General features: G+C 42.1%; 4 protein-coding genes across 4 annotated transcripts in view; 3 read left to right on the forward strand and 1 right to left on the reverse strand.

Annotated features, from left to right (window-relative positions):
- Positions 1–8,638: 8,638 nt before the first annotated feature.
- On the reverse strand, positions 8,639–27,566 carry LOC308424355 (TBC1 domain family member 25-like; the record flags this gene model as incomplete). Its single annotated transcript, XM_080921274.1, is given in 4 exon segments — positions 8,639–10,501; positions 10,504–10,557; positions 22,204–22,360; positions 27,520–27,566. Coding segments are annotated over 4 exon segments (2,121 nt in total).
- A 1,506-nt stretch (positions 27,567–29,072) lies between these two features.
- Positions 29,073–31,577, forward strand: LOC308424356 (PRAME family member 12-like; the record flags this gene model as incomplete). The annotated part of the gene is made up of 3 exons (XM_080921275.1): positions 29,073–29,356; positions 29,674–30,261; positions 31,004–31,577. The coding sequence occupies 3 exons, from the start codon at positions 29,073–29,075 to the stop codon at positions 31,575–31,577; spliced, it is 1,446 nt and encodes a 481-aa protein (XP_080777401.1).
- Positions 31,578–51,469: 19,892 nt separating this feature from the next.
- Positions 51,470–54,232, forward strand: LOC308425000 (preferentially expressed antigen in melanoma-like protein 7; the record flags this gene model as incomplete). The annotated part of the gene is made up of 3 exons (XM_080922194.1): positions 51,470–51,756; positions 52,331–52,903; positions 53,665–54,232. The coding sequence occupies 3 exons, from the start codon at positions 51,470–51,472 to the stop codon at positions 54,230–54,232; spliced, it is 1,428 nt and encodes a 475-aa protein (XP_080778320.1).
- A 16,901-nt stretch (positions 54,233–71,133) lies between these two features.
- LOC308424146 (preferentially expressed antigen in melanoma-like protein 7) overlaps positions 71,134–72,089 on the forward strand; it is a gene marked incomplete at both ends in the record, with an annotated part of 2,219 nt that continues 1,263 nt past the window's right edge. Inside the window, 2 exons of the mRNA XM_080921038.1 lie at positions 71,134–71,420; positions 71,891–72,089. The exon at positions 71,891–72,089 is cut by the window's right edge and continues 392 nt beyond it. Coding sequence (XP_080777164.1) covers positions 71,134–71,420; positions 71,891–72,089 — 486 coding nt within the window. The remainder of the gene's footprint in view (positions 71,421–71,890) is intronic.

Here is a 72,089-nt window from a genome sequence, read left to right on the forward strand (position 1 = left end):
GCCATTTATTTGCCTAAGTGTCTTTTGCCTCGCTCCCTGTTTCATTTGGCTGCGGTTCCCGTGCCTTCCCTAGTACCTTCAGCTGGTTCCCCAGTACCAAGCTCTCTGCATGTTTGTGCAGAGGCGTGAGAGTGCTACATCGGTGTCCCTTGGAAAGACTTCGAGGGGAAGAGACCGCTGTAAAGGAAAACACAAAACGAACCATTTAAATGAGGGAGCTCAGCTCAATTCTTGCCAGAAGGATAACTTTATGCCAAGGACAGGGACATATTGCAGAGTTTTGTCACAGGGTGGGTGTGATGTCAGCTTCTTGCACAGCTTCTCCAAAGGGTTCCAAAGAGGTTCTGATTCGGCTGTTTGTTTTGTTTCGCTCTTTCATTATAAACCACTGTATTGGGAAAGGCTCGCACTCCCATTTAGTGTTCACACTCTTCCTCATGGTACCAGTGAAATGTATTGTGTCCCCACATCTTACAGATTTTAAAATAAAACCACACATTATAATTTACTGGAGTGTCTGCTTGTGATTTGTACTGTGGATTTGCTTTCTATAGGAACCTTTATCTTTAAGAAAACTGTACTGAAAATTTACACAGATGCTACTGTTTATTTGCTTCAGTATAATCAGGGTGGTATAAGTTTGTCCATAGATGAGGCAAGATCGACTCTGACATGATAATTGTTGAAGCTGTGTGATAGATGTCTGAGAATTCATTACTCTCTATACTTTTGTATATGGTTGAAACTTTCCATAATAAAAATTGCAAAAACTGTATTCCTTAAAAAAAACCATATTATCCTGATTGAGGTAATACAAACCAAAAATGACATGCATGATATGTACTAATTGGTAAGTGGTTAGTAGCCAAATAATAAAAATTGCTTAGGTTTCAGAGCAGGCAGTCTTACTTAGAAAAAAAAAAAAAAAACCATTTTAAACAAAAACCACCAAGTACAAATCATATAACCAAAATTTCAAGAGGTCAAGGCTGGAGCAGGTTACATGAGGTGTGGTATCCTGGTGGAGCTGAGGGACTTAGTTCTTCTGGACACTGGTAACAGATCGCCATGTCCAGGCAGGGGAAAGCTGTACCTCCAGGCTCTCAGAGGCTGAGGTTCTCTTCCTCTCCTTTATTGGAGAGGCACTGAAGTCTGATATTGTTACCTTCTGTAACCAGTTAGCATCATAATTTCCCATAGGTTCCAATAAAACTGTTTTGAATGAGAACATGTATATTTTACTGAATTCTCTAAATTCATAATTTTTTATTGTTCCTTCCTGGCCCATCATATTGGGTCATCTCATCTCTGCCCCATCCTTCTCCTAGACCTGGCAGAATACAAAAATACCTAATTGTTATTTTATTGCAGAGATTTACACTTGTATGCTTCAAAGGGCACAATCTGAATTGCATATATGTTCTTTTCGAGTCAAGATCCAGTGTTTAAGAATGCTTGCTACTCATTGAGGTGCAGTGTTTGATTTCCAGTAAGGAATGGATTCAGAACTTGTGGTACACATACACAATGGAGTACTACTCAGCTATTAAAAATGAGTTCATGACATTAGACAACTGGGTGGAAATTGAAGCTATCATCCTGATCGATGTAACCCAGCCACAAAAGAACAGTCATGGTATGTACTCACTTATCAGTTGATACTAATACCCCCCCAAAAGCCTCAAAATACCCAAGAAACCACAGAATTTATGAAGCACAAAAAGAGAAAAAAAAAAAAGGCCATATTATGAAACTCTCAGTCCTTCAAAAAGGAAGAACAAAACTGGGGCCGGAAAAATACAAGGCCACATAGAGGAGCAGAGATTGTAGAAAAGATCTAGAGAGACTTCCTCCCTTGGAGAATCACCCCATATGCAGACACAAAACTCAAGCAATATTGCTGATGCCAAGAAATGTTGACTGGCAGGAACCAGATATGGATGTCTCCTCAGAGGCTCTCCAAGTGCCATATAGACACAGATGAGAATGCTTGCAGATAAACATCAGACTCCACACAGGGACCCCAGTGAAAGTGGTAGAGAAAGTGCTGAAAGAGCAGAAAGATTTGCACCCTCATGGAAGAGCAACATCATCAATCAGCCAAGGCACTGAGGTGGAGAGGGTGATTGGGAGAGGGAGAACCTTCCTAGAAGAAGCAAGTGGAGGGGGAGGAGGGAGCGAAGTGTCGGGGAAGGCTATAACATTTGAAATGTAAATACAGGGGATATCCAATAAATATGAAAAACATAAAAAAGGAAAAGTAATAAAAAAAAGAAAGTCTGAATGTGAGATAGACATGCCAGTGAATCTTCTCCTTACATCACTTTCCCTTCACTCCTTTCTCCTCTTTCTGCTTCTTGGTGTGTAGCTGTGAACTTTGCACATGGAGACAGAATGCTCTAGACGTTAAGAGCAACCTGGGCTATGTGGTCAGACCCAGTGTCAGAAATCAAAGAAAAATGAATCCAAACCAAGTGAATTTTTGGAAATGCTCTACAGGAGAAAAGAGTAAGAACTCCTGGCTCTGTCCCTTCAATCTCGTGTTCTATGAAGAGCTGCAGCAGATGGAGGAAATGTAGGAATCAGTGTGAGGGGACTGGGTCTGACTGAGTGCAAGTGACTTCCCAACATCCATGTTGGCCCACTAAGCTACTGCTGTAGTTTCTTGCCATAGGCTGAATCGTTCCCATGCTGATACCCACAGGCTTTAGACTACAATGAGTTGAGTTGTTCAGGCAGAAAATAGAAGGTCATGTCCTGTGGTTGATGCCAATATATAGTCAAATTGAGGTTGAGACCAGTGTCCTGTGCTTGTACACAAGAGTATTCTTGAACTGAGAGATCTACCTACCTCTGCTTTGAAACTACTATGAATAAAGGCATCAGTCACAAAAATTTGGCTTCAAGAAACTTTTGTGAACCCGGATTTCGCCTAAGAATCTTCCTGTGTATGGATCTGATCCAATTTACCTACACCATTCAAATCTGAAAATAAACGAGTGGGTAGAAACTCAGCTTTTTCATCAGAGGTTGGTATGGGCTGGGAGGGTGTGGCTACAAAGGGAGGGGTCATCTGGAAGGTATACAAAGGGTCATGCAGACAGCAGAACTATCTGTTTCTCGTAGCTTGGAATCACAGCCTTTTCAGGCCTCGTTATGGTGATCTGTTAGCAGTGTCCAAGATCAAGAAAGTCCCTCGGCTCCATAAAAATACCTCATCTCATGCAACCTAGTCTAGCCCTGTCCTTCCTTAAATTGTTCTTATAATGTATTACTTGGTGGGTTCTTCTTTTATGTGATGAGTTCTCTCTCCATAAGATTGTCTGGGCTGTATCCTAGATATTCTGTATTTTTGCCTTATATCCACTCTTCAGTTAGTACAGGCCATGCATGTTGTTTTGGATCTGGGTTACCTCACTCAGGATAGTATTTTCTAGTTCTATCCATTTGCCTCCAAAATTCATGATGTCCTCATTTTCTAATAGCTGAATATCTTCCGTTGTGTAAAGGAACTTCATCTTCTGTATGTATTCTGCTGTATCTGGGTTGTTTCCATCTCTGGCTATTACAAATTCGCCTGTTATGAACATAGTGGAGTGTGTGCTTGTGTCATGGTGGGGAATCTTCTGGGTAAAGGCCCAGGTGTTAGAACAGCTGGCTCATCAGTTCGGAGGGTTTTCAATTTGCTGAGGATCCACCAGATTGCATAACAGAGCTGTTGCACCAGTTTGTAATCCCACCAGCGAAGAAAGACTGCCCCTCTTTTTCCACATCCTCACCAACATGTGCAGTCACTTGAGTTTCTGATCTTAGCCATTCTGTTTGTTGTAAGGTAGAATCTCGAGTTCATCGTGGTTAGCATTTCCCTGATGACTAATGACTTTAAATGTTTTAAGTGCTTTTCAGCCGTTCGAGATTCTTCTAAGGTTGAGTTAGGGGAAGGATTGAAGAAGATGAAGGGGAGGGCAATGCCATAGTTACAAAACCAGTCTCGGTGAGCCTGGAAACCCAGGAGCTCCCAGAGACTGAGCCCCCGTACCAGGCAATATAAACAGACTGCTCCAAAGCCCCCAACACACATGTAGCCGAGGAATGCCTAGTCTGACTTTAGTGGGAGAAGATGCTCCTAATCCTGGAGGGTCTTGAAGCCCTAGAGTAGGTGAGATGGAGGGGTGTTGGAGTGGAAGGAAAGCACCCTTTGGAGGCAAAGCAGAGGGGGGATTGGATGAGGAACTGTGAGAGGGTCAAAGGCTGGAATGTAATTAAAAAACCAAAGAAATTGTCTGGACTGAAACTCAGAGATTGTCCTACCTCTGCCACCTGTGGGCTGTTTAACCAGAATGTCCAAGTGTGTTCTCAATTACCTCTAATTATTAGTTGGGCACTGTGATTCCTGTGGGATTTTTTTTTCTTTAATTAGATTTGTTTTTGTCTTTTGAGACAGTCTCACTGAGAATGTCAAGGTGACCTTGACTTCAAGGCAGTCTGAGCTGGAATTTCAGATGTGAGCTTCTCAAGTGCTTTCACTACTGAATTTAAGCCTGGCATAATTTGATGTGCTTTTAATCTCAGCAACAGAGAGGCAGAGGGAGGCTGTGACTGTCAAAACAGCCAGGTATTATATGTGTCTTTAAAACAAAGCAAAGCTAGGGACTGGAGAGATGGCACTATGGTTAAGAACACTGAGTGCTCTTCCAAGGGAACGGTGTTCTATTCCCAGTAACTACATCGTAGCTCAGAACCATCTGTAACAGTACCTTATTCCCTCCTCAGCTGTGTCTGAAGAGAGTGACATATACTTGTCCACATTAAATAAATATAGACTCAAAACTAAGTAAATAAGGCAAAACAAGCAAACAAACACAAAAGACCAACAAAAAATGGTATTTGTATCTTCTCACTAATTCCTAGTCTCTTATCTTCACGGAACTCAGAATATCCTCAGACTTGCAAAAAATAACCTTTATGTTTGTGTTTGGATGTGTGTGTGTGTGTGTGTGTATTTGAGTGTATATGCATATTTACATATATAAAATATGTTGTTTAATAGACTTTGTATCTCATTCATAGTTTACTTTCTCCTCTCCTCCCATACCCACCCTTGAGTGCAACAGAAACACGCACGCTGGATGGGCTTTATATCTGATGCCAGCCTGCTTTTTATAGCAGGCTTCAATTCAGCCATTGTAGATCCTGTCTATAGAACCTTCAAAAAAAAAGTTTAAAAGAGTCATGTTCATCTACTGATTGATATGTGGTCTAATCCTTTCAAAGAACAGATTAGGTGAGCTGGAGAAATGCTTCAGTGCTTTAGAGTACTGACTGGTCTTCCAGAGGTCCTGAATTCAAGTCCCAGCAACCACATGGTGGCTCAAGCCATCTGTAATGGGATCCTCTTCTGGTGTGTCTGATGACATCATCAGTATACCAATAAAAAAAAATAAAGTAAAAATTCAATTAAAAAAGAAAAGAAACTCAGGATGGGTTCAGAATTTCAGGAAAATGCTTTCCTTTTTAAGAATATATTCAGATGAAAAATCTGAATATCGCTTGAAATTAAATTTTCTGCTTTTTTTTCCTAATTTTTGGGGGGGGGCTGCATCTTCCATTAATTTCTGCAGACAGCAGGCCAGTTGATCAGGTGCAGTAGAAATAACCCATTATAACAGTGAGCTAGTGATCTCCTGCCTCTTCTCTCTGGACGCTTTATAAAGAGTCACAGACCATGCAAATGGCTACTGATGGTTTACTGAACTAAGTGTCTGTTTCCCACTCTATGTAGCTGTCTAGCTTGCAGAGCTCAAGCTTCATTTACTCAGCTTGAGGCTTGGGTTTGATTCTTAGCACAGGAAAAAGTAAAGATTTAAAGAAACTGCTGAAGTATGAGAGGTGGAAGAGGATCAGACTGTAAGATGTGTCTGTTCTTCCCTTCTGAGAACTATACTCCTTTCTCACACCGTGGGTGTACACTCAGAGAGATCAACTGGAGGGATGAACACCAGATGGTGTATGGGATATGGCCTGGAGCCCATGGAAGGGAAGGTTTACCAGATATCATAGAACCCTCCATGGGAGAACAGTCCTGACAGTGGGTTGAAGAAAGAATTGAATATCACAACTCAACTCCAACTCTTGGGTGACAGACTTGATGAGTCTGCCACATACTTGTTGCAGTGGGCTCAACATTAAAGATTCCATTCATCCATGTTGTAGGAAGTTGAAGATTCTGGAATTTGACAAGGCCAAAGTCATACCTGCTTGGATGCTGAGCTGGGAGAATCATATGGGAGGGGGAGGGACTGAGATGCAGGGGGCGAGAGAGAGAAAGAGAGAGAGAGATAGATAAGAGAGAGAGAGAGAGAGAGAGAGAGAGAGAGAGAGAGAGAGAGAGAGAGAGCTCTGAAGAATAAACTGCCACATTCAGGTGGCCTACAAAGTGGATTTGGCTGTATCTGTCAGATATTCCATCAATCTATAAGTAGAAGGAAAACTAGGAGAACTCCAAGGCCAGCCTAGACGTCATGAAAAAGAAAGACGATGGAAAAGAAGGATGCTCATCCCTTATTCTTTTGTGGTTTGTCCTCTTTGTTCTGCTTCAGCCATCTTGTTGTTGGACTGTGTCTTGAAGACTCTGCAGTTTTAGATCAGCAGGTCCTTTGAGGCACTGCTGACCCTCGTGCATCCACCTGGATGTATTCTTTGTACAACCATATGCATCTCAAAACTAAAATTAATGTGTGCTATTGTTTATTCATTTTTATATCACCCCAAAGAAATTCTTAAGAGTTTGCACCAGGAGAACAATCGGGCATCACATGAAATATTTCTTAATGTATTTCCATGACTAGGTAAAATAAAATAATATCTTTAATTTTCCAAGACAGGGGTTTTTGTGTAGCTCTTACTGTGTGTAACTAGCTGGGTACACCCGGCTGGAATCTCTGCCTCCCTGGTGCTGTGACTAAAGGTATGTTCCACCTAAATCCTGCTTAATCATAATTAAATTAATCATTAATATACTGATTTTATTCCAGGTATGGTCTGACTTCTTATACTGATAGCCTAATAACTCCCTAGGTAACCTAGGATGGCCACTATCAGAGGAACCCAGCTGCTCTTGCCTCCTGGTGCTGGAACGATAAATGTAGGTCAACATGCCTGGTCTCGTCTGTTTTGTTTTCTTTAAAATACAAAACAGCCCAGAGACCATATAATCAACTTTGTCCACAGGGCTGGCCATGGGCTTGCAACACTCCTGCTTTTGCCTCCCGTGTACAATGCCCAGGCTGGCTCAACAACAGACGTTTATTTAATCTGCCCATCTGAGGAAGCACAGAGACGTTTCTGTGAGACACCTCAGGCAACATGCCATGCTGTGAGATTTCAGAGGGTGGATTGTGTCATGTCTCATGTGCTCACTGACTGAAGATACAGATCAACTTGGTAGAACTCTCAGACCCACAGGTGGTCAGGCTAAACTATGACTCTGCTACGGACTCCAGAATTCCAGACCTCTGATTGGCAGCTCCTCTGGGGCTCTGTTGCTGTTACTGTCACAGGTCCTGGTGTATCGAACTCTGGTTAGGAACCAGTACAAAGCCTGTCTGCTGTGTATTTGTGCTGCTCAGCAATCTGAGCAATCCCAGATATATAACTGTGTCCTTGATGTCATTCATGTTTCCTAACTCCCTCTGCTTCACTAGAAGGCCCTTTCTGATCAGCACAGTCAGTCTCCATGATGCAGTATGGGCCAGGAGAGCAGAAGAGAAGCCAGGGGTTATGGCTCAAGTCCACATAATAGTTAAGTTACATAGAAAGCTGATGGGGTGGGGTCATAATGAGTTTACCTAATACAGATCTTATGGTGTGTTCCATCCAGCACAGCCATATTTACACAGGACAAACCCCATTTCAAACACACCAAAAACCTTTCAAAACAATGAATTAATATGACAAGAATGCAGAACTCGGTTTGAGGAAAAATATCTTGGAGGGCCTGAGACTTAACCAGAATCTCTGATTTTAAACATCCACCCCCTTAGAAATCTCATTCAATCAATTTAAAGACGTAACTGTCAAAATAATATTAAGTGGGGAGAGACTTCATCATCCCACCAGGTGAGAGCTTGTTGCTAAAAGGGGGGGGGGGTTATAAGGGAATGTGTGAGAAAAGGTTGAATATAAGGTTCAATATGGCTGCACAAGACACTCTTGAGTCTTTGAACCTGCAGAGACTGCATGTCATTTCGAGGGTTAAAAATTTTAAAGCAGTGTACAGATCAAGCCATTCAATCCCCTATCGGGTTGGTCCATCTTTCCAAGCCTACCCAGTCTCCCATCTTTCGTATTCTGATTATTTTGTTGTTGTGTTTGTTTGTTTCCTTGTTCGTTGTGAATATTTTTTTTTTGTGTGTGTGTGTATGGAAAGTATAGTTTAGAAACAACAAAACCAGAAAGAGGCCGTGGCCTCTGTGGGGCAGTTCCAACGCTGAGCCACACATACTCAAACCTGGGAAGAGAGGGCCTCAGGTTCCAACATGTCTGGGGATGGCAGGCAGGGAATAAGGTCTCACATGTAGTCGGCCCTCATGGCAAAGACTGGAGTACCATTAGGGTTGGAAGGCTGGAGGAAGTATAATCAAGATGGAGCTGTGGCTTCAGCCCCCTCCTCAGAGTCCCACACTTCAGACTGTAGGTAATCAGCAAAGAGAGCCTTGGCCCTGCGCAAGACTCGCCCTAGATTGTGTTTGCGCACCAGGCGGTCGAAATGCATGGCTAGCTCGTTGTAATCCAGCCCATTGCGCATGATGTGATCTCTGTGCTCCAGCAGTATAGCCAGGCAGAGGAAGAGCATGAATGGGTTTCCTCGGCCAAACTCCTGGGGTGGGGGAAGGCCCATTGGAGGTGGAGGTGGTACAGGCTTCCCAGGGTCTCTGGGAGAACCTAGCTCTTGCATCAAGGGGGATCCTACAGCTATGTCACCAGAAGGAAAAGCCTCCTGGGTAGATGGAGGAGATGATGAAGATGGGGAATCAGGCCGAGAAGAGGAGGAGAGGAGTGGATCTGAGGAATTCAGCAAGGGTTCAGAGAGGGATTTAGAGCTAATAAGGGTAGCTGGGTGAGATAGTTGGACCATTAGGTCCTTCCTGCGGCCCATGGTATCCCTGAGTTGTTGGAGACCATCCAGGATGGCTTGTCTTAGGAGACGTCCCCCACCACTAGGTCCCTGGTTAGATGTGGCTAAGTGGGCAACATCATCTTCAAATGCACTGCTTCCTCCACCAGCAGGCCTCAGCATGTGCCTCTGACGCACTGGCCGTCCCCTGTGGCTACCAAAGCCAGTGTCTGCTACTTGGCTGGGAGGTCCAACAAGCTCCACTTCGTGTTCAGGAGGGTCAGGGGGCAGTGAACTCCAGGTGACTTCTAGCATTCGGAAAGCATCATCAAAAGCGAACTCACGCTTAAGCTCCAGCAGCAGCCAGCGGTAACAGAAAAAGAGGTCGTCGGCACCTGCTTCTTGCAGGTACTGGTAGAAGTCTGGGTCAGCGTGTCTCAATAACAGCTTGAGGTGGGCAAACTTGGTGGCCATAGCACGGCCATCAGGGTGGAAGGTGGCAGCTAGGCGTTTCATGATGCCACAAAAGCATACAAAGGCATGTCCTTCATGGTCCATGACAGCAAGGATTGGTGAAGCCAGGTCACTCATACCCTGGCAGTATGATACCTGTGGATGGGTAACGGCATAGATGGTGAGCAGGTCATGCAGGGCCCGTAGGTGTGGGCCATCCTCAGGCCCTGCGTAGTAGGGATGGGCTCGGTCTGTGCGAAGCACGTCCTTAAGGACTGTGCTGCGGATGAATTCCAGGTCCTCGGGGTTCACTCGCTGGGTCCACTCGCTTTTGAGCTGCTCGTACTCGCGGCTCTTACGTTTCATGTAGTCTATCCGCTCACGGCCTGTCAGCCCATCTGGGTACACATTCAGAAGGTACCGCCATACCACTTTTCGAAGTGAAGGCTCCACACCACCGTGGTAGATCCTCAAGCGCAACTCCTCAGGCCGGGAGAGCTGACCTTCATGATTCAGGTATGTGTGGAATTCAGCATCACTCAGAGGTGGCTTGAAAGGCTTGATATCTTCCCCATAAGACCAACTCAGCACCTGTTGAACCTTAGACAGTGTACGACCCACCTGAGAGAGGATGGATTGTGTGAAAGGCAAGGCAGCTGTCGTCAGTGAGGATCGCTTCTCGGCCAGTAGGACATCAGATCCAATGACATCTTTGGGGCTAATTATGTCCCAGTCTTCCAGCAACGGGCTGTCCTCTGAGGGCCGAATGTCTACACGCAACTGCAGGTAAGGTTTGGAGGCAGTGGCAAAAGCTGTGCTGAGGTCCCAATCAGAAAGGAGGGAGAGGAAAGCTTCCTGTCCTAGCCGGTCTCGAGCCAGGTAGCTGATGCCAAAGTTCTTCTTCCCATTCAAGTCAAAGGCTCGGATGAGGATATATGCTGCAACACATCCAGCGAGGTGATCTGAGGATCGACAGCAAAAGAACGGAACTCGGGGCCCACAGATACCACATTAGTGTTGAAAAACACTGTTCTGGGCTACCTGAGCTTTGGTTTGTTTCTTATCTATGAAGTGTGGAACGTGATCCAGGCCAGGAACGTTTCAATTCATGTGGGAAAGGACTTCCTCCGGTGCAAGCCTACTGAGGGGACATAAGAAATAGCTGGAGGAGTCTTACTGCTTCTTCCTACAAGCATGGGGAAAGGGTCCAATATCTATGTAAGATGTAGGATGCTGGATGGGCTGGGTTTCTCTGTCAACTTGACACAAAATGAAGTCATCACAGAGGGAGGAGGCTCAGTTGGTACGTTTCTCCATGAGATTCAACTGTAAAGTATTTCTCAATTATTCATGAATTTGGAAGTGCCTAGATCATTGTAGGTCATAATATCCCTAGGCTAGTAGCCCTGGCTTCTATAGGAAAGCAGGTTGAACAATCCATTAAAAGCTAGCTGGGTAGCAGCCATCCTCCATGGTCTCTGCATCAGGTCCTGCTTCCAGATTCCTGTCCTGTTTGAGTTCCTGTTCTGATTTCCTTTGGTGATGAACAGCAGCCTGGAAGTGTAAGCTGAATAAACCCTTTCATCCCTAACTTTCTTATGGGTCCCCACATTTCCTCACAGTAATAGAACCCCTAACTAGGAAAAATTATTACTAGCATAATGGGATATTGCTGAGGTAGACCTGACCAGGTTTCTGGAGGATTTCGGAAAAAATTTGGAAGATTGAGCTAGAAAAGCTTTTGAGTGTTAAGAGCTCAGTAGGAAGTTCCTGAAACATAAGGTAGGAAAGGATAAATGCAGCATAGTTGTTGGAGGTCTAGCTTATGAAAAATTAGAAAGAAATGTAAAGAATGAAATATAAAAAATGAAATATGGTTCTCTGCTGGTTTGAATTGAGATTCTCTGGTTCTGTTTTCTGAGGCTTAAGATTCACCTGTGATCAATACTATACCAGAACTACTAAAGTGAAACTTTGCTTTGCTGGGTTAATTGATGCTGGTCAGCTATAGCCGAGAAATTAGTAGTGATTGAGACCAGCATCATTAGGTAAAATCGTCTGGGAAGTGTTTGCTGAGAACAGAAAACTCTATTAAGGTCATATATTGGAAGACACAGGCATGCATAATTTTGTGTTCAGTCCAAACTGGACGACATAATGAGTTCCAGGACCACCAGAGATGCCCAGTGGGACTGTATCTCACTACAAATCAAACACATCAGACATGTTTGGAACTGAAAGATGGCCCATAGGATAAGAGTACTTGCTGTACTTTCACAGGACCTAAGATAGAATTCTGGCACTCATATAGTGCAGCTCATAATCACCTTTAACTTCAGCCCAGGGAATCTGATGCCCTGCTAGCCATGAGGGCACCTCTATATACCTGCACACAAACATTCGAACATACACATATATTTTTTAAAAAAGAAAAAAAATCATTGAATGAATATTTTGAGTCTAGAAAAAAAGGGCTATAGAAATAACCCAACATATCCTCATCGAGGGAAGGGAGGTCCTACCCCTCCTCCATAACTGAGCTAGAGGTGGAGACATTCAGGCATTTAGGGGCATCGAAACTGCTCCAAGTCACTGTCTCTGAAGTTTGTGTGTCCAAGAACAAGGTCAATGGAAATCAGTCAGATCTTCAGCCTAGTGATAAGCATTTGTTTCTTTTTCCTGGCATGGTCTGGAGCATAATTCTGTGGTTGTGATACTTCAGCTCTGTGCTCCCTATAGCCCCAGTACTGTATTTTTCCTCCCAGCAGGAGACTGAACTAGGGTTTGTCTTTGAGGAGATGGCTTGTTCTGGGATCCTTAGAGTACAATTCATAAAATGATTGGACTCTTGGGACCTATGAAACTTTTTCCCAGATGTACAAACCTAGAATAGCAAGCCTGTAAAGTAACACATTCTGAAGAGAGTCAAGCAAGAAGTGAGTGCTGGTCTCCCCCTTCACATCTATGCTATGTGATATGGCAGGTTCCGTTAGTAATTAACACTGGAATCAACATGTAAATTCTGAAACAGAAAGTCACAAACATGTTTGTCTACGATTCTTCCTGTTTGGCTTTAACACAATGTCTGTTTTCTGTAGGAAGCCGTTGGCGCCAATAGATGGCGCCAGCTTCCCGCCCATTATTCATCCTACAAAAACCTTTCCCCTCATGTTGCTTGGCAACCACATAAGTCACAGCCCAATCTTGGGGCATGTGAATGAGCTACTGGAGGATGCACCAATCAGGTAGAAACACAAGTCTCTTAGGCATATATAAGCAGTGCATTTCTCTCCCACGTGAGAGATAGTGGAGAGATTGCGGGAGACACCACGTGGAGAGATGGCAGAGAGATCCCACGTGGAGAGAGACCCGATAAGAGAGATTGCGGAGAGATCCCACGTAGAAAGAGACTGGGCAGAGAGATCGCACGTGGGAGACTGCACGTGAGAGGTCGCCTATACAGTAGACCCCGGTAGGGAGTCCCCTGCTCAGAGTGCTGTACAATAAAGGTTGTCCGCAGAAGAATCTTGTTGTTTGTTGCACGCCTGTTCCTATCGGCGGGAAGCGTGGGCGCGTGACAGTTTTCCAGGTATAGACAGAGTGCTCTTAACAGTCAAGTAAAATAGGAATAGCATTGACCTCCTGGAATTCAGAAAAATGCAGGGAACTTCTTCCAGAAAGTCATTACACCACCATTGCATCCCTAAGAGACAGATGACAGCTACAATAAAAACGAGCTTATCTTGGTGTGGTAGGGAAGGGGCTTTAGGATCAACATGGAAATGACCTTCCCACAGAAATTGAGTCTAGATAAGGGCACAGTGTCACATGCCTTTAACCACAGCCCTTAAGAGGCAGAGGAAGGTGAACCCTGGCAAGAACAATAAAGTCACAAACTAAAAGATATTTGAGATAAAGACAGATCTACTTGTATTTAAATTTTCAGCCTCAAAAGAAGAGGACATCATGCCAAGTGAAGTGTATGGATACAGAAAATTTACTCAAGAGGACATAATGGGGAGATGTAACACACAGAAAATGAAGCTGGGCATAGATGTTATTCCAGCACAGACAATGACATTTCTCCATCAGTTGGGATCATAACTCACAGTCCTATTTCTGGCTTTTTGAACTTTTTATGTAGATCAGGCTGGCCATAACTCACTAAGAACAGAGAGCCTCTGTCTCTCAGTTGCTGAGATTAAAGGTGTGTTTGAACCTGCCTGGTTCAGTTCAAATGATTGATATCCATGACTTAGATCCTTCTAAGATACCTTCCTTTGACTGAGAGTCAAGAGCAAGATTTTTATCCTTGACATCAATTTGATATTGTTTTAAAGGACATAAGCCTTTGGCGTGTTTGGGTAAATCAGTAGTGTCGAGAGAGACACCCACCCAAAAGGGGCTAGTCAAAGTGCCTGCTTGTGTGCCTAGAAGGAACTGCTTTTGGGATAGACCCTTTCTCCATTTGTTTGGGCCTATGTGAAACCAAGCTGCATCAAGGGTACATGTGTGTGGGAGCCCTAGGTCATGTCTTTGCATATTCTTTTGATGATGGTTCAGTCTCTGAGAGACCCATGTGTTTACATTATTTGACTGTGTTGTTTTTCCTTTTAGCTCCTATTGTTTTTGAAGCTTGTAGTAATCCACACACCTGCTGAGGGTTGAAGGAGATTGCATGTAGAAAGGGGATACAGGGCCCCCGGGGCAGATTGGAATGCCTGGGAGGACTCCATGAGCAGGGAAAATGGTAGCGAATAAAAGGTGGTCTCTATAGTTCAGGCCCACCAAATCTGATGAAGGAGGAAGGAAAGGTGCTGGAAAGAATGAAAAAAACCTTCAGTAGCAAGCTGCTCAGGCCTCAGTGCATCCACTCTCTTGAAGGAAAGGTTAGGACTCATCATGGCTCCTCATTCTAAAGCTTATAGAAGTAGAATTTGTACCTATTTCGGGATACATTGCTCCATTGATGGTAGGAAATGCATAGTGGTTTCCCACAAATGGGTCAGAATAATATGAGAGTCTCCTCTTTGAGAGTAGAGTAGAACTCACAAGGAACATTGGATCAGACTGGGCAGAATAACAGGAAAGATCTTTTGAAATAGGTGCTTTCCTTATAGTAGGAAAATCCTGAAGGAACTGTGGTCATGAAAAAGACAGATATCATGTTACCAGAAATCTAAATATTTTTAGTGTCACTGGACAAGTAGTTGGGAGCCTCCCTAGTGTATGTAATTAGTGGGTGTAGGGATCTAAAGAAACAGACTAAAATAAATTTGGAAGAATAATTTTCATTCTTTGGGCATCTCTGTAGCATCTGCAAACACTAAAGCCATGATGAACTTGAAAAACCCACCAAATCTCCAGCAGCTGGCCAGAAGAATCCTGCTGAACGATGAAGCCTTGACCATCTCTGCTCTGCAGGACCTGCCCATGCAACTCTTCCCACCACTGTTCAAGGATGCATTCACTAGCAAACAACTTAACATCCTTAGACACATGGTGGCAGCCTGGCCCTTCCCATGCCTTCGTCTGAGAGCTCTGGTAGAAACTTCTAGCCAGAAGATCCTGAAATCTGTGCTTGATGACCTTGAGTTGCTGATGACAAAAATGAATCGACCTAGGAAAGTTAGACCAAGGTACCTGGAGAAATATATGTGTATGGGCTGGTGAATACAGTCCCCGTAGAGGTTCCAATATTAATTAGAGGCTTCTGATTTTAGGGCTCAGTATCTTGTAGAATGGAAACGACGAATCAGTCCAGTATTGAGTCTAGCACAGCTGAGAGCAGAAAGAGTCCATATACGTTGAGTCAGTTCATCCCTTTTTGCCAGACAGTAAAATTGGAAGCTGTGTTCAAGGAATAGACTGAAAGGAAGATGAATTGAGGAATCAAGCAGATTACATATTGTGTCTCCTCATCTAAATGTCCTTCTGTTTTACCCACAGGAGGTGGAAGCTACAATGGCTTGATTTAAGAGATGTCTACCATGACTTCTGGAATGGCTGGGCTGGAATGCAGCATGATGCCTGCTTTCCTGATGTCATTTCCATGAGCCAGCCAGTGGGGAGTCACCACATTCTTGAGTAGAAATGTGTGCTGACTATATTGTTAAACCTTTCCATCGTGTCCGACAGTCCCTGCAAATACCTAAACTATTTTTTACCACTGGGCGATGCAGAGAAATAATGTGATCCATTCGATCTGTCAGAAGTTGAGTTTTCAGGCCGTTCCTGCATATAACCCACTGTATTTGTTGGAGGTTTTTGATCCAGGCTCAATCCAGGAATCAGAAATCAAAACATGCTGGGACATGCATGCCCTTGCATTGCTAGTCCCTGGTCCGGGCCAGAAGAAAAACCTCCAGAAACTCCTTTTCAAGGAAATCTGTGTACCTTTGTATTGGCATTGGACCCAAGAGATTAAGGCCTGCTCTCTTAAAGCGGTTGTTCCCCAGTTCTCCAAACAGCATAAGCACCAGCATCTTTATTTGAATAATTGCTGCTTCCTGAAGGAAAGCCTGGACCAAGTGCTTCGGTAAGAAAGGGTGGAGATCTCTATCCAGTAGTTAGAAAAGCATTTTGTTGTTTTGCTTTGCATTAAACATCAGTGTATATAGTGCATTCCCAGCCAGTTTTAATGTTACATAGATATGAGCATAGAATGATTGATATAGTAATTTATGCTGCTATTGCACCATGACTTGTCACCTTAGTAAATTTACACTGACATATGTGTTTACATGATTTACAGTAGGTGTCTTGAGAAATCCAGATAAAGGGAAAATATATCTACAGAATGTGTGAGACCTTACATGACACGTACTCTCATGTCAACCATTTCCTCAGAACTATGTGAACAGCTTCCATCTGCCTGTGACTTCCCATGGTTCAAAGGAAATGTGAGCACAGGGAGGGGTTGAGTAGATGAGACATGAGTGAATGGTTTTGATCAAACAGATGTCTCGAGAAGAATAGAAGATATGTGTGGAAGCTGGAACATGTTGAATTAAATGTTGGCAGACCTGGGAATGTTTCTAAGTGATTCCCAGTGGTCACCATGATCATGTAGGCTTCAGCCCTGGGATGCAGGGATGGTTTAATATACAGAAATCCATCTATATAATCCACCATATAAACAAACTCAAAGAAAAAAACCACAAGGTCATCTCACTAGATGCTAAGAAAGCATTTGACAAAATTCAACACCCCTTCATGTTAAAGTCTTGGAAAGAACAGGAATCCAAGGCCCATACCTAAACATAATAAAAGCAATATACAGCAAACCAACAGCCAACATCAAACTTAATGGCGAGAAACTTGAAGCAATCCCAGTAAAATTAGGGACTTGACAAGGGTGCCCACTCTCCCCCTACCTATTTAACATAGTACTGGAAGTCCTCGCCAGAGCAATTAGATGGCATAAAAAAATCAAAGGAATATAAATTGGAAAGGAAGAAGTAAAAACATCACTATTTGCAGATGACAAGATATTATATTTAAGCGACCCCACAAATTCCACCAGAGAACTCCTACAGCTGATAAACAAGTTCAGCAGAGTGGCTGGATATAAAATTAACTCAAACAAATCAGTAGCCTTCCTATATTTAAACGACAAACATGTGGAGAAAGAAATTAGGGAAAAGATACCCTTCACAATAGTCACAAAAACTATGAAATACCTTGCTGTGACTCTAACTAAGCAAGTAAAGGACCTGTATGACAAGAACTTCAAACTTCTAAAAAAGGAAATTGAGACAGATCCTAGAAAATGGAAAGATCTCCCATGCTCATGGATTGGAAGGATCAACATTTTATAAATGGCCATCTTACCAAAAGCAATCTACAGATTCAATGCAATCCCCATCAAAATTCCAACCCAGTTTTTCACTGAGTTGGAAAGAGCAATGTGCAATTTCATTTGGAATAACAAAAGACCTAGAATATTGAAATCCATCCTCATCAACAACAACAAAAAAAAAAAAAAAAATCTGCGGGAATCACTATCCCTGACCTCAAGCTATATTACAAGGCAATTGTGCTGAAAACTGCATGGTACTGGTACAGAAATAGGCACGTGCATCAATAGAATAGAATAGAAGATCCAGAAATGAGCCCTCACATATATGGTCACCTTATTTTTGACAAAGAAGCTGTAAACACTCAATGGAAAAAGGACAGCCTATTCAACAAATGGTGTTGGTCCAACTGGCACTCAGCATGCAGAAGAATGAAAATAGACCCTTTCTTATCTCCTTGTACAAAGCTCAAGTGCAAGTGGATCAAAGATCTCCACATTAAACAAGGTACACTGAAACTATTATATGAGAAAGTAGGTAAAACCTTAGAACTCATAGGCACAGGAGAAAATTTTTTAAACAGAACACCAATAGCTGGAGCTCTAAGGTCAAAGATTGACAAATGGGACTTAATGAGATTGCAAAGTTTCTGTAAGGCTAAAGACACTATCATGAAAACAAAACGGCAGCCAACACAGTGGGAAAAGATATTTACCAACACCACATCAGATAGAGGTCTAATATCCAAGGTATACAAAGAACTCAAAAAGCGAGATACCAGAGAATCAAACAACCCTGTTAAAAATGGGGTACAGACTTAAAAATTTCTCAGTTGAGGAATATCAAATGGCTGAGAAACATCTAAGAAAGTGCTCAACATCCTTAGCCATCAGGGAAATGCAAATCAAAACAATCCTGAGATTCCACCTTAACCAGTCAGATTGGCCAAGATCCAAAACTCCGATGACAATAGATGCTGGCAAAGATGTGGAGAAAGAGAAACACTTCTCCATTGCTGGTGGGGTTGTAAACTGATACAACCACTCTGGAAATCAGTCTGGCGGTTCCTCAGAAAAATGGACAAAGTACTACCTGAAAACCCAAATATTCCACTTCTAGCCATTTACCCCAGAGATACTCCAACATACAACAAAGATACATGCACCACAATGTTCATTGCAGCTCTATTTATAATAACCAGAAGCTGGAAAGAACCCAGATGTCCTTTAGTAGATGAATGGATACAAAAATTGTGGTACATTTACACAATGGAGTACTACTCAGCTATCAGAAACAATGACTTTACGAAATTCTTAAGAAAATTGATGCATCTAGAGAATATCATCCTGAGTGAGATAACCCAGTCACAAAAGAACAGAAATAATATGCACTCACTGATAATGGGATACTAACCCCAGAAAGCCCTGAACACTCCAGAAACAACTCACAGACTGTGTGAAGATCAAGAATAAAAGAAAAAAAGAATATATTTTAATTAAAATAGAACTGTATATCATCCCCCTTTTTTTCCTACAGCCCCTCCCAGTTTCTCTCCTATCTCCTCAAATTAATAACCTCTTTTCCTATATTATTGTTACATATATACATATGTGTATGTATAGGTACCAACAAATACTTAATTACAACCTTATAAGAAATGTGTTTGTATACTTTATGCAAAAATGCTTAAAAATCTGTACATTTATCTTTGTTTTTTAAAATAAAGTTAAAAATGTAAAAAAAAAGAAGAAAGAAAGAAAGAAAGAAAGAAAGAAAGAAAGAAAGAAAGAAAGAAAGAAAGAAAGAGTAATCTAAAGAAAGAATTGGTAAAAGTCCCCAACGAGGATGCCAAACTTTTCGTTGGGGTTCTGAATGAGCAGGTATGCTTAAAACTTCAAAACATTGTAAGACATCATTTGGTTTAGAATTAATAACTTTGGGGTTTCCAAACGGGGGGCCTGTGCATGCAGAACAGGCGATCAGGACATCGGCCACCAGGAACAGCTGAGATCCAGGGACACAGGCTTGGTGAGACTGCACTGAGAGTAGCTGGGGATCAGAGAGGTCTGTGCCCAGTGCTCAGAAAGTGTGCCCCCTCCTGTCCCATAGGTTCAGGGGAGTAGGAACGCTGCCATAGGGTCTCAGTTTCTACCCGGTGGGCCTGTGCTTGCAGAACAGGCACTCAGGCCATCTGCCACCAAGAACAACAGAGATCCAGGGACACAGACCAGGTACATGGGAGAGACAGGAACCAATTACTGACAACAAAAACACGTATAATCACAGACAACAAGATGGCAAGAGGAAAGCAAAAAAACTTACCCCAGGGAAACCAAGACAACCTGGCAACACCAGAAACCAACTCTCCCATCACAGCAAACAGCAGAATGCCACACACTCCAGAAAAATAGACTCAGACCTGGAATCATAACTCAAGAGGATGATAGAGATCCTTAAACAAGAACAGGAGGAAAAACGTAAAGAAATAGAAGCTTTTAAAAGGAAAGAAGTAAAATACTCAAAGAAATCAATCAAAATCAGGCAGAGGAATGCCTGGTCTGGCTTCAGGTGGAGAAGATGCATCAAATCCTGGCCTGACTTGAAGCCTTGAGAAGGGGGTTGCTTGAGGGGGGGGAGGGGAGCATTCTCTTGGAGGCAAGGGGCAGGAATAATTAGATAAATAAATGTGTGAGGAGTTGGGGGGTTAAGAGCTGGAATGGTAAGATAAATAAAATAAAATAAAAAGTTTTCTTGGCCTGAAACACAGACTCTCCTACCTTGGCCATCTGAGGGCTGCTTAGCCAGAATATCCAAGTGTGTTCTCAATTACATCTAATTATTAATTGGGTCATTGTGGTTTCTGTATAATTTTTGTTTGTTTGTTTCATTAAGTTTTGTTTTTGTCTTTTTCCTCTGAAACAGTCTCACTAAGAAGGTCAAGATGACCTGGAATTGAAGGCACTCAGGGCTGGAATTTGAGATGTGAGCTACTCAAGTGCCTTGAATACTGACATTTATGTCACTTTAAGACTGGATACTTTTGTGTGTGTTTAATCCCAGCAACAGGGAGGCAGAATAAAGTTGATCTCGAATTTTGAAGCCTAAGTGAGTATCAAGGCAGCCAGGGACTATGTGGGTCTTTTAAAAAGGCAAAACAAGAAGCTGAAAAGATGGCTCAATGATTAAGAACCCTGAGTACACTTCCAGATGTACTATGTTCAATTCCCACCATCTTAAATGGGATGGGATGCCTTCTTCAGGTATGTATGAAGACATTCTGAAGAAAATGGATTCAACAAATATCTACAGAACCTTTCACGGGAAAACAAAAATAATATAACTTCTTCTCAACACGTCTTGGAGCATTCTACAAAACAATCCTCAACAGATACAAGATGACTGGCATACCCCCTCGTAGCAAATCAGATCATCATGGATTCAGGCTAGACTTGAACAACATCAGATGTATCAGAAAGCAGACATACTTATAGAAACTGAACAACTCCCTACTCAATTGTCACTTGGTAAAGGAAGCTATAAACAATTAAAGACTTTCTAGAAATCAATAAAAAAATAAAGCACAGCTTACCCAAACTTATGGGATACAATGGAATAGTACAAAGAGGAAAATTCATAGCACTAAGTGCCTTCATAAGGAAATTGGATGTATCTCAGATTAGCAATGTGGCACCAAACCTGAAAGCTCTAGAACATAAAGAAACAAAAACAGCCAAGAAGAGATGATTTATGAAAATAAACTCAGAGCTAAAATAAATCAATTAGAAACAAAGGGAACGATGCAAAGAATTGACAAAAACTAGCGTTGTTTCATTGAGAAAAAAGAAAGATAGACAAACAATTGGCCAAAATAACTAAAAGGCATTGAGATAGTATCAAACTTAAGAAAATCAGAAATAAAAAGGCAGACACAGCAACAAAAACAAACCTGATGAAACTCAAGATATTATTAGGTCTTATATCAAAAACCTGTTCTTCACAAAATGGGAAATCTAAATAAATGAATGATTTTCTAGACAGATACTACTTATGTGAATTAAATTAAAATCAAGAAAACTAAATGATCTAAACAGTGACATAACCCCTAAGAAAATAGAAACCAAAATTTAAAAAACAACCAATTAAAGAGAGCCCAGGGCCAGATTGTTTTAGTGTAGAATTCTACAAGAATTTCAAAGACGGACTAATACCAATACTCTCAAACTATTCTCCTTAAAGAAAAAAAGAAGGCACAATACCTATTTAGTTCTGTGAGGGCACAGTCACCCTGATATCTAAAACACAAAGACTCAACAAAGAAAGAACTTCTGACCAATTTTACTTATCCACATCTATGCAAAAGTAAGCCATAAGATTCTTTAAAACAAAATTCAAGAGCACATCAAAAACATCATTCATTATAGCCAGAAGTGAAGGCTGGAGCCCCATTGTCTAGGACTGACCTTGCTCCCTGGTCTGGAGAAGTCTTTTTGTACCCCCAAGAGACCCTGCATCTCTGTGGAAAACTTCAGAGACATCAAACTAACCAGTTTGGAAAACTGTCTGACTGCTCCACTCACTGCAGAACATGTTTTCAGAAGTGTTTTGGTCAAAAGCTTTCAGAGCTCAAATGCAAAGCTTGAGGCCACAAATTTCCAGATATGTCTAGAGACTATGACACAGGATGAGTGAAAATGAATGGTAGAATATAATTGAGTGGATTTTCAATCAGAAGTCGCCTTAAAAGAGACATAGGTGTAAATGGGTGTGTGATGTTTGTCTGTATAATAAACGGATTTCACAACTGCTCCATCTGAGATCCTAGCAGATATGAAAAACCTGCATGTTGTCACTACTTTCCTCTTGCTCCTGAAGTTTTCTCTCATCCTGTGCAGTGTGACTGAACTCAGTTGCTTTTGGAGGATACAGAATAATGAAGACAATGATGGAGATTTTCACAGTGACTGTTGTTTTGTACTTTTCACAGACGAGGGACCTATAGAAAAGTTTTATAATCATGTTACCAATTTTAGATAAGTCATTATTTTTTCCTGATTCAATGTCATGAATTATAAATGTACATCTGTATACATAAACTGTGGAATTCTGTCTTGTTGTGCCCATTGTAACATTAGGAACCACAGAAAATTAATTAGCACATGGATCACTATTTTAATGTTTTCAAATGTGTCATTGTCTAGTTTGGTTTCAGTACATTGGGCTCCAATTCACACAGCTAATAGTAACAGATATGCTGGGAGACTGTGGGACAGATGAGCACATTTCATATGGAGAAAATGTCTCAGTGCTCAGACATTACTTAAAGGATGTCAAAGAATTAGGAAGACTGAGGTGTTAAGAGAAATCTGTTACCTTATTTAATAGATTGATATATTAACATTTACACTAAAAGGTAACATCAAAATTGACGTGGAAATGAACCAAAAGAATAATAATCTGCATATGTGGTATTTGGTATTATTTCATATATTTTCATATTGATATATACGTTTAAATGAAATGAATTGTAAAATAATTTCCATGATTGATAAACCTTAAATTTTAAACTATTAAAAACATTTTCTAAGCATTAAGGAAATATCACTAGTGAAATTTTTCTCATTATATATGAAATTAAAATTTTTTAATTTAATTATTTTATATATTTTCATTCAAAATACTGCTCCCTTCTGGTCCCCCATGTCAGAGTTCTTCACCTATACCCTGGTTTTGGCCTCCTAGAGGCTGCTACCCCGACCCCTACCACCTCATCTCCACCTCATTCCCACATATTCAGACTCCCTGTCACCTTCTATACCATAGAACCTCCCCCTACCTTTCTTTCTTGGTCTACAAAATACAAGACAGTCCTCTGACATATTTTCCAGGAGCCAATGACCAGCCCATGTATGTTTTATTACTAAGGGTATATGTCAATAATAATGATTAACATGTTTTAATGTTTGACTTCAGGGAGTTTTTTCTATTTTGATATTTGAAAATTTTTCTTACCCAATACATAAATTATCTCATAGAACCATGATTAATCTGTTTTAAGTAAACTATTGGACAATCTATCCAGACATATAACACATTTTAAATACTCCCACTTTATGTCAGATAGTATTGTATAATGTAAAAATATAATATTTTAACATATTTCTTAACGATTCTCTCTTTAACATTTTATATTCTTTTACTATCTTTAAGTTTTAAAGATTATTTTGTATATTTTGAAACATAACTTTTAATAGTATTCAACTATTAAAAGTAGGATCTTGGTATCCCAACAGCCTTGTTGTAATAACACCTAGCAACCCTAGCTGGTCTAGGGTTGGAAGTCCTCGGTGGGTGAAGACCAGGTCCCCAAAGACTCCTGAGGAAGCCCTCCTCTCTCCCCAAGACCACCTTCCTGACTTTGCAGTGTGTCCACGGCTTCCTTCCAGGAAACGCATGAAGAGCTACTTTGAGCCCAGTTCCCCCAGTTTTCATCGGTTCCTGGAAGTCTTGCCCAACCAAGCGAGGGGAACACAGGGCGTCTTCAACCTGCGCCTTTCATCCTACATGGATCTCTAAGCACCAAGTGGTTCATCACCCCAATAACACAGACCCTTTTATGAGGCTACTTTCATGTCATCGCTAAGCCTGGAAATGATGACGTGGTGCCCCAGCCCCAGCCCTGGAGTTTATAAGGCAGCTCATGAGGAGTGGTCCCTTTTCCTTGGTGTCCCCAGTACTATTTCTCATACACTCTACCCAGCAATCTTGTCTGGCCAAATGCAGTCTGGATCTGGAAGACAGCTTAATCATCTTTGCGATACCACTACCACACACAACAGTGTTTAGTTGTATTAATTTAGGGCCCTCTGGGGTTAAATGTGTCTAGGAGACGACCTTGAAATTGTAATTTAAAGCCAAAGGGAATGAAAATAAGAGAATTGAATTTAAACAGGGTCTAAGCTCCTTCCCTTAAGAAACTGTGTGTCAAAGTCCCTAACCTTATTTGTAGGTCCTTACCATTGCTGATGAAGCAGAAACCACAGGGGCCACTGGATGAGAGCTGGGCCTCAGTGGATTGAAACTGTGACCCCTTAATACAGTTCCTCATGTAGTGATCTCTTGCCAGAAAAATTATTTTGCTACTTCTTAATTGTAATTTTACTACTGGTATGAATTGTTATGTGAGTACTTTTGGAGACAGAGGTTTGCCCAAAGGATCATGACCACGGCCTCAACAGATGTATTGAACTTGCTTTCCTCACTTCTCAAAAATAGAAAAATAGAGCAAATTGTTACTCCTTCCTGAATTCCTTATGGTAGCTTCCTTCTGTTCACCTGTTCAACTGGTCACCATGAGAAACATGGGAATAAATCATACTGTCGTCAGAATTGCCCTTAGAGAATGGGAGTCAATCATACTGTCCTCAGAGTTCCCCTTAGAATTCAACCTTGTCACCAGGGCTTTCTGTCCTCAAGCCACAATGTCTCTAAGTCTCCTTTTCATCCTAAAGTCTTGACATGGAAAACAAATAAACAAACTCAGGTGCTATGAATGGTCTCCGAACCAACCCTGTTCTATCTTTGTCAAGTCTTGGCTCTTCCATGAGAATGACCTTCCTTGCAAAAGTGGATGGAGTAAGTCATTACCCTGCACCAAGCCTACCAATGGCTGCTATTCTGGTGCCTTTGGTCTCTGGCCTCTCACACAAGGTGGTTATTTGGCTGGTCTCAACAATCAATACTGAACCCCTAGGGATTTATGGCTCCTGAAATGGGATAAATCTTTTTGTATTTCCTCTGACTGATGGCTATCTCTGGTTGTCAACTTGACTACACCTGGAATGAACAACAATCCAGAAATGGAGGGCCCACCTGTGATCTAGATTTGAGGATGGAAGACACAGTTTTCTGACCTGGATCTTGACATAGAGAGCTAGAGGCGTAGAGGCCATGCAAAGCTTAGGCCTAAGCAAGGTAGTGCACGCCTTTAATCCCTGGAGAATGAGGCTAACCGACCTCCGCATTTCAGTTCAGTTTGAGACAAAGCAAGTTCCAAATCTAGACCTAGGGGCACACACCTTTAATCTGGGCCACACCTTCTGCTAAAGGCCTACTTAAGGACAGTGGAAAGAAGGAATATGCACTCTTCTTTGCCTGCTTTCACTGACTTGCCAGCACATTTATTGGAACCTATCACTCGAGGATTCCAGCTTATAGAGAAGACCAGCTGAAACGACTAGCCTTGTGGGACTGAGAAGCTACTAGGTACTTGGACTTCCCATTCACGGCTGCTCACTGTTGGGTTCATTGGAATACAGATTGTAAGTCATAAGAGTAAATCCCTTTAATTTATAGAGATACTCCATAAATTCTGACGCTAAACAACTCAGACTAATACAAGCAATGTCATGGTTCTTGTATTTACTCTGCTTCAGAAATCTCTGTCCTTGGGGGCTTGAGAGATGGCTCAGTGGTCAAGAGCACTGACTGTCCTTCTAGAGGTCCCGAGTTCAATTCCCAGCAACCACGTGGTGGCTCACAACTATCTGCAATGGGATCTCTTTTCTGGCATGCCATGTTTTGTTATGCTGTTTAGCGTCTTAGTTATTAGCTTCTTGAGTTTTTTTAAATATTTAAGGTATTAGCTCTCTACCAGATGTGGGGTTAGTGAAGATATTTTTTCCTAATCTGTCGGTTGCTGATTTGTCAGCTTTACCCATTGCTTTGCTGTATAGAAATCTTTCGAGTTTCATATGATCCCATTCATCAGTTCTTGATATTAGATCCTGAGCCATTGGAGTTCTGATTAGGAAATTAATTTCCCCCTGTGAAAATGAGTTTCAGGCTCTTTCCCACTTTCTATTCTGTTAGATTCAGTATACCTGGTTTTATTTTGATTTGCTTGATCAACTTCGACTTGAGCTTTGTGTAAGGTGACAAATATGGATATATTTTTACTTTTCTGCATCCAGACTTCCAGTTAGACTAGCACTGTTTATTGAAGATGCTTTCTTTTTTCCATTGTATATTTTTGGCTTTTTTTTTTTTTTTTTTTTTTGTCAAAAATCGGGTATCTATAAGATTGTGCTTTTATTTCTGGGCCTTCATTTCTATTCCATTGATCATGGTCTCTGTTTCTGTGCAAATATTATGTAGTTTTTATCACTATTGCTCAGGTGACAGCATATGTTGGTGAGAAAGTGAAGAAAGAGGAACACTCCTTTATTGCTGGTGGAATTGATAAGTGTTAAAAACACTCAGGTCAGGAAATATATAGCTGAGTTCTTAGAGGTGGTATACATTACCGGGTTAGAAACCCCCATAGTGCCAAATGGCCCTGGGAGAGTCAACAAAACAACAGAAAAAAAGGTTAAGCCAAATATTAATACTAACCAAAACAAAAGCTGCCTAACCATACCAATGGAGCATTTGTTCCAGTATGTTCATAGCATCCTTTTTTGTGAAAACCAGAAGCTGAAAACAACACAAGACTGGTCTGTAGAAACTTTAAAGAGTAAATATAAACACTTATTGGTCCTCCCTTTCCTACCAGGAGATCTAATCATACTGGACACACTCTATCTCATATGACCAGACTCATTCATGTTCCTGAGACCTAACTTTCACTACAGCTTATCTAATAGTTCCAGAGCGATCTGAGAAATAGGCTTCAGAGGAATATGGAAAGTAATATGTGTGTGTTTCTTTGCTTGCTTAATTTCTTAATGTGAATATTTTGACCCAGCCAACTTCATTTAGCCCAGGATAGTCAAAAGTCCATATGTAGACAAGGGTTAGCAAATACTGAATGTTCGGCCTCAACCACCTGAAGTCTGAGGCTGTCTTGCCCTGCTTGTGTATAGTGGGCTAAGGAGGCAATATTCAAGGACTCGGGCACAATAGACAAACAACAAGTACCCTGACCTACACTAATCTCCCTTAAAAATTATTGCAAAGTGAATACAGACTTCTAAAATGACAAGGAAGGAAGATCTATATGGAAGAAACTTGGTTATGCATTTGAGGAAGCTTCAAATTGACAGTCTGGAGCATTCAATCTCATGCTTTATTGGTTGATTGATTGATTTTTTACTCACTAACTCCTGCTCATTACCCCTCTAACTCACCCCCTCCCACAAACCTTCTCCTACTCACCTTGTCTTCTGCTCTGGGTGGGTTTGCCATTTGTGGTATCTCCCCATTCTGGTACATCAAGTTTGTGTGTTTAGGTGCTTCCTCCTCAACTTAAGTTCTACAGGGCAGACCAGCTAGAAGAATATGTTCCTCATATAGGCAACTGCTTTTCTGATAGACCCTTTCTCAATTTGCTTGGACCTATGTGAAGCCAAACTGCATCAATTTCCCATATGTGTTGGAAACCCTAGGTCCTGTCTCTGTATGTTCTTTTGATGGTGGTTCAGTCTCTGTGAGACCCAAGTGTCTATATTATTAACTGTATTGTACTTTCTATGTAGTTTCTATCTTTTTTGAAGCCCAAAATCCTGCTCTAGCTCTGGTCTAGCTCTGCTCTAGCTCTGCTTTCTGTAGCACTATAAGCTCAGGTTGATCCATTGCCACCCTTGTAATCCCAGCATTACAGGATTCAGAGCCATGCAGATCTCCGAGTTGGAGGTCAATCTACAGAACAAGTTCCAGGAAAGCCAGGCGTAGATAGAGGAGTCAGAAAATAGATAGATGTCAATAGAAGGGTGGGGGATGGTGTGCATGTTCCAACCACAGAAAACACAAGAACATGGCAGCTTCAGACATGTGGCTCTGGCTTTAAAGTGAAAAATAGGAGGGATTAATGGGACAATTGATGCCTGTTAGCTGGAGCTAAAAAATTAGTGGTGATTAAGAGGAGACAAAGCATCACTGAGGTGAAAACTTCTGAGAAATGTTTTCTACAAGCACAAAGAAACTGTGTAGTCAAGGATGTATCTTGCTCTGTAGCTGTAGTTGCTAATGTGTAAGAATGACCCAGGTGGTATTGGTTTTGAAGGCATTTTGAAGGGGTCATGAAGAGTAGCTGAAGCTTAGCAATGAGAAGCCATAGAAGGCCATTGGTGAAGTTGCAGCCCCAGAAGCAGTTGATAGCCCAGGACTGAAGGAGTTATGCAAAGGAGTTGAGGCTTGGCACCATGAATCCAGCCTATGAAAGTCTATTGGTGAAGCCTAGTTACAGCAGAAGAACCCAGCATATTGGAGATGCCAGTACCATGGGATAAATACCGAGAAGAGGATCATTCAAACTCTAAAAGAACAGGTTAGAGCTCATCATGGCTCCTGCTTCTAAAGCTTTTAGAAGTAAAATTTGTATCCATTTCCTGCAATATATTGCTCCACTGATGGTAGAAAATGCATAATGGGTATCCACAAATGAATCAGATTCATGTGTGATCTCCTCTTCCAGAGTTGAGTAGGACTCACAGAGAACCTTAGATCAGATTAGGCAGAATAACAGGAAGATCTGTTGAAATGGGTGCTTTTATATTACCAGGAGGACTTTGAGGAACTGTGGCAGTAAGAAATACTGGTTTCATGTAACCCAAAATCCAAAGTTTCCAATGTCATCAGTCCAGTGATTGGGACACTTCCTGGTTTATGTAATTAGTGGGCATTAGGGGTATGAAGAGACTGGTTAAAAAATATGGGTGAAATATTTTCATCCTTTGCATATTTCCATAGTATTGGCATACGTGAAAGCCATGAGGAAGGACCCACCCACGCTCCAGCAGCTGGCAAGAAGAAGCCTGCTGAAAGATGAAGCCTTGACCATCTCTGCTCTGCAGGACCTGCCCATGCAACTCTTCCCACCACTGTTCAAGGATGCATTCACTAGCAAACAACTTAACATCCTTAGGCACATGGTGGCAGCCTGGCCCTTCCCCTGTCTTTCTGTAGGAGCCCTGATGAAGGCTCCTCAAATGAAGACTCTAAAAGCTGTGCTAGATGGCCTTGATTTGCTGATGACACAAAAGGAACGACCTAGGTAGGTGAGGCGAAGGTAGTATGAAGGAATGTGTGCAGATGGTGGGGTAGTGAATACAGTACCCACAGTGGTTCCAGAGGCTTCTGATTTTAGGGAACACTATCTTCTAGAATGGAAACAAAGAATCAGGACAGTGGTATTTAACACAGCTGAGAGCAGAAATAGTCAATATGCAACAAGTCAGTCCCTGCCTCTTTGCCAGAGACTAGAATTGGAATCTGTGTTCAAGGAATAGATTGAAGGCAAGATGAATTGTGGGATCATGCAGATTACACATTGTACCTTCTCATTTAAATGCCCTTCTCTTTTACGCACAGGAGGTGGAAGCTACAAGTGCTTGATTTAAGAGATGCCTACCATGACATCTGGAATGGCTGTGCTGGAATTCAGCATGTTCTCTGCTCTCCGTATGTAATTGGCAAGACCCAACCAGTGAGGAGTCACCCCATCCTTGGGGAGAAACATACCCTGACTATATTGTTAAACCTCTCGATCATGTCCCACCGTCCCTCCAAATACCTAAACTATTTTTATCACTGGGCCAAACCAAGAAAAGACGTGGTACAGGTGATATGTCAGAAATTGGAGTTTTGTGTGGTTCCTGCCTATAACCCGATGCATTTGTTGGAAGTTTTTGATCCAAGCACAATCAAGGAATTGGAAATAAACACATGCTGGGACATGCATGCTCTTTTATTGCTAGTCCCTCACCTGGGCCAGATGAAAAACCTCCAGAAACTACTTTTCAAGGAAATCTGCATACCTTCCGGGTGTCCTTGCAACAAAAAGCTTAAGTCCTGGTGTGTTTCAGAGATTGTTCCCCAGTTCTCCAAACTGCATAAGCTCCAGCATCTCTATTTGAATAATGTCTGCTTCCTGTATGGATGCCTGAAACAAGTGCTTAGGTAAGAAATGACAGAGAGCTTTATCCATCAGTGAGCAATGTATTTCATCTTTTTTTTTTTTTTTTTTTTGCTTTACATTAAACATCAGTGTATATATGCCTTCACAGCCAGTGTTAAAGTTACATACATGTGAGCTTAGATTAATTGATATAATACTTTATGCTGCTGTTGCATCCTGACTTGTCACCTCTAAAATCAGACTGTCATATATGTTTCCATGATTTACAAAAGGTGTCTTGAGAATCCCAGATGAAGGGAAAATAGATCCATAGAATATGTGAGACTTGACACCATATGTCTCATGGCAACTCTGTCCTCAGAAATGTATGAACAGGTTACATCTGCCTGTGACTGCCCATGGTTCAAAAGGAATTTGAACACAGAAAAGGGTTGAGTAGATGGGAAATGAGTGAATGATTGTGGTTAAACCAAAGACTCATGAACAGAAAAGAGAATGTGTGGAAGCTGAGACATTTTGAAATAAATGTTGGCAAACTTGAGAATGGATCTAAGTGGTTCCCAGTTGGTCCTTCTGGGTTCTCCTCTTTACATCATCTGTCCCAAAATATTTTTGTGTTTTCTATTTCAGACAGAGCTGTAGAGCTGAGGCAGTAGCAGTCGCAGTGTGTGCTTATGTCCTACCTAGAATAACAGACAGGTTATTACCTGAAAATGACCTTGGGCCAAGTCACAGCCTTTTCTCTGCAAATAAATAAGGTTCTTCTACTTTCTCTCATTCTAGGTGCTTGGAGAATCCATTAGAGACCCTTGCTATAACTCACTGCATGCTCTCACAATCAGATATGAAGTATCTGTCCCAGTGTCCAAGTATCCATCAGCTCAAACACCTGGACCTGAGTGGTGTCCCTTTTCTAAATTTACGTCATCCATTTCTACAAAGCCTGCTAGAAAGACTGACAGCTACTCTGCAGACATTGAAATTGAAGGGCTGTATGATCATGGACTTCCAAATCAATGCCCTCCTGCCTGAGCTGAGCCAGTGTTCCCAGCTCACTGAAGTCAATTTAGTGAAGAACTTCTTGTCCATGGACAGTCTGAAGAACCTGTTGCAGCATACAGCCAACCTCACACAGCTGACCCTGGAGAACTACCCTGCCCCTGATGAGGTCTATGATGACCTTGGTGATGTTATTCCAGAGAGATTTATACAACTTTGTTCTGAGCTTATGGACACACTGAAGGAAATAAGGCAGCCAAAACAGGTCTACTTTGTAAGTAAGAGATGTTCAGATTGTCATGACTATTTTATATATAATTTGGAGGTCACGCTATGTTCTTGTTGGCAAGAAATATGAAGGGGGCATTGCTGGGCTCTCATAAATGAAAAGCAGCCCTCAAGTGACTCATTACAGGCATAGACCATGTGTATTCAAGCATTTTTAGATGTACTTGGTGTGTTCAAGCATTTAAGATGCACTTGGAATAAAGAATTATTTCATTTTATTTATATTCTAATTAACTTCTTCATATTTGAAGTAGATCTGTTGACATTGAGAACCATGAACTTATTTTCAGTCTAATGTCTATAGCACACACACACCCTAGCACAGTAATGATATTTGAAAATTCTAGGGCTTGCATCCCACTATTTTCAAAGTATGAGTTACGTCTTTCTCTTTATTGGGGAGGTACTGAATTCGAGAGGTATTATCTTTAACCAGTTAGATTTATAATGTCCTATTATGGGACCAGGGGCCATCTTGCTGGCCTCTTCTGTTGTGCAGGGAACTGGTAGAATGTTGGAGACATAGCCTGTCTCAATTTAATAAGTCCATTACAGACAAAAACACTTTATCAAAGTCATCTGGTCAAAGTCACTTCAAATCATCATGGAAGAAGAGACGTTTGGTCCATGGAGGGCACATTCTTCCAACGTAAAGAAATGCCAAGGCACTGGGGTGGAGATGGTGATTAGGAGCAAGTGCACCTTGGTGAAGATAAGTGGAGGTGGAGGAGGGATTGGGGATAGGATAATATTTTAAATGTAAACACAGAGTGCATCTAATAAATTTTTTAAAAATATAAATACAGAGAGTATCTAATAAAAAATTTTCTTAAAAACACAAATAAAATTTACCAGTCTATACAACAGAAACAAACAACTAGGGAGTGGCACTCATGTGACAGAACTCTCTATGACATCCAAAATACAAGGATGGCCTTTTCTCTCTATGACAGGCAGCAATGAGAAATAACCAGAAAGTGACTCACATTCATAAGAAAACCAGATTGGTGGGAGTCTCTCAGGTCCCCTTAGCCCCCGACCACCTCAGACCACATCTCAAGATGACTCCTGCCCCACCCCACCCCACCCCCACTGTAACCACAGATCCCAGATACTTCTCTCCCTGACTGCAACTTGCCACTGATACAAAATACACCCTTTGTTTCTAGACAGATTGGCCTTTCTCCTTCAAGATCCATGCCCAACCAAAACAAGATTTCTCCTGGCCCTGAATTGCCACGGCTCCCAAAAATGTTTGTCCTAACTGCAAATTAGTCACAGAACAAATTCAAGGCCTTGTTCTGAGAAAGATGTGGCCCCATCTAGATTCAGTAAGCAGAAAAAGGCACAACCAGAAACAAACCAAGCCAAACCAGAAAAAGGTACAGCCTGTAGTAACCACAAGTAACTAGAAGGTGGAGCTCACACACAAGACATATGTAGCACCACTCAGACATGGAAGAAAAGGATATGTAGCCTGCAGTAACAAGAACCAACAGGAAGGTGGCACTCACACACATAACCCTCAGTACTGCTCAAATATTTAGTCAGACCTGGGAACGTTACCATGGCAACATAAATCATTTAGCTTTGCACAAGTTTTCATTGCTCCTTGTAGATCTCACATAAAGTATCTACCATTCAGAAAATTTAGCTGCCACACAAATCACAAATCATCTCAGTATGACTGGAAGGGTAACCACATTTACTTCTACAGAATCTTGCTTTTGATCTGCTCTGCTGATCTTATACAGAAAACTCAGACAAATTCGGTGCTCAGACAGGAAAAAAGCAGGAAGTTTAACACGTGTTACCAACATAATGACACTTATATCTAGACTAGTTTTGCTGGCTTCAAGACCATCCAGATCGGTAGTGCTGTGTGTCATGAGTAATTTCCTGGCTACTGTATGAAAGTGTAGTGCCAGGGAAATGTAAGCGCTCCCACCAAAAAACAGACAGGAACATATCTGATGCAACTCACAGCAGGGTCTTTATTCCATTTGAGCTAGCTCGGGCCTCCACAATGCACCACCATCACACAGGTTGGTTTTGGTGGTAGGGGAGCCCTGAATGTCTATCAGGGTGAGGCATAGTAGGTAGCAAGTGAGGTGTATGTGTGCAAGCATCTAACTGGAAAGCTGCTATGGCCTTTAACTTAATTGGCAGGTTCTGTGAATCATACCATAAGCTTAACTTCTGTTCCTGGTAGTAGTTAAGCACTGGGTGGGCTTGTAACTTGGGGGTGCAGGTTTGTTGGGGAAATAACCTGGAGACACTGTCTTGATGAGGATGTAACCTGGAAATGCTGGTATTGTTGGGGATTAGCCTAGTGACTAGAGCTGTGCTCAGGTTCTGCTGAGGGGAAACTTAAAAACGAATGCTAGGTACCAGCATGTTAGTTTACTTGAGTTTAAACTTAGGTCACATTTACTGAAATGGAGTCTGAAGTTAAAAGATTTGGCCTCTTACATACATGTGGGTAACTGACCTCCTGGTTGGCAACTTGAGACATGAATACTAGACATGTCACCCCACTGTAGTTGCATGACTCAATCAATGGAACAGGGTAAGTATACCACAAAAACACGTTCCTAAGGAAACCCTCCATCACTTACTCCTGTTTATGGGATAATTTGGCATAGGTGTTTGTGGACTTGGGCTTGAAAACTCTGTTTGAAATTCTCATACATGGTCACAATTCAGCACTCGCATACAATCTGTGTCCTAGATCAATCAATAGTGACCTAAGTGCTTAAATAAGTGTTTAATTTAACAAAAAGAAGTGCTTGCTGAGAGGAGCCTGATATTGCTGTCTCCTGAGAGACTCTGGCAGTGCCTTACCTGTACAGATGTAGATACTCCCAGATAACCATCAGACTGAGTAGAGGAACCCAGTGGAGAAATTACCCTGGCAATCAAAGAGATGAACTGAAGAGGAGACTGTGCTGCATTCCATAGAGAGCATCCTCTTCTCTGCAACTTGCTGTGAGTCACCTCAGTATCTTAAAGAAGCTGCACATGAAGCTTGAGAGTCCCACATGAGGACCTGTCACAGGGAACAAGGGGATGGTGTCATGACGTATTTCTCTGCCTAAGTCATAAGGCTTTTATTAGCCAATATATAAACCTTTCTGGAAATATGAATACATGGACTTTTTTTCTTACAACTTTATTTTAAAAGGAGAGATACATGTACAGATTTTTAAAAGCATTTTTGCATGAACATCATAATCATAATGGAACTCCACCAGTGCATGGTAGGCAGCTTCTGATATTCAGCAAGCAGAGATCTATAGCTGCAGAGTAGGCAAGGAAAGCGCACAGGAAGGAGCAATGTGGGACCCACATGAAACTTATGTCTGGGTGTGTCCTGCAGAGCCTCCAGCCTCCCTGATACTACCTCTGTACCTGTTCAATCTTTACGCCTGACTTTCTCTGCCTGGACACCTTTTTCATTTCCCATCTACTCAGTATGTTTCTGGTCTCAAAATACCCTCTTAGTTTTACAGATTGTGGCAGGTTTGCGAACTGTCCTCCCACATCTGAGCACAGAGAACATTTAGACAACTACACATCTCTGAATCCTTCAAATGCTGTGGCCTCTTCTCTTTTCTGTTCCTTGTGCTCAGATTAGTCAGTATGGAAACGAAGTAAACTACAACACACCCGCATTACAAATAACACACAAAGCTGGCCTTCTAGCATGACATGTAGGTAGGGATAATCTCTTGTGTGCTGTGTAGAAGCATCGCCTGTCAATAAAGAGCTAATGGCCTATTAGCAAGAGGCATGTTATAGAAGGTGGGAGCTCTGGTAGAGTGATTGGAACTCTGGGAGATACACAGAAGCGAGAGATTCAGCACCCAAACTTGGAGGAAGTAGGACTTATGAAACCAAGAAGAGTTAACCAGTCATGTGGCAAACATAGAATAGTTTAAATGGGTTAAGTTAGGAGCTAATCAGAAAACAAGACTAGCAAAAGGCCATAAGCATTTATTTATACATAAATAAGCCTCCGAGTCTTTACTCTGAAACTGGGATATGGGTAGAAAAGCCCAAGGTTACAAATGGTGCCCAGTGTAGCTAAAATTCCAAGCTTAGAGCAAAAGATTCAGGTCTTAGAAAGGGCAAACAAACCCCTCCCAGAGCAGTTTCCTAGCCTAGCCAAAGAGAGGCTAAATCCCTTAGAAAGCAAGCCTAGTCCTCTGAGCAGCAGATAGCTAGGGGAGAAGCAGAACCTCAGTGCACAACCCCACAGGTGAGCAACTTCCCAGAGCTGCTAGAGCTAAATTCAGCAGCAGTGTGGCCCAGAGCTGAGGGGCGTAGGCTCAGCTACCTGTAGGTACCCATGGGTGTGAGGCTGGGCTCTCATGGAAGAGCAAATAATGGTTCCAACCCAAATCCAGGCAACAGAAGCCTGCTAGGCTAAGCCTAAGGGGTGGAGCCAGCTGCCCTAGACACATGCTGGTCTGAGGAGCCTGCGGATGCACTGAAGGGCAAAAGGAACGTTTTCCTGGAGCTGCAGTGTATCTGAGCAGCCCCAAACTTCAGAATTGATCGAGTATATGTTTAAAACAGTAAAAGAGAAAGAAACATTTTGTTTGAAAATAATAAATGGAAGTTTCCAAAGGAAGAAGAAAGTAAGAGAGATTAAAAAAGGCAGAGTTTCTGTGTTTAAAAAAAAAGATGGAAATACAATTACATGATACATCTGGACCTCATTTGATTTTGTTTCACCTAATATACAAATACTTGGTTGTTTTTTTTTGTTTTGTTTTCCAGTAACAGTTACAATTTTATATATCCTTTCTAAGGAGAACAGGCAGGACTTCCAGTGGAGGGAGGGGGATACCAACCCATCCACAAAACCTTTGACCCAAAATGTTCTGCTTACAAGTGCAGGGATAAAGATGGAGCAGAGATTGAGAAAATGACCTACCAATTACTAGCCCAACCTGAGATCCATCCATCCCATGGGAAAGAACCCACCCCTGAAACAATGAATTATATTCTGCTATGGTTGCAGACAGGACCCAAGCATAACTGTTTTCTAAGAAGCTTCTTCTACCACAGATGGAACCAGACACAAAGACCCATAGCCAAACGGTGGGTGGAGTTTAGGGAGTCTGAAGACAAAATGGCAGTATTTAAGACGAATTTCCTTTGCTTGGTCCCAAGTTTCTTTGGCTTGTCCCCAACATTTAAATGAATAGTTTACCTGCTATCATGTTGCTCAATAAAAGCAGAAGGCATAACATTTTTGAGAAAAGAAATAAAACCAAAGCCAGGCACGTTGTCTCGTGCGTATAGGTTACAGGACTTAGGAGACAAAGGCAGGCAGATGTCGCTGAGTTCAACACTAGCCTGCTCTGTATAGCAAGTTCCAAGATAGCAAGAGCTATGTAAAGATACCCTTCGTCGCATAAAGCAAAATAAAACAAGACAAAAAGCTCAGTTGGAAAATATTAGACTAGGGATGTAGCTCCAAGGGAAGATTGCTTACCTGGGAAGCACATGACCTTGGGAGCCACACAGAAGTTTGTTAGCCTCAGAGAAAGACCAAAGTAATGACTCCACCCACTTAGAGCTGGTCGATCACTTTATTGGGTTTGCTTAGGAGGAATCAACAGACAGCCTCACAGCTCCCTGGAGGGTCTCGGGGTGACAAGTGTCTTTCATACAGCTAGCTGCCTTTTCAACCTCCACATTCTCTAGCACCGCCAGAGAGCAAGTATGGCTGGGACAGAATTATGTACAGCTGGGAGGGGGCACAAGGAATGCCTCAGGTGAGGCTCTAATGCCTACCCTGGCTTTAGGACCTTAACCACTTAGTAAAATCTACAGCTAAAAAAAGAAAGAGAATAGGACACCAACGCTTACTGTAAAACCAGCCAGCACAACCGCGATTCCACAGCCACACAATGGTCCATTCTTATGGATATTTTAGGTTGGGTAGCTAAACGCAGGAATACGATTTTAAAAGGGCGTTGACTGCTATCTGGAATGTGACTAAATAAACCCTTTTGAAGACCCCTCCCCCTCCCCACAGAAGTGAATTTAAAATTAGAAGCACACTGAAAACATCATGTCCTCAGCATTAGGTTGAAAGCCATTTAAAGCCGACTTTAAAATCCAGCCGTTAGACCCTCTAACCGGTCTTCCGGATCCCAAGGTGTAGCTGGCCTTTGACTCCGGAATGCTGGGAATAAAGGCTCTAAATGCCACACCCTGCAATCTGCACTTTAATCTGACAAATTTGCTTCACAAAGAGTTAGGCTGGGTTTTATTCTCCTCTTGGGTCAGTCTCACGAGGCTTCCCCGGGCCTTCAAAGTTAGTTCAAGGTCACAAAGTATTTAGGGTCGAATTTGATCTTGGAAACGCTGGTCAAAAGGCCGGGGTAGGGGCTGGAGAGCTGGTTTCAGGGTTGAGTATACACACTGCTCTTTCATATGGCCCGAGTTCCTTACCCAGAACCCACAAGATAGCTCACAAATGTCCATAACCCCAGGTCTGAAGTCGCCTACCCTCCACAGATACCAGGCATATGTGCAAGCAAAACTCATGTTTTAAGCCTTTGATCCCAGCAATTCAGAGACAGAGGAAGGAGGCTTTCTGTGAGGCCAGCCTGGTCTACAGAGTTCCAGACCAGCCAGGACTCCAACAGAGAACCTGTCTTAAAAAAAAAATGAGAGAGAGAGAGAGAGAGAGAGAGAGAGAGAGAGAGAGAGAGAGAGAGAGAGAGAGATTTGATTCCTATTTCAGATCATGGTGAAATGAAAACCTTCATTTATCAGGATGATTCAGAAGCCCTCAGGTCAGCAGTAACACACCTTTGATGTACACTTGGACAGGCAGATCTCTGAAGCCAGCCAGGTCTACAGAGTAAGTTCCAGGACAGCCAGGACTACACAGTGACACCATGTGTGAAAAAACCAAAAGAAAAACATACAATTATGTTTGCTTTTTTTTCTTTTTAGCCATTCTATTATCCAGAAAATTGTTGTAAGAAATTTTCAATTTATTCTTAGTTTTGTTTGTTACTCCATCTTAAGCCATTTTTAGAGTTTTTTTTCATTATCTTACAAAAATATAAGGAATTGGAGCCCTAGTAATAAAAGGCAGAATAAAATTCTGATTTCGATAATGCAGCTGTCAGACTAATAAAGTCACACTGTAAATTGGAGAAGGACGCATAATCCAATCAGCTCGGGAAGCCTTTTTAATATTTTAAATCCCGTATTTAACAGATCTCATACCTGATGATTAACAAATTATATTTGTTTTTAGTTACTTGCTTTAGTCTTAACTTTGAAAAACCCATAAAGAAAGCAAAAGTTTGGCCTTGTAAGTGAATTAAATTTGCACTTAGCTCAAAAGAACGAACGTGATTATTCATAAGGTGACTGACCATTAACTTGCATGGCTTAATTATCCTTAAACTGTTTAAAACACACGTTAGTAACTTTTTGTAAGATTAGGATTTTACATGACAGTTTTGGACATGCATCAAGTTAATTTTTGTTAAGCTGAGTAAGTCTTCATCATTTTAGAAGCATGTCATCACGCAAAACCCCATCCCAATCCAAAGAAATTTGGAGATTTGCTATTGCCTCCTTAGTCTCAAAAGAAAATATAATAAACAGAGGGTGCTGCTTTTTAGCAACCACGGTCACTTCTGTTCCTCCCAGTCAGGTTTTCCCCACTAGTGTTTTCTAGAGACAGAGGTCTTGTGGGGCCCTAAAGACACAGAAATGGCTGAAGTCAGCCTCAGGAACTTTATACACATAGGACCTAGAGCAAGCAGAGTCCATGAAAAGAGGGCTAATAAAGTCTCTGTCAATTATTGAGAGAGAGGGATGGAGATCCTTTTGCAACATCTGAGGAATGACGGGTGAGTCAACACTCTTAATATTTTCTTTTTGAATTTCTTTTTCTTTTTTTTTTTTTTTTTTTTTTTTTTGAGACGGGGTAGTACTGTCCTGAAGATTGCTTTGTAGACCAGGCTGGCCTTGAACTCATAGATATCCACCTGCCTCTGCCTTCTAAGTGTAAGTGCTGGGTATAAAAGGCGTATTCTACCATTTCCTGACTTGTACTTTAGATCTTTACACATATTTTACTAATTCTACAAAATGCTTGGTCTCAGAAGACTGAGAAAAGACCATATTTAGTTCTCCTCTCTCACTCTAAGGTCATAATCCCTTTTCAGTGAAAAGAATGCCGCCACCCCCCATCCCTGTGCAAGCCCTTAATTGATATCAAAAGAAAACTTTTACCTTCTCCTAGGATCCCCCCACATTTCTGTGCCTGTTGAGGGGAGTCCCTACAAATAGATATAATAATGCTGAGAAGATTTACTTCAACCTGGATCAGCCTTTCAGGAAGTATGATGCCAGACATTCATTGTCAGCATATTTAAAATAGTGTACAATTTGTGAAAAGTTTCCAGGCAACAATCAGTCCAGTTTCAGGTATACAAAAAGGCTTCAGGTATGACCACATAGAAACTCTTTTACAAAGTATGTATGACCATGAGGGTGGGTTCGATAGGTAAACAATCTAAAATCTAGTGTGACTTCTTTAAGTCAGCAGGCCATAAAGTACATGTGACATCTCCTTTAGATAGGTAATGGTCTAGGAAGGGAAAAGTCTGGAATAACCAGTCTAAGGAATTTGGGTGAGGTCTGCCTCTATAGCAAAAGAAAGGTGAGGTCTGTCTTCACAGATAGCAAAGAGGTCACCAGGTCCTTAGCAAAATCCACACTCAGCTTTCTGGATGGAAAGCAGGTATTTTATGTTTTGCCTCCTGCATTGAGGAGACAGCCCTGCATAATTAACACTCCAGGTTCTCTTAGTCCTTCTATGAGTCCAACAACCTCTGTGCCCTCCTCCAGGATCCCAGTACTCCTCCAAGTTCCCAGGGTCAAACTGTACAAGCTACAATTCTGGAGAAAACCCTCACTAACCGGAACTTCGGGGAACTGTATTTACAAATTTATATGTGTCTCTCTGAGACTAAATCACTTAAAAATGAATAGGTATCTTTCTGACTCTCCCAGTCTCTGGGGCCCTCATTCCATTACTTTTCATGTCAACCTCAGTCCCTGTGATCTGAAGCCACTGCACACCACTTTCTTTCCAATGTGAAGCCATGTGCTCTGGGTCTTCTTAATGAGAGACTCATCTCTAGGATGCCATGACTCACACAGGTTTCAGTTTGATCTGATTAGGGTGATGGAGAATCCTGATCTGTGGCTCACTCTGCCTCTTGCACAACCATCCGGGATTGAATTGGCCTAAGTATCAGATGATGATGCCTTAAATTCTTTTGATTTCACACTCCAGAGGCAATTCCTATGAGTTCTATACCAGCGTGGTCTACAGAGCTAGTTCCAAGACAAACTGAGCTACACAGAGAAACCCTATCTCAAAACCTTCACCTACCACCCCCAGAAAAAATTAGTACAATCAAAGCATTTGAATGACTCATATCTGGAACTCCCCTCGGATTTCCTGGAGTTCAGTATCACCCTGATATTCAGAGTGGGGCTATCTCAAAAATAAACACAGAAACTATAGACTAAAGAAGGCTGGGAGGGGGGCAGGCTGGAGAGATAGCTCAGTGGTTAGGAGCACTGACTGCTCTTCCAGAGGTCCTGAGTTCAATTCCCTGTGACTCACAACCACCTGTAATAGGATCTGATGCCCTCTTCTGGTGTGTCTGAAGAGCTACAGTGTATTCACATATATAAAATAAATAATTGATTTAAAAAAAAAAGACTTGATGAAATCAACCTATACGGTTCTGAAGGTTAGCTAGCCCTCGAGTTGCTGATGCAGCAGAATCTCTGCGAATGGGCCAAGCAGGGTTATGTAAGAAGTCCTTATCCTAAAAAGAAAAAAAAAAAAAAAAATCAGTAAACTAAAAAATATACAAATGACACCTTGAGGTGAACTCAAGTCACTCTACCAGAAAAATGTGGAGTCTGATTTCATAGTTGAATCAATACACATTTCCTTACTTTGAGATTTAGATGCTATCAGGGTTGATTGGATAAGATCCCAACCCAGGAAAAAAAACTTAAACGAGAGCAATTGATAGTTACAAACTCATTCATTCACCAAATTAATGAATACTGACTTGTTAGTTATGGATTTATAAACTTGCTTTTGTTTTTTTAACTTTTTGAGGTGAGGTTTCTGGTGAACCTAAGGTTAGCTGGAACTCAGTTTCTGGCCCATACCAGCTACCTACTCTCAAAACCCTCCTGCCTCAAACTTCCTATGTTGTCCTGTGAGCTGCCACATCTGAGTGAATTTTATTCTTATGTGAACAGCATGGTTCTGAGAGTGGGTAAGCTCGGGGTTTACAAGACTGTTTCTTATGATCAACCTGAAATATAAAGCAAAGAATGTCACTGTTAAAGGACCTTTGGCAAGGTCTCCATCATAAATCTCTTCCAGAGTTTTGGACCTATGCTGGATGCCATTGCCTGTAAAAGTCGAGGATGGTTTGAGCCTTTTATTTTGTGACTTTGGTGCGGAGGATGAAGCTCGGTTGATATAGTATCTCTAGCATGCACATGTATCATCACAGGAGGCAGCAGGAAAGTCCAGAGCTTAAATCTAGCCTGAGCTACACGATGAAACCAGGTCCAAGCCAACAATACTGAGATCTGTGGTCAAGTGTCAGAGAACAGTTTGGCAATAAGACTTGAAAGATCAGGCAGTTTACTCCATGACTCTCCATCTTCTCTTCTCAAAGTCTTCATTCCACTAACTAACAAGGAGAACCCTTGCAATAATCCACCTCAATAGGTTCAATATATCCAACCCAATTCCAATCATTGCTCCAAAGCAGATATTAAACTTTTAAATTAAAAAAATATAAATGAAAACAGACACCGGGGCCGAGTGGGGGAGATTACACCTTGGTTAATAGAAGAGGGCCACTGACCTTAATAGGACCCAGAGCTCAGCACAGCTGACTCCATGATGGAAGTGCCATTCAGGCCATAAAGCTCAGTGTGGCTTTCCAGTGACTTGAGGTCAAGCAGGGGTCATCCAAAGGGAGAACTGGCAAGGTCGAGAGAAGAATGGAGCCAAGACAGAAGTTCTGATCAAGGATCAAAGTTTAAGGATTACCAATGAATATATAAAGGGAAAAAAACCAACAAAACCCCACCCAACCCAAGCCTAGAGGGTGGGAGGTGATAGCAAGATATCAACCTATCTTGTAGGTTTCCATAAATTAAAACTATTAACAATTAGAGTGAGATACAGAAATAGAATAAAAACAACTGTTGACATTTGGAGTTGAGAGGAGCGTGGGAGCGTGGTTGTTTAGGCTTGTTAGGGTGAAGGCAATGGGACCTGGTGTTCAGTGCCAATGGGGCAGAATAAGGAGATCCAGGCACGTGTGTATCACATACGATACTGTCTTGATGATAATGGTTGGTCAAAGAGCAGGACAGCAACTTCTGGAGGAAGACTACTAGAGATTTTTGGGTTTTAAGAGCCCATCTGAGAGAGGGCTTCTAGGTGTGTGGGACTGCTTGGGGAGCACACAGCAATGGCTGGAGGTGTCTTTCTGCCTCTTCTGACCCACATGGCAAGAGGGTCTAATCTGTATTATAAAAGAATGCTAAATAGTAAAAAAACAACTTTGTGGATATTTCTCTGATGAAGTACCCTTTTGTGGTTTTGTTTGCTTGTTTTTGGTTGGTTGTTTGGTTGTTTAGTTCGTTTTATTGAGGTAGGGACTGTGCACATAACCCTGGCTATTGTGGAATTCCTTATGTAGTCAAGGACAGCCTTGAATATCTGGAGATCTACTGACTGTACCTGCTGCACACTGAAATTAAAGATTTACTGCCACACCTGGAAGAAAAGTAAGAAAAGTTATGCCGAGCAAGCCAGAAGCTTTTGTATATTGATCTCAGCACTGTCAAACAGTGAACTAAGAAAAGGATGGAAAGAAAGATCCCATGGAGGAAGTGAAGCTTGTATCTGGTGTATTGAGTAAGAACAGTCTGCATCAGGATAACATTGTCTGGCGTCAATGGGAGAAGAGGTGTTTGGTCCAGTTTTCCCATAGTAGGGGAACTTCAAGGCACTGAGGTGGAGAGAGTGATTGGGAGAGGGTTCGACTTCCTGAAAACAAGTGAAGGGAAAGAGGGGATGGGGGGGGGAGGGGATAACATTTGAAATGGAAATACAGAGGATAACCAATAAAATGATTAAAAAAAGAAAAGAACAGTCTGCATCCTGCTGGCTCCTTTATATTCTGAGAGAACCTTAGGTATGGGAACTGAAGGTGCTGATAGGGAAAAGTACCTGAGAATGCCAAGGTGTAGCTGGGTTCCAGCAATTCTCCTGCTTCAGACTTCTGACCAGCCAGAAAGAAAACAAAAAGCTAAATAGTTATTGGGTGCTGGAGAGTTTCCAGTGGTTGAGAGCTCTGAATATTCTTCCAAAGGATTCCTGCCCATCATATTCATATGGTTACTCACAACCACAGAAGTTTGCAACTTTAGCCCCTGGGCATCAGAGATGAAAACACTCAACTTCATAAAGCAAAATAAAAACTAAGAATTTTTTAAAGGTAAATCAGTATCACCAGCAAAAGTTTCTCCTTTTCTAGTTTGTTAAGATCTATTTTAATTGCAGCTTATGTACGTGTCTCTGAATGTAGAGGTGTGCAGTTGGCAGCAGAGACCAGAAGAGGATGTCAGATCCCCTTGAGATGGAATTATAGGTTGTTGTGAGTCATCAACCCAGGTTTCGGTAACAGTACTTGAATCCTCTGTAAGAGCAATTAGTGCCCTGGGGTTTTCTTATTAACCATGGGATGCCATCAAATAGAAAACGCTTAAATGATGTAGTAATAACAGGTTCATCTGGTTTTCCCAGATGAGAAAATCAGGACTGGATGTGCTAGCTCGTGCCTATATTATCAGCATTTTGGAACCTAAAGGCAGGATAATCAGGAGACTCTTGGGCCAGTTTCAGCTGCATAAGGATTCTGAAGACAACCTAACAACATGGAATCTTATCCTGAAACAAGCAGAAAAATTATTTGGGACTGTTTGTAGCTCCCTTGTTAGAATACTTGCAAGAAGCGTTGTATACACTGAGTGTTGTGCCCCCCCCCCACCCCCACCAGCTGAAATTCCAACATTCAGGGCCATCAGAAGTTCAAGATCCTTCTTGGCAGTGAATTTGAGATCAACCCAGGAATCACCAGACACAGGCTCAAACCAGGTGAAATAGGGGGCCCTAGAGAGATAGCTGAGGGATAATTGTAGAAGACCCAGGTTCAGTACTAACCATGTTCTAACCATTTGTAACTCCGTTGAGTTACAGGGTTATCTGGCCCTGTGCTCTGAACTCTTCTGGTTCTGCAGAACCGACATGCACGCAGACAAACACCCACATGCACGTGAGTACAATGAATATTTTAAAAAGAAAAATTAAGTGTCTCATAATTCTTTGTCTTACAATCACAACAGTAATTGTATAACAATAATAACATACACAATAAATATAATAATTTAACAAAACTGTGATGCTACATACTAAAAGAGGTGCTGGCCTTCTGTAGAAGGTGATGTCCATCCAAACCTCTCACGTCCCCCACGTTACTCTATTTCACATTCATGGCCTCTTTTTTTTTTTTTTTTTTTTTTTTTTAATTAGTTGCTGCTACATGCACATATGTATATGTGCATGCATATTTGTCCTAATATACTGTGTTAGTATATTACTCATGGATGTTTTCAGAACTGACCATTTTGTACTGATATAACCAACTGGGGTGTTCCTGCCTAGGAAGAAGTATTTGTCTCCTTTCTGTATTCCTTCGTTCTTTGTGAAGGAATGGGGCCTGCAGTTTTTCTTCTGGCCACTTTGGCTGAGTGTTTTTCTTGTCTCGCTCATGCTTAGGTCGCCGTGTTTGCGAGAGTTAAAGGGTGTAACTTCTTGCATTCTCACAGTTAACTTCCTGATCCTCTGGCTCTCACAGTCATTCCGCCCGATTTTCTGCAAGGCTTCCTGAGCTTTAGCTGATAGAGTGTTCTTTACGTATATCCATTGGGACTCAAGGAAACAACTCTGCATTTTAAATAACGAGACATAGTTTAAAGAACTCACAACACGCCTTTATGCCCCCTATTAGGATCTGTCAGTGTAGATGTGACATCATTTTATTAAATGTCAAATACTACATCAAGGGTCCATTGTAGTGGAACTGTGCCTGAAGTGCCCCTATCCTAGGAGTCACCACACTTCTTAGTAAGACTTCTGCCGAGAACATAGATTTCAAAGAGTCTGCCACACTCTTGTGTTTTATGGAAGTCAGTACATAACCACAAGGACACAGGACTTTTAGGCTCTCTCTCTCTCTCTCTCTCTCTCTCTCTCTCTCTCTCTCTCTCTCTCTCTCTCTCTCTCTCTCTCTCTCCCGTCTGTCTGTCTGTCTGTCTCTCTCTCCCTTCCTTCCTTTTTTAAACTTCTTTCATCCTATTTATTATTGTGTGTGTGTGTGTGTGTGTGTGTGTGTGTGTGTGTGTGTGTGTGTGTGTGTCTATTGGGTGGTGAAGATCTAGACCTTGAAAACACATGGGGTTCCTGACTGGATGTGAGGATCCCCTCTACCTTGAGTCTCCGCTTCCACTGTTGTTGGTTGGATGAAAGTTTCATTCGGTGGTTTAGGGCAGACTCGAACTTACAGCAACCCTTCTTCAGTGCCCTCAATACTGAGACACAAGCTTATGCCACAATCCTGCTTGGCTTTCATGTTGTTTTTACTTATTCATTTGTTATTTATTTCTCCTGGAATGTCATGGGAGATGCTGAGGTGACAGAACATCCAGAGACTTTCTCAACGTCAAGCACGTGGGTTCTGTAAATGAACTTAGGTAGTTAGCCTTAATGTCAATGCCATTGCCGACTGTGTCCTTTCACAAGCTGCACAGCTCCCTTGTTGAAAGAAAAATTAAGATTGAGGAGGGGGTGGTTTTTGTTTTTAATTTTGAGACACTGTATCATTGTGATGCCTTGGCTGGGCTAGGATTCCGTGTGGATTAAGATTTTTTTGCTCCTACCTCCCAAGTGCTGGGATTTAAGGCCTCTACATGCTGCTCACCACCCAGTCACAACTTCCTCTTTTAGGGCCAGTCAGCAGGCTGATCCTTTTCTCCAGCACATTTCCCCTCCAGGGCACCAAGGGCAGCTCCTTCCTCTAAGCCCACTTTCTTTGTTTTGGTTTAGATTTACATGAGATTAGAAAAGCTTCTATTAGCTCCTGCTGTTACTCTGGCTAAGTAGCTGAAGATGACCTTGAACAGACCCATGGCTGGCATCCTCCTGCCTCAGCCTGCAAAAGCCCCCACAGCTGATGACAGAGCGCCAGGCTCAGCCTTGAGCTCCAGAAAACATGCACTGTTGTGGAAATATTAACTCCAGGGTTTTTTTTTTCCCCCCAAAGTTTTCTCTGTTATCAGGCCCAGATTAAACCCTGACCTAACCTCACTCAGAATGATGTGGGTCATTTATGAATATAATTCAGACGGCTGTGCTGGATCAAAACAGTGATCTTCTCAGAAGGAAGAGGCAGAAGGATTGCTAAGAGTACAAATCAAGATTGTCTAGAGTAAGACGCTGTCACACAAGTAAATTACAAGCCAAACATATGAACAAGCAAATAATTAACCGAATTAAAAAAAAAAAATGAATGAATCAGTACTGGGACATGAACTTAACTATGGACTCCTGATATTCATTCTAGAGTCTGGATTTTTTTGTTCATCTCTTCTTTCTTCCAGGGAGCTTTGGTTTAATGGTTTAATGGCTACCGAAAAAGAAATTCCATATAAGATTAAGTGGGTGGAGCAAAGCCATCCAATCAAATGGCAGCTTTCGTTTGTGGTGGAACTGATTAGGCCAAGAGGAAAAAGGTCTGTAAATGTGCCACTGGAACCAGAGAAGACACTGAGATCTCTTGAGCCTCTCACCTGTGTCCTAATCAGGTAAGTCTTTCACCTAGGCCAGGACACCCTAACTGGTTCAGAGACATTTGAGATATAAGACTGCACAGGACACCCTGGTATCTGTCTCCTCACAGGGACATGGGGCTTGGCTCAAAATTCAGGTCTGCTTTCACCTCCAATATCCTTTGCTTCTCTGGTTGAATTTCTAGTGTTGAGATGGCCTCATGGTGCTGTACAGGCTTTTTTCGACCTGGCCAGGTAGCTGCACTGGATTGGGAATCAACGTCCTCTTGTCTAAGCCCCCTGAGTGCCGGGCTGACCAGCTCAGTTCCTCCATATTGTGTTTCATATCAAGTGATTGTCTTGTGTTTGGTTGTTTTGTTGAGACACGGCCTCACTCTGTGGACCACGAGCCTTTCGACTCTTGGGCAGATCCGCTTCAACCCCCTAAAACCTGGGATTCCTGCTGGGAGATAGAGTCTTGAATTATGATTTGCTTGGTGCGCATTAGAACTTGTTTCTTTGCTTTTTGAACTACATTCTGTTTTGGTAGTACACATTAACCTCAAGCATACATACATGTGCGCATACATGTGTGCTGGCTTCACCCTCATGATTGTAAAGATTAACATCCTAAATGTCTTTAAAAACCCCTCTCCCTGTTTGAAGATAGGGTAACAGTATAGAATGAGGTGTCTAGAAAGTGTATGTGACACAGGGTGACCTTGAACTATCTCCGAACCTCTGCTTCCTAAGTACTATGATTATGGAATGAAATCTTTAAACATTTTATTTGGGATGGAATTTCATTTGGTCACAAACTCTCCAACTTGAGGCTGGCTTTGTCAGTCTTCCTCTTAGTGCCTCAGAAGAAATAGTGTGCAGGACACAGGCCTGTTTCTTCATATCTTCCTTTTAAAGTTTCATTTTGTAGCCCGTGCTGGCCTTCATGTCAGTTTGTGACCCAGGTTGACTTGAAGATAGGATACTCTCAATTATAATTCCTCAGTGTTGGAGCCGAGAGATTTTCCAGGATAATATAGTGGTAGGAATGAAAGCCTGGAGTTCCTGCATTCCAGGCAAGCACTCTAAGTAATTCAACCAGGTGTTAAGACTAAAGCTTTAAAAATTCTTTACAAGGATTGGAAAGATAGCCCAGCATAGAAGATACCTCACTGACTTCTCTTCCAAGAGTCCTGGTTTCCATTGTTAGTACCCGTGTCAGAGATCACAGACATCTGTCACGTATCTACAGCTCTCTGCTGACCTCTGGGGCACCGCACACAAGTAATACTCACACATACATGCAGCCCCAATATTCATACACACAAAAATAGCATTTTTAAAAAATTTGAGATAAATTTTCCTCAAAAGGCAAGTTGGGATTTTGTTTGTTTGTTTGGATGTTAGTTTTGGCTTAGTTTGGTTTTAATGAGGAATGACTGGTAGGCTATGATTTTAGTTTTAATTTTGTCAGTAGTTTGATAGGTTTTTAAGACAGGATTTCATTTCATAGAGCCAAAGCTGGTCTTGTACTGGTCTCCTAGCTTTGTCCCCACGCCTCTGCTGTGTTGAGATTTTAGTTATGGCTTCATTGTAGTATAGCTTGTTTGTAATCCCACAAATTATCCTTCATGGGTTGCAGTCTTGTGATTTAATTGAAATGATTGTTTTTGGAGACAGGGTTTATCTGTGTAGCCGTGGCTGTCCTAGAACTGAACTCTGAAGATACTGGGCTTTAACAGTATCTTAAAAACAAGCCTGGGGACAGTTTTGTTAGGATGGTCCACAAGACACAGTGATTTTTGGGGACTATGGCTGTAGGAATGCAGTTGCTTCAGCCTGGTCAGTTGACAAGTTCACTACTCAGACATAAAAAGATGGCAGGTGGGCTTGGAAGGAAAAGTCACTGGGCACCAATTTTAGAAGATGATGTCCTGGGTTTCAGCACCAATGTTAGGGGAAGGATGAAGAGAGTGGGGGCCCATATGGCCCATGGAGGTGCATCGAGGCCTGGGAGGAGGGGAGATGCCTCTGAGGGGTTCAAGTTGGGAATCCCTTCCCCCTGAGGGACCAGCTGCCACACCAAGGTATAGTACAGAATAGAGTTTATTCAGGTCATGGGAGAGTTAAGAGGGTAGGGGAGGGGTGGGGTGGGGAATAGAGGCCAGCCTTGAGCAAGTGGAGGGTGATGGGGGAAGGGAAAGGGAAGAGGAGGGATAGGGGTGGGAGAGCACCGGAGGCAAGAGAGAGAGGAGGGGGCAAGCCGCCCCTTTTATAGTGTCAGGTCACTGGGGCAGAGCATACCTGGCTACTGCCAGGTAATTGAGGGGTGGGGTTTACCGAATCCCAACTGGGCTGCTCACACACTTCCAGGATCCTGTCTCTAGGGATGGTAAGAAATCCAATCCCCTGATTCCGGATAGCCAGGGGCATGAGGTAACCTTTATCTACAAAATAAAAGGAATGCATTACATTGAATGCTACTCTGGTTGAGTACTTGCTTGGGGCCTGGATCCAGGTCTTGCACCGAACAACCTCGGCCGGCCGTGAACAAAGGAACTCACCGAAACATCCCTATTATTCTTGATTGTTTTTGTTGGTTTCAAAAGCTCTTTAACCAGACTGATCTGAAACTCAAAGACTAAACAGGCTACATGGAATTCTCCTGCCTCTGCCTCTATAGAGTGTTGAAACTGTAGGTTCTTGTGGACAGGCTTGACATCCATTCAGTATTTTGAAGGCAAATGTTTGAATAAAGTATAGGCTGAGCAATAAGGTGGGATCATATTGCCTAGAATTGGTCCTAGGATCTTAAGAGTGAGTTTGAGTCCAGCCTGGGCTACATAGTGCAACCCTGTCTCAATAACAAGTAAGCTGCTAAAAGACAGACAGGAACCCTCTACACACATCCAGTATGCTCTGTGTTCCAAAGTAGTATGACATAGCCAGGCTTCCCAAACCTGGCTCCAAAACTTTGAAAATAAAAAGTAAGTTGACTTGGAAGGCAGAAGCAGGTAGTCTCTGAGTTCAAATACAGCCTGATCTACAATGTCAGTTCCGGGACAACCAGGGCTGTTACTCAGAGGCATAATCTTGAAAGATGAAACAAAAGAAAGGAAGGAAGAAGAAGAATGCCAAGGTGCTGAGGTGGAGAGGAAGCGCCTTCATGGAAACAAGTGGAGGGGGAGGGGGGATGGGAATAGGGGGAAAGGGGATAACATTTGAAATGTAAATACAGAGAATATCGAAGGAAAAAGAGAGAAGACAGAAAAGTAATTTCCCTATTTCATAGATTCTTCCCTGTGTTTGCCAGACAGCATCAGTTTGTCTTGTTTTTGAAGATTGATTGTTGGTTGGTTGGGTTTTTTTTGTTTTTTTTTTTTTAATTGCATGTGAGCACACTGTTGCTCTCTTCCAAAATACCAGAAGAAGGCATCAGATCCCACTACAGATGTGAACCACCATGTGGTTCCTGGGAATTAACTCCAGGCCTCTGGAAAGCAGTCAGTGCTCTTAACTCCCTGAGCCATCTCTCTAGCCCAGGATCAATTTGTTGAAAGCAGAATAAGGGTTAGTTCAGTATATACCTTTGTTTCCATCCTCTCTGACAGGTGATTAACGTTCTTTTTGCTCTAAGGAATGGGGTTCAGGTTTTTGTTGTTTTGTTTTGTTTTTCCTGGCTGCCCCTTTCCAAAGAGATATAGGATTCAGGGAAGCAAAGTTTGGAACTGGATGAGACAATGGTGAACACTAATGATTGAGAGGGGCTCCACATGATGCCCATATGGGGAGTTTGCTTTTGAGACCACCAAATAGTGAGTGTAATGGAGAAAATTCAAGTCTCCATCATGGAAACCATGGAGACAGATGCTTACTGTGAGGAGTTAAAAACCTCAGAGGGACCCTGAAAACACATTCTCTCTCCTATGTTTTCCCCCAGGATCATCTCTCTAAAGACCCATCAAAATGGACTTGGAAACCCCACCCACACTCCTGCAGCTGGCTGCGCAGAGCATGGTGAGGAAGGAGGTGCTGACCATCTCTGTTCTGCAGGACCTACCAAGGGAGCTCTTCCCACCACTGTTCAAGGAGGCTTACACTCAGAGAAAGGCAAAGATGATTAAGATCCTGGTGGAATACTGGCCCTTCCCTTGCCTTCTTGTTGGGTTGCTGATAGATAAGCCCAGCTTGGAGACCTTCCAGGCTGTACTGGATGGAGTTGACACATGGCTGAAACGGAAGTATCGCCCTAGGTAAGCCAAATGCCAGCAAGAAAATCTGGGCTTAAAAAAATGAGGTGAAAGTTGGATCAGAGGCTTTGGCTGGTGTCTTAGAGGCCTATAGGAGCCTGGAAAGTTTCTTGTAGAAAATTAATATGAGATACAGGTTGGTGCCGAGGTTCCTGTGTCTCCAGGTAATAAAAACAGGAACTGACACACCAGGGGGTGGTGGCACACACCTTTAGTCCCAACACATGGAAGACAGCGGGTGAATCTCTGAATTTGAGGCCAGCCTTGAGCACTACAAAGTGAGATACACAGAGAGATCCTGTCTTTAAAAACTAACAAACAAAAAGAAATAGGAGCTAGGGAAAATTCAAGGCAACTGAATGAAGAGAAACAGGACGGACCTCCAGATGCGGCTCAGGCAAAGTGCCCTTGCTTGGCAACTTAGAAGTTGTATTGGAGACCCAGCACCAAAAACCATGAGAATATAGAAGACAGCAGAACAGGGGACAAATAGCATCAGAGAAGATTTAAAAAAAAAAAAAAAGTGTTGGGTCTCAATTTCCCTTTTGACCCCACCCATCTCCTGTTTTATCCATAGGACGGGGAAACTTCAAGTGGTTGATCTGAGGGATGGATACCATGACTCCTGGAATATGCAGGCTGGAAGAGAGGGTAGAAACCAATCAGCAGAGACTATGCTTGAGAAGCAAATAATGAAGGGCGGCTCAAGGAGGCAGCGTTTGCGGGTGTTCAGTGACCTTTCCTTCAAGTCTTCTCGGCATGAAGATAAACACCAAACACGTTTGTTGCAGTGGGCCAAGGACAGAGAGGGTTTCCTGCATTTGTGCTGTAAGAAGTTGGAGATCGGAGCCTTAGAAGTGTCCAAGGTTAGGAAGGTGTTAAAATTTTTACAGCTAGAGTTCGTCAAGGAGTTGGAACTGAATACAGTGGGGAATCTGTCCAAATTGGCAAAACTTGTACCTTGCATCAGCAAGATGAGGAATCTTCACAAACTCATGCTAGTCCGGATCTTCGGAAGAAGTACTCACACATACGCAGAGAGGAGTAATGTCTCCAAGATCATTTCTCTGTTCTCCAAACTCAGCTGTCTCCAGCATCTCACTATTGATGATGTGTATTTTCTCAAAGACAACATGAATGACTTGCTCAGGTAAGAAAGGATGAAAAGCTGTTGCTGTTATCAGAACCAACCTCTCTTCTGTACAGAAGAGAGTAGTGGGCACTAATATCTGGAGGCCACTGTACATTTCACAGTAAACGTGTAAGCATGATTTTGTTCCATGTTAACTGAATCAGGGCTCATGTGACCACTCACAAAGCAGAGCAATGAAGTAGGTTAGATTGTATAGAGAAGGCCAGTATTGTGAGCCATCTGCTGAGTTTTCCTCCACAGCAATCCTGTCTGATCTAATGTGAAGGAATAAGAAAGAGGCCACTGCATAGAGAGGTCTCAGATCTACACAGTTTCCCAGGTGACCTCTTTAATGTTTCCATTAGATCTGGGAGAACAGGCCCTTGACTTCCCCTAATTCTTAAACAGTATATGGCTCTTTTGAGACCAGGACTAGGCTAAGTGGATCAGAGAATGCAAAGGCTGGGGGGTGGATGGTCAGGGGTAAAAAGAATGAAGCAGTGAAGAGATGTATGACATGGTTCTTTAAAACGCATCTTGATATATGGTCATGGATTCCAACTTTCCTCTTCCTGTGGGCCCTCTTAGCCTAGTGGGCAACTCTAAGTCTCTACTTGTCACTGAAAACAGGGAGAGGTAGTTGTGGAATAAGCCAGTCCCACCATGTAGGTAATACCCTCATGTCAAAATGGTATACCTTGAGTAAGCCAACTCCCACCAGGTTACACTGGATACCATCACATGCTCACTCTGACCCCAGCCATATGATCTCTCCCTAGATGTCTGGAGGCTCCCTTGGTGTCCCTGACCATCACTCTGTGCCAGATCTCTCAGTCAGACTTGGAGTCATTTGCCCAGCACTGGAACTACAGTCAACTTAAACAACTGTGCTTGAAAGGTGTCTCTTTAACTTCATTGAATGTCACGCCTCTCAGAGTTTTCTTAGTGAGTGTTGCAGGTACTCTGCAGACTCTAGAGTTAGAAGACTGTAGGATGAATGACTCTCACCTCAGAATCATTCTGCCTGCCCTGACCCAATGTGCCCAGCTCACTAGCATCAATTTTTATGACAATAACATCTCCATGGATGCTCTGAAGAACCTTTTGTACCACACTACCAACATGAGCCAACTGACCATTGAACGGTACCCTGCTCCAGTAGAGGTCTATAATGAGTGGAGTTATGTTCAAGTAGAGATCTTTTCCCAACTTTGTGAGGAGCTCACGAACACACTCATAGCTATAAGGCAGCCCAAGTCAATCTGCTTTGGTACCTATTCCTGCTATGACTGTGATACACGTTGCATCTATGAAAAGAAGGCCACATTTTGTAGATGCTTGGAATAACAACAGGAATATTCCTTCTAGGTAATATGAATGCCTAGGGACTGGTTTCTCATCCAGAGGACTCAAAACAAATGGTTTTGGACATTTCTTCGTGTGATGCAAACAATGGTCCAAACTCCTATAAGGACTGACTTCTTCACTGGCTTTCTCCTACACGTGGAAGTCATGGTCAGATTCTGAGAACCTGATATTCTCTCTGTGGTGTGCTTCCTGGTTAATTGGTTCTTAAGATTATAGTCAAGACAGTTCTTTTTTTTTCCCTCTCTCTCTTACAACTTTATTATTTTTTTAAAGAGGAATACATATACAGATTTTAAGGGTATTTTGGCATAATACTATATGAATATTTTTGTCAGTTCTTAATTCTTTTAGAGGTTTGATAGCATGCATTGAAATCCCACTAGTTACCATAGGCATAAAGTACATGTAGGACAGAACGTAACATGGAAACAGTTTTCTTGGTGAGTATAGATTAAGCATAATGATCTTTGAATACCAAAAATTGCCACAGGGCTATATTCTTAGCTTTTAGATTATTAGTGATTTAAGGTCCAGGTGTACCACACTCTGAGAGGGTGCTATACATTTTTTTTTCTAAGAAGGACTGAGGCTTTCTTTCTTTCTTTCTTTTTCTTTTCTTTTCTTTTTTTTATGCCTTTGTTTTTCTTGAGCTTCATATATGGCCTGTGAGTTGTTTCTGGGGTATTCAGAGATTTCTGAACCTAATATCCAATTATCAGTGACTGCATATTATGTCTGTTCTTTTATGACTGGGTTATCTCACTCAGGATGATATTCTCTAGATACATCCATTTTCTTAGGAATTTCATAAAGTCATTGTTTCTATTCTAATAGCTGAGTAGGACAGTTCTTTGACTGTACACAGAGATGGAGGGATACTGTGTTGTCTAAGTTTTTGTTCCATAAGGCCTCTCAACATGCAATGAAGCTATTCTGACATTTCCACTTTTATATCTGCCCAGTGGGTCCTATATGTAAAGCCTTGAAGGAAGCAATGCAAAGCCAAAGCTTGAGGAAGGGAGTTTTGGGGAATGAACAGCAGATTGCAATTCAGGGTAGTCAAGCTAGTAGGAGCTGTTGGGGCATCAAATAGCTAAAGCAGACAAAAACAAGAACAAGGGGATGGAAGCTCAGCCATATTTTTAATCCTTTTTTATTTCTAATAGTGCATTGTAGTTTAGACTGGCCTCAAACTCCTCTTACTTAACCCCATTTACAGATTCATGAGGTCACTAACAGAAACCTCCAAGGTTGACTTGTAGACCACCTGACTTTGAGGCCCTGTTCTTTAGTGCTCCCAACCTCTGGTCAGCCTGTTGCACATTAATGGTTCCATGAAATGGACAGAAGTCTCTTTCCCCTCTAAAAGTATTGCCATTCCCTAGGAACTACATAATAGATGTGCCTGAGCCTAGCCATTGTGTTTCCTTGTATCTGTATAATCAGGTATCAATAAAGAATATTGCAAAACCTTTTTTTCAATTCTTTGTTAGATTTATTTATAAAAATATTGGTCACCAAGATTGCTCAATAGGCAAAGAATACTTGGGGCGAAGCTTGACAATGTCAGGATAATAAAGGAGGGGTAGGACTGACTCCCAGTATTACTCCTGACATCTACAAGCAGGTAATTGCAGAAATGCTGTGCTATGTGTGCATTTATGAAATAAACTAAAATGGTCTCGTGATTAAATATTGTGAATGGATGTCAAGTTAAACCATGCATGTGAAAACCCTATACTAGTTTTATTTTTGTTTTAGATTATAATTATACATTTTTGCCTTCCATTTCTTAAAAACTCCCACACGCCCCACATTGTTACTGTTTAAAACTGGCCTTTTTTAAAAGTGCCTATTCTTATATGTACATATATAAATATGACTAAATATATCCCATTCCATCTGAATGGTGTGAGCTGAATATATGGCTTCAGGCCACCTATTACGTTCTGGGCACAACTTAAAATCTGAATAGAGGGCTACGGTATGGGACATAAATGGGTTCCTGTCTTCATCTTGTCCCTAGTTCTTGGCACCTCTGGATGACACATTTGATGAAATCAGTTTCTGGACTATCTAGGACCCCTGAAGTAGAGCTGGGTGGGAATTCAGGAATCTGTAAAGGCCCTTAGATGTTGTGATACAGATGAATCGTGGTGCATATATAAAATTCCCGCATTTGGGAGGGAAAGGCAGCTGAATCCTGACATTCAAGGTCATTTTTTATTCTAGTGCTAACCAATAGGTTTAGGAACTTGATAGCCTGTCTTACATTAAAACTATACGGGCAAAATCAGGTAGTTAAGCAAATAAAAACAAATCTCAGAGAAGAAAATGGGGAAAGTCAGACTCCCCTGACCTAGAGTCACTGCTGAAATTCCTTTGTTAGCTCAAGCAGTCACCATTAAGTCTGCCTATAGGCAATCTGCAGGGAACCCTGCTGAAGGTGACAGAAAATTATTGGTGCTTGTCTTATCCAATGTGAACGTTTCAGACCCCCGTCTGTGGGCCAGTAAGGATGGCATGTCACTTATTAGAAGCCACCATTGTTCACAGCATGAGTTTGAGGCTGGCTTTGGATGCATGTCCAGTCCCTATTCATAAAAGCAGAAACAACCTATTACAGGCTCATGCCTATAACTAAACTCTAAGGCAGGGAGGTAGGTTCCCTTATATTTGCCATTAACCTGTCTACTTCAAAAATTCCTGAGCAGCCTGTACTACAGAGTAACATCAACATAAATATTTGACTAAGTATACATATATATTATTAATATATAAATATATTACTAGGGTTAGAGAGATGCCTCAGAGGTGAATGCTCTTCCAGAGGTCCTGAGTTCAAATTCCAGCAACCACATGGTGGCTCACAACCATCTGTAATGGGATCTGATGCTCTCTTTGGTGTGTTTGAAGACAACTACAATGTACTTATAATAAATATAGTTAAGAATATAATAAATAAATCTTTAAAAAATATAATACTATTATACACATAATTACTAAAGAATTTAAGAAAGAACATGAGATAAGGTTCAGTGGGGAAATGCTTACCTTTATCACACATGTATCACCATAGAAAATAAGCGATTATAGAAATTTTGTAGAAGGACTGGAGAGGTGTCTTAGCAGCTTAGGGCTTTGGATACTCTTCTAGAGGACTAGGGTTCAATTCCTCTGTCACTCTAAGTCCTGGAAGTCAGTGCCCTCTTCTGACTACCATACACACCAGTTTCTGTGCTGGGTTCACAGCCATACTTGCAGGCAAAACACTCAACACATAAAACCAATACACTTTTAAAAATATCAAATCGTTTGTGTACCCTTAATCACAAGATAGTAGCAGTCTGCTATGCATAAAGAAAACACTGCTTAGACCACTGAGCCATCTCTCCAGCCCCTTGCCTTGCTTTATTATACAGCTTTATATGCAGTCTAGGATGACTTTAGACTTCCTAGATGGCCAAAGATGACCCCGAACTTCTGATCCTCATGTCTCAAACTTTTTTTTTATTCAAATCCCAAATGTTATCCCCCTCCAGGTCCCCTTTGAAAGAGTTATTCACCCGATCCTCTTTCCCTTTCCCCTCTGAGAGGGTGCCTCCCTAAGGTATGTTTCTTCCCTAGGGCATCAGGTCTCTACAGGATTAGCCTTATCCTTTCCCACTGAGGCCAGAAGAGGCCTCCCTTGTATGCTCTTTGTTTGATGGCTTAGTCATCCACGTTAAGACCTGAGAGCCTCTCACATCCCAGGTCTCTGAAACTTTCAAGAGGTTCCCCACCCCTGGCAGCTACATATTTCCATTAACTCTCCTGCCCTCTGGGTTTCTCTCCTTTCTCCTGCTCAGCTGACTCTGCCCCTCCCCTCCCCCAACCAAATTTTTCCCTCCCTCTGCCTCCCATGATTATTTTGTTCCCCCTTCTAAATGGGACTGAAGCATCCTCACTTAGACCTTCCTTCTTGTTTAACTTTTTTAGAGCTGTATTATGGGTATTCTCTACCTTTTGGCCAATATCCACTTATTAATGATTACATACCATGCATGTGCTTTTAGGTCCGGGCTACCTCACTCAGGATGATAATTTCTAGTTTCATTCATTTGCCTGCAAAATGCATGATGTCCTTGATTTTTAATAGCTGAATAGTATCCCATTGTATAAATAAACTACATTGTTTTGTATCCTTTCTTCAGTTGAGGGATAGCTGGGTTGCTTCCAGTCTCTGGCTATTATGAACAAGGCTGCTAATAATACAGTAAAGCACTGTCCTTGTGGTATAGTGGAGCTTCTTCCGGGTATATGCCCAACAGCAGTATAGCTGGGTCTTCAGGAAGAACTATTTCCAGTTTTCTGAGGAACCAGCAGATTGATTTCCAGAGTGGTTGTACCAATGTGTGTCAGGAGCCATCCTAGGGCAAGCTAATAACCAGCAGGTGATCTTCCTGAGATGGTCTGCTTCAAATTATAAACCGTGATAGATTTGCTTCCATAAGCAAGGCCCAGGAGAAATTCATTTTAGGAAAGATTTCTGCTATTAACGTGCTTTTTCTGTTATTATTAAACATATATGATAATCACTAGGTAGTAGTCCACTCTCTTTGCATAGATCTCTGCAGATCTAGGAAGATGTACTGTTTCGTAATGATGCTATATAGATAAATAGATGACTTAAATTCTTAATGATGATCATATAAGAATTCCTAAAATTATAGCAGTGGTTATTCAGCTCGTTTATAGTGGGACTGCTATTAGATCCTTTTCTTTTTTTTTAATATGAAACACTTCACGAATTTGCGTGTCATCCTTGCACAGGGGCCATGCTAATCTTCTCTGTATCGTTCAAATTTTAGTACATGTGCTGCCGAAGCGAGCACTAGATCCTTTTCAAAACTGCCGTGAGAGCTCTGTCTCCCATGTGTCACCAGTTAATTGCCTCTTAGTAAGCAGACTTTTTATCTTGTTCAGAGCACATTCTAATAGGTTGTAAAACAATTAACCAAAGGTCATAAAACGGGAACCAATGATTTATTATAGGTGCTAGGACAGAGGATAAAATATGGACTGTGTTTTTCTATACAAAACTTCACTAACTGATAGTTTTAACTTTCAGTGAGCCTGTGGAGCTGTCAGGTGATAGATGTTTAGCCAGATAATTACTGCTAAGGGAAATGCATGTAAACATTCTCTGTTGTAAACTTGTATTTCAATTTACAATTTGATTTTATGTGTAAACTTCTGATAAACTCTTTAACATGTGATTATGTATTCTGAAAGATGCATAAGTACTGAGGACAAAGAGAGGAGAAATTTTTCCCCTTGCTTACTGTCTTTCTGTTTTTTTCCTTTTCTTACATAGCTTTCATAAGAAACATTTTACAACTTAGTAATAAATGCTATAATCACGTTTTTAAAGTGTCCCTCTTTCTTCCTGCGATTTCTACTAGCAGGCTGAAAATTAGAGCCTCACAGTTCCTGCTGAGATAGAACAAAGGTCACATTACCACCCCTTACCCCTCCAACCTCTGTGGACAGACTACAGGCAGCAATCGCCCAAGCCAGCCCCCTTTTACCCTCAGAAAGAGCAAGAAAGTTTTTAGGACTTTTCAGAAGTTATCATCAGCATTCAGAACAGTTAGAGAGCTAGAAAGTCCAGAGATCCTCAGACATTAAGGTCACACCAGAATCCTACTTTGTGCCTTGTGTCTACCCTCTCCAGGCCAGGAGTTTCCCCAAAAGTGTGTGATTCCACACTTTTCCCATATCTTTGCCAGCATATGCTTTCACTTGAGTTTTTTTTTTTTTTTTTTTTTTTTTTTTTTTTAACTTTAGTCATTCTGATTGGTATAAGGTAGAATCTCAGGATTGTTTTAATTTGCATTTTCCTGATGACTGAGGATGTTGAACATTTCTTTAAGTGCTTCTCAGCCAATAGTGGAGATTCCACTATTGAAAATTCTATGTTTAGCTCTGTACCCCATTTTTAACTGGGTCATTTATTTCTTTGGAGTCTAATTTCTTGAGTGCTTAATATATTTTGGATATTAGCCCTCTATCAGATGTAGAATTAGTGAAGATGTTTTGCTTAATATATTTTGGATATTAGCCCTCTATCAGATGTAGAATTAGTGAAGATGTTTTCCCAACCTATAGGTTACCTTTTTGTCCTATTTACAGTGTCCTCTGCCTTTTTAAAAAGAGAGATTTATTTATTATATATCAGTAGAGTTTAGCTGTCTTCAGACACACCAGAAGAGGGCATAAGATCTTATTACAGATGGATGTGATCCATCATGTGGTTGCTAGGATTTGAACTCAGGACCTCTGGAAGAGTAGTCAGTTCTCTTAACCACTGAGCCATCTCTCCAGCCCAGTGTTCTCTGCCTTATATTAGTTTTTCAGTTTCAAGTGGTCCCATTTATCGATTGTTGGTCTTAGAGACTGAGCCATTTGGTGCTCTGTTAGGAACCAAATATTTCCCCTGTGCCAACGCATTTAAGGCTAATTCCCATTTTCTCTTCTGTTAGGTTCAGAGTATCTGGTTTTATGTTGAGATCCTTGATCCACTTGTACATGAGCTTTGTGTAGGGTGATAAATATGGATCAGTTTGCACCCCACCCTGCACAGTATCATTTTGCCTTCTTTGTCAAAGACTGAGTGTCAATCATAGGGCTCTGTTGGGGATCCAAGATGGCGTGGGTATTGGCGCAAGAGTTTCACCTATGTCCCTGGTTAGGGCAGACCTCCAGGGAGACAGGCAAGCAATAGAGTTCTGGGGGAGGGAGCTGGCATGCCCATCTCTCATGAGTACAGTTGGAGTTGCAATCTGGGAGGGCACTCATGCTTCAAACTTTTGAGTTCTGGTATGACAGGCATATCCCAATGTGTCTAATTCATGCAATGCTGGAGAGAGGGTCCAGGGTTTGTGATTTTAGGCAGGCACTCATCCAACTCTGTTATATTTCCAGAACCCCTCCCTAACATTAATGAATACAAGTTATCTTCCTGGTCTACATAGCCTTCTCAGTAGCCGACTTAGCAGATGACTGACAGTATTCAAATCAGCTCTTTACGCCAGAATACATTTCATAGTTGTGGCAAAAAATGGTTTGTTACAAGGTTCTCTAAGGATAACTTCAGGAGATTTTGTGTGCTTGTCTGCTGTCAGGGACAGCGTAACACCAGCCTGACTCCCATTCAGAATCATGTGGGTCACAAGTGAATAAAACTCAGCCAGATGTGTTGGCTCACAATAGTCTGACTAGAAGGAAGGCTGAGGCAGGAGGATAGATAGAATTCTAAGTCAACCTAAGCTATAGTGCAAGATGCTGTCTCAAATGTGAATCCAAAGCTAAGTCCATAAATAGCAACTAAATATAGGAAATAAAACTCAGTGCTCACTCATGAGCATTGACTGGGAGTTGCTACAGCATTAAGAGCATCAGCTGGGGAAAGGCTTCATTAGCTCCTAGCTTAGACTAATGGGGAACACTAAGAGGGCTCAGTGAGAGAATTTGCTATACAGGCTCACAAATCATAGTGTGATCCATGGAACCTCATTTAGAAAGAGAAACTGACACTCAGAAGCCATCTTTTGATGCTAGGCATGGTGGCAAGTGGCTTTAATCCAAGCACATGGGAGGTGGGGGCATGTGGATTGTTGTGAATTTGAGGAGCTCCTGGTGTACATAGTTAGTTCTAGGACAGCCAGAGCTGTGTAGTAATACCTTGTCTGAGAGACAGACAGAGAGAGAGAGAACTGCTTTTCAAGTTACCATGACACAGAAGGGCCTACATATATACATATGCGCACGCACACACACACACACACACACACACGCACACACACACACTCAATGATAATAAAAGAAAAAGGCACATTCTGAAAACATATTCTGAAGCTTTAGTTTCCTGAGGGCCTTAAGATGGCAGAGACTGGGAAGTTTTCTGCTGTTGATGCTGACCCAGGTCCCATGAAGCTGAAATGCATAAAATCTCCAAGATCAGGAAATATTGGATTTTTGTTTATTCTGAAAGATTCAAGAGGAGGAGGAGGCAGAGGAGAGGAAATAAACGAGTGTGGAAACACAGTAAGCACTAGACACAAGTAGCAGCTGGTCATTGAACTCACTCAGAAACACTCTCATACAAAAATGTTTTATTGAGACCTGTAAGAAACTGTAATACTAAGGATGGTGTGTGTGTGTGGGGGGGATATATTGTTTGAGGGCCTCCTGAAGCAAGAAAAAGACCACTGAATGCTGAGAATACTGTATGCTCAACATCAGCTCATAGTTCAGTAAATGTTCAAGAAAGAAACATATATCCATATAGTATAAATGTTCACAGCCCATAGATGGAGGCCAACCAGAGACAAAGAGACATGGAGCCCCTCTCATCCAGTCTGTTTTGTTCTCTGTAATATCTTCTCACTGTGTCCCCTTCCCTGTGTTTATGATAGCTCATACACTGATTGTGTTGAGATGAAATCCCTGCAGTTTTCAAATCTCTTTTGCTGTTTAAGGGCGGGTCTATAATGTTGACCTTAGGCAGAAGATGAGTCCTTAGTTCTCCATGTCAAAGCTTCTCCCTCTAATCCTCCTTCCCAAGCACATTCAACAAATGCTTCAATACACATATTCTATATATCTTTAATGAGTCACTTGACTCTTGGCTTTCATTTCTCAGAGCCCAGTAGTGATTTTTCCTGGTTTATTGCCAACAGAAACAATGTGGCTTCCAGGTTATAACCACAGAATCCATGACAGTCTGGACATCTCTTTCTAAGAAAGTAGTCTTCCTTTTTGAGTGTTCTCCTCTGTGTTTCTATGAGCTTAGAACAATGTGTGCAAATTATCTGGCAAAACATCACCAATGTCAGATCTCAGTGGGGCTTGAGAACACCTCTCAGGTCAGCTGTTTCAGCAGCTTCTTCGGGATATACATGGACAGGAAGTTCTTCCCAAAATTAACCTCAGTGATCTGGGAACAGGGAGCAGGACAGACAGGAGTGCACTGATTTGGAACTCCATGATCATACATTTCAATTTTAAGGTCTGTAGTGTAGTTGTCAGTCATTCTAGCAGCGGATTCTAGAAGAGGAGGACTTAAATCTAAAAAGGTGATGACACTCAGATCCATGTGTTTGAACTAATAGATAGTTGGGACACTGGGACAGATAACTCATGTCTAACTCTGACAGCATACTCCAAGGGAGTGCCAGTGTCTTTAAGGGACTCTCTAAGCAACGAGTGATGGGAAAAGGAGTTGATCTCAGGAAATTTCAAGATGATGGTAAGAAGGCTTTGGCTTTCAGATAGCAAAGACTAGTTAGGCCCAAGGTCATTCTGAGAACATCATAAAGGTCAAGAGCAGAATGGTCCTTGATGGAGAATTACAACACACGAACACTTTGTGTAGAGAACATAAGCTATCCCTGTGGCGTTTTCTGCCCCATCTGTACAGTTTCCTCTGCACTGTCAAGCACAAATCCATATCAGTGGACAAATTATATCAACAGGAAAACCCAGAAGGACCAATCAGGACACACCTAGCACCCGCCCTTACTGTGGCATAGCTTAAATATGCTTGGCCCAGGAAGTGACACTATTTGGAGGTGTGGCATTTTTGGAGTAGATGTGTCACTGTGGGCAAGGGCTTTCAGTCCTGGCTGCCTGGAAGTCAGTCTTCTGCTAGCAGCCTTCAGATGAAGATGTAGAACTCTCAGCTCTGCCTGTACCATGCCTGCCTGGATACTGCTATATTCCCACCATAATGGTAATGAATGGAACCTCTGAACCTGTAAGCCCGCCACAATTAAATGTTGTCCTTTATAATACTTGCCTTGGTTATGTGTCTGTTCACAGCAGTAAAATCCTAACCTAAGAAACTGTGACAACCCTGGGCTCACTAAGCCCCACCTCCATACCATAGACTCTGTCGTGCCCAGAGGGCTTCCCTGTATTCTCAATCACTGTCACTCATTTTCATTCTACTCATTCCCCTCCTATGCTGAACTGAAAGAGTCTTTGACTCATGGGGAATCAGAGGCAGACTGAACCTGTTCATACAGATTTGAGGCCAGAGCTGACATGAGGCAGTGATTGGTCTAAGTTCTCACAACCTCTGTAGATGGGTTTTCTCTTTATAGGGTCCCTAACACAAAGCTTTCCTAAATCATAGACATATCCACGACCATCTGAGTTTACTCAGGCGATGACTCAGAATGCTAGAGCAGCCAAGAGACTACTAGACAATTATTCTAAGGCCACATTACTGTGAATTCAACAGTAATGGCTGGGAAGCCACACCTGTACATTGACGTTTGATGTTAAACACAAAAACTTTGCTCTGGCTGGGAGAGGTAGCTCTCTATCCTTACACGCCTGAGCATTTGACCCAGGTGTTCATTCAGGAAGTACACATTGTTCAGGTAGAAATGCTGGAGTGTGCGTAGTTTGGAGAACTGGAGAATGATCTCTGTAACACCCCTTTCATCTCTTGGTTCTGAAGCCACTCCAGAGATATGCTGATTTCCTTGAGACGGAGTTTCTGAAGGTTTTACATCTGGCCCAAGCCAGGAAATTGTAACACAATGGTTTCCATGTCCCAACATTTGTTTATTTCCGATTCATGGATTCAGTCTGGTTCAAATACCCCCAATACATCCAGTGGGTCATAGACAGGGATAACCCCATACTCCAGCTTCTGACAGATTACTTGTACTGTATCTTTTCTCTGCTTGACCCGTTGATAGAAATATTTCAGGTCAGGGCTGGAAAGATGATGACTCAGTGGTTAAGAACACTGGCTGCTCTTCCAGAGGTCCTGAGTTCAAATCCCAGCAACCACATGGTGGCTCACAACCATCTGTAAAGAGATCTGATGCCCTCTTCTGTGTCTGAAGATGGCTACACTGTACTTATATATAATAAATAAATCTGTTCAAAAAGTATTATAATAAATATTTTAGGTGTTTACAAAGATGGATGCACTTGAGGAAACCATCAACATAGCCAGGGCTTCTTTCTTCCCTTGACACATTACTGACTCAGGCTTCCTCCATGACATCTGAAGAGCAGACACCAGTGCCTATTATAGCCCATATGTTCTGTAAATTATGCTGGGCCTCCAGCAAATCGATCACTTACAGTTCCCACTTTCTGGGGGTCAAATAGAAAGAAGAGTCAGATGGCAGGACTGAATTTCTAATCTGAGTTAATCTCACCTCTCACCTTCACTTCATTCTACCACTTGAAACCAGTCTGTCTTCTATTTCTAGATGCTGTTGAAGAGGCAGGCACAGACTCATTGCATATTGACTATACTTGTTTTTCATCTGTGCTACACACCCAACTGATCTTTTCTGTTTTCTTACTTCTCCACGATAGTGGCATCAGAACCTTGGGATTCAACTTGGACCACATTGTGAATACCATATTCACTTTCCTCCATCCACACACTTTCCTCCAAACTACCTTGGTCTCACTTACCTGGGTCAAACCTTTTGTGTCATCAGCAAACCAGCACAGCCTTAAAGGTGTCCAGGTGGCGAGACCCCATCAGGGCTTCCACGGGAAGGTAGGGGAGCGGGCCAGAGTGCTACCATTGCCATCAGGATGTTAGGTTGTTTGTTTGTGAATCCACCCTTGAACAGTGGTGGAAAGAACTCCACGGGCAGGTCCTGCAGAGCAGAGATGTCTGATGATGTGTACATAATAAAAGAAAACATGATGTCTCAGGTTTCTGCACCAGTGTTAGGAAAAACATGAAGGCGGGAGAATATGGCCCATGGAGGTTCCGTGAGGCATGGGGGCAAGGGGAATGTCTCTGGGAGGCTCAGGCTGGGAATTCCTTCCCCCTGAGGGAGCAGCCACACGATGGTATAGTAAGGAATAGCGTTTATTCAGGGCATGGGGAGGGGAGTTAAGAGGGTAGTAGAGGCAGAGAGAGAGGAGAGTAGAAAAGTAGAGGCAAGCCATGATCACGTGGGGGGAGAAGGGGGAATGGAGAGAGGAGAGGCTAGGCAGAGGTTGGGGGGGTGAGCAAGAGCAGGAGAGCAAAGAGCAGAGCAGGAACACAAGAGAGCAGGGAACAAGGAGGAGGGGGCGAGTAGCCCCTTTTGTAGTGCAAGGTAACTGGGATGGAGCATACCTGCCTGTTGCCAGGTAACTGAGGGGTGGGGTTTACAGCATCCTACAGCTGAGGCTTCATTTTTCAGCAGGCTTCTCACCAGCTGCAGGAGTTTGAATGGGGCCTACAAGCTCATCCTGACCTTCATGTAGGCAGATGCTACGGAAACATCCAAAGGAAGAAGTCCTTCAAACCAAACATACTTTTAGAAAGCCTCCTTCTCCCTTCGTTGCAAAAACTGCACTGGACCTGTCACTGCTTTGGCAATGATGAAAACCTTGTTTTATTTCATCACTCACTGGCATTCTCAAAACCCTGGGCTCCTCGTGAGCCTTCTGCAGAATTAATAATAAGCTCCCATTTTAACTGATCCTCCTTGTTATTCTGCCTAACCAAAACCAGTGGTCTCCTGTATCCTATTCCACTGTGAAGTAGGTAAAGCGGATTCAATCTCTATGTCTCATGGCCCTTCCAAAGGCTTTAGATCAAGGATCCATGCTCAGCTGTAGCCTGCTTTGTAGGGTATTGAGGGCTGAGAATTGTGAATTTGATTCTGTCCTGGGATTTGCAGCCAAATGTCCTTAGTTAATAAAGCTATGATCATTTTGTGTTTTCAAAATGTTAAGTTCAATCCTGAGACGTGGGTCAGAAATGAGTGTACCTGAGTCCTTGAATGTCGCATCCTCTCTAGTAGGGACGCGAGGTCATCCAACTTCTCAGGACTCAGGAGGTAGAGCAGAGGATTAGTGTTTCATGACTCTTAGCTACATTTAAAGGCTTTAGCTAGGCCTGGGCTAAATCAGATTTTCTCCTTGACAGTAGCCACACCAACCAACAAACAAGGAAATCAAAATATATTGATGAAATGAGAGATTATGTGGGGGGTCCTGGTTCAAATCTAGATTACCGTGACTGACGGGGGTGGGAGGGCTGTCCCTTATTTACCTTCTGAGTCATCTTGCTGGTCCTCTCAATGTTTTTAAATGGAACCTCTTCTTTGAAAATTGGTCTAAAAGTCACTGTGTAACCCACACTGAACTTAATTGTCTGTTTCTGACATGAAAGGACCCTTCTTTGCTCCACTGGCTGCAGCTGGATCCCCCCGGCCAGTTCCTCCTCCTGCAATCAGCTTCTGGGATGAAGAGACCTGATCCCCCAGAACCACTCTCAGGCCATCCCTGTATAGAACCTGGGAAGAGTTTTTGTTATTTAAAATACAGGTTTCAATTGTCAGGACTGAAAAAAACAAAGCCAAAAACTTTAGAGAGAACAGAGTTGGTTGAGAACCAAAGCAGTCCTTAAAAATTTTTTTCTCCACTTTTTTCTTACACAGGGTTTCATGTGTCCAGGCCAGGTCCTTGTTACTATTACCCACCCCCCCCACACACACACAAAATACATTTTAAAATTTAATGACCTTGAACAACTGATCCTCCTGCCTCCACCTTCCATGGGCAGATTACTCTGGAATTCACTAGGGTGATTTTATACTCATTCTAAATACCCTGATTCAGCTTCCCAAATACTGAGCTTTTTGTCTGCTGGAATATGAGGAAGCCATGAGCTGGGCTTGAATTAGAGACTATAACTTCATAGCCTAGGACTGGAAGGTATCACTGTTAATCAGACATGTGAGTCCAAAGGTTCTTAGCTCTGTCAGAAGAGGGCAGGCAGTCCTTCAGTCCTAACTTTCTAATTTATTATTTTTGAGTTCACACAGATAACTATGATTCTATCATTTAAAAAAAATCATAAAGATCCAGTAGATGGGATCTTGTATTTTCGGGGTGGGGCTACATAGGGTGGGTGGGAGGGGAAAAGGCTTATAAAAGGGTTAGAGGAGCTTTCAAAGACACGTAGAGTATCCGGTCTCTGCCTGACCCTACTAGAAATAAGAGCCCTGTTACCAGCATCCTAATCAGGTAAGTCACTTGTCACTTTTCTCAGAGGACTCTCACAGTCTGGACAGGTATATTACCAATTCAACTACATTTCGAAAAGCTAGATTTAAAATAAAATAGGGCAAATTCTGGTTTCTCTCTCTCTCTCTTGATAATGATGATTGGCTTCCATTAGGTTTAGTGTTAATAAGAAACCCATGTTGGAACTTTTATGGGTTTTTTTTTTTTTTTTTAAGATTTATTTATTTATTTTATGTGAGTACACTGTGGCTGTTTTCAGACACACCAGAAAACGGCATCTGATCCCATTACAGATGGTTGTGAGCTACCATGTAGTTGCTGGGAATTGAACTCAGGGCCTTTGGAAAAACAACCACTGAGCCATTTCTCCAGCCCCAGGAAATTTCATGTTAATAAGTTCATTTGAGTAGTTTTCAGACAGTGTCCCAAATGTAAAGGCTAATCTTGAACTCCAGATTCTTCTACTGGCATTCTTAAACCCAGTATGTAGCAGAGAATGGCCTTACTGGAAATCAATAGGAGGAGAGGCCCTTGGTGCTGTGAAGGCTCCATCCCCAGTGTAGGGCAATGCTAAGGTGGGGAGGTGGGAGGGGGTGCATGGGTAGGTGAGGGAGCACTCTAGTACTCTGGTTCTGTATCTGCTTATAGTTTAAACCCCTTGGAATCCCTTCAGTTATGTTTCATAGATGAAGGCTTTGCAGTTGTTTGAATTGAAATTTCCTCTCAACTGTAGCCTACAGATAAACAGCTGTGTAATACAAGCCATGTGTCTCAGCTGATGATAATGGACGGAACCCCTGAAGCTGTAAGCCAGACCAAATTAAATGTTGATAAGAGTTGCCTTGGTCAAGGTTTCTATTCACAGCAGTAAAACCCTAAGGCTCAAAGTTGCTACTAGGGACTAGGGTATTGTGATAGGCCTGATCGTGTTTTTTCGATTTGGGGACTTTGGATTTGGAAAGTCATGGAATACTTTAAGTGGGGCTTAATGGGCTATCCTAGTAAAAATATGGAAAAGTTGGTTGTTGAGAATGATTTGAATTGTGCAGACCTGGCCTAAGAGGTTTCAGTGGAGAAGAATTTCAGTATGTGGCTCAGAGACCATTTTTTTGTGGTGTTTTGGTGAAGAGTGTAGCTGCCTTTTGCCCTTGTCCTAAGAGTCTGCCTGAGGCTAAGGCTAAAACTAGGAGAATCAGATTAACTGCATTGACAAAGGAAGTCTCAGTAAAGGCCAGCATAGCCTTTGTCCTCTGGCTTTAGATCGTGGAAAGCAATTTTTTTTTTTTTTTTAAATCAAGTATAGCAAGTTTAAAAAGGAAAAACACAAAATACATAGTTTAAGTAGTGATAAAGGGCCATGAGGGCTTGAAATAGCACTTAATCCTGTGCTGAGGGAGATAAAGCGATTAAGGATGTGATGATCTCAGGGCAAGAACCCACTCAGCTAAACTTATTTATTGTTTCTGCTTGCAGTTGAATAACGAGTAATTGGAACTTTTAATCTGGAAAGAACTAGAATCCAGAAATGGAGGGCACACTTGTCATCCAGATCTTGGAGCCGGAAGACACAATCTTTCGACCCAGATTCTTGAGGAACAGTGTCCATGAAAAGCTTGGGCAAAGGCAGGGTGGTACCTATCTTTAATCCCAGGAGACAAAACCAACCAGATTCAAACCCTCACAAATTCCACTACCAAATCACCTCTATCAAGGCAATTCCTACCATATTCTATTTGAGATCCACTACCCAGGACAGAAGTGAAAGTATAATATGTAGCTTAAGTTTTCCCAGAATCCTCCTTACTCCTCCTCCAAAGTGCTGATACTAGAGGCTCCTACCAGCACACCTGGCATCTATGCAGTAAATTAAAAGCACAGTGCACTAGCCAGGTGTTGTAGCTAAAACAGTATTCTAACCCTCCCCGTGATAAAAGCATGGTGAGGAGGGGCAAGCCTAGACTACAAAATGGGTTCCATATGGGTTTGGTAGTGTGAGCAATTACCTCCACTCTAGGTAATACTATATTTTAAAGAGTAAACAAATCTAGATGTCTTCCTAAAGTCACTTGTTCCCTGGACCTCAACGCAACATGGGAAATCCTTTTCCTTGAAACCTCTCCACATTGGGCTCACAATCTCTCTGTGTGTTCTCATTCACTGGCTTTAGAGTTGCTTTGAGTAAAGATTTTAGTCTTGGTTTGGTTTTACATTTCAGACAGGGTCTGGCACCTCCCCTGCCCCCCTGTCTCCCTCCCTCTCTTCCTTCTGTCTTTTGGTTTTTGTTTGGTTTTTGTTTTGCTTTTAGTTTTCCCTACAGGGTTTCTTTGTGTAGTAATAGCTGTTGTAGAACTATTTCTGTAGACTACACTGGCCTCAAAGTAACACATCTCCTTTCCTCTTCCTCCTGAGTATTGAGAACAAAGATATGTGCTACCACTACCCAATGGCAATGCCTTTCCTTGAGGGACTTGAAAGGGAATTAGTGCATGTTTTTCTACAAAAAGATGCTGATCAGATTGCTTACCCTTGATCAACCTTTCCAAGGGGGAATGAGATTTAGAGAAGCAAGGACCAATGATTGTTACCTCGTGTGTTAATGGTTAATTTGAGCACTGATGAAGATTCTTGAGACCCCATATGCATAGTGATAAGGGTTTGGCTTTGTGACCACCAGATCTCACATGCTGCATACCACACTGTGACCAGAACAAGGACTTTGGCACTTTGGTGGTTCTTTGATAGAGTGATTTACAGATTCCTAAGGCATATCTTGAAAACTGGATTTCTAAATGCTTCAACAGGTCTATTCTGACTGGAGATTCATCAGGATGAGCTTCCGAGACCCACCCACACTCCAAAGCATTGCAGCACAGAGCCTGGTAAAGGATGAGGACTTGGCCATCTCTTCTCTGCAGGGACTGACCAGGGTGTTCTTCCCACCACTCTTCAAGGCAGCCTTCACTGGCAGACACACAAGAATACTGAAGGCAATAGTGGCAGCCTGGCCCTTTCCCTGCCTCTCTGTTGGGGCACTGATGAACTCTCCTGATATAATGATATTACAGGCTGTACTGGATGGTGTAGACATGCATCTGACAGGAAATGTTCACCAAAGGTAAGCAATAGCCTTGTTATACCAAATGGCTTACATTTAAGTGTAGAAAGAAGGACATCTGGGCTCATGGAGGACAGGGTCAAAGGTAGATTAGAGGCTTCGGTTGGTATCACCTTGAAGAACTACAGAGTCCTGGACAGCTGTTAAGTCCTTGTAGCAAATGTCCATTAAATATGCAGTGCAGCTTGGAGCCCATGTAGGCACATGGCCCTGTGTCTCTGCCAAGTAATAGAAATAGGGACAGCAGAAGTCCAGAGTAACAAATGGAGGAGGCAGGGCAGGTCTCCAAATGCAGATAAGGCGAAGAGTTCTTGCTCAGCAGGCTTGAGTTGCTATGTGGAGACCCAGCACTGGAAACTTACATCTGTAGAGCAGGAAGCAGCTGACAAGAAAGGTGCGTAGAAAAAGCTGGCTAGTGTTTGGATTTTTCTGTCTTCCTACAATTCTATCTTTTTTTTTTTTACCCACAGAAGGCAGAAGCTTCAAGTGCTGGACCTCAGGAATGTGCACCATGACTTATGGGGTGATTCAGCTGGGCCAGTGGATGGCGACTGCGTAGCACAGACTGTGTGTGAAAGGCAGATAGCAACACGCCCTCACAGATATGCACTGAGGCAACGTTTGAGGGTGGTTACTAACCTTAGACTGGAGTTTGATCTGAAGAGACAC

This window comes from Micromys minutus (assembly GCF_963924665.1).
Source record: "Micromys minutus genome assembly, chromosome: 9".
In the NCBI taxonomy this organism is placed as follows: domain Eukaryota; kingdom Metazoa; phylum Chordata; class Mammalia; order Rodentia; family Muridae; genus Micromys; species Micromys minutus.